Here is a 72,089-nt window from a genome sequence, read left to right on the forward strand (position 1 = left end):
ACCCTGCCTTAGGGCTGTAAGGCCTGCTAGAGGGGTGACTTACCTATACCTATAGGCAGTGTGAGGTTGGCATGGCACCCTGAGGAGAGTACCATGTCGACTTAGTCATTTTATGCCCACCAGCACACACACTCTGGCAAGCAGTGTGTCTGTGCTGAGTGAGGGGTCCCCAGGGTGGCAGAAGACATGCTGCAGCCCTTAGAGACCTTCCCTGGCATCAGGGCCCTTGGTACCATGGGTACCAGTTACAAGGGACTTACCTGGATGCCAGGGTGTGCCAATTGTGGAAACAAAAGTACAGGTTATGGAAAGAACACTGGTGCTGGGGCCTGGTTAGCAGGCCTCAGCACACTTTCAAATCATAACTTGGCATCAGCAAAGGCAAAAAGTCAGGGGGTAACCATGCCAAGGAGGCATTTCCTTGCACTGCTCCTTCAGCCAGTTTCCCGCCTCTGCGTCCCCTGCAGCCCCTCCCCCCAGCCCTCCCATTGGACAGGCCCTCCCGCCTCCCAGCTGCCACACCCACCCTCCCCTCCTCTTATGCCAGCCGCGGTGCGGTGACAGGGAGCAACCTTTGACCCTGCTACTGCAGGCAGGTCGCTCCCCGCTCCGCCTTCCGTGCTCCATCCCGTTTTTTCACCGCTCCTTCAGCCAGTTTTCCCACCGCTGCATCCCCTGCGGCCCCTCCCCCCTCCTTCTCACCGCTCCTTCAGCCAGTTTCCTGCCGCTGCGTCCCCTGTGGTCCCTCCCCCTCCTTCTCACCGCTCCTTCAGCCAGTTTCCCACCGCTGCGTCCCCTGCGTCCCCTCCCCCCTCCTTCTCTACGCTCCTTCAGCCAGTTTTCCCGCCTCTGCGTCCCCTGCGGCCCCTCCCTCCTCCTTCTCACTGCTCCTTCAGCCAGTTTCCCGCTACTGCGTCCCCTGCAGCCCATCCCCCCAGCCCTCCCATTGGACAGGCCCTCCCGCCTCCCAGCTGCCACACCCACCCTCCTCTTATGCCAGCCGCGGCGCGGTGACAGGGAGCAACCTTTGACCCAGCTACTGCAGGCAGGTCGCTCCCCGCTCCGCCTTCAGTGCTCCATCCCGTTTTTTCACCACTCCTTCAACCAGTTTTCCCACCGCTGCGTCCCCTGCGGCCCCTCCCCACTCCTTCTCACTGCTCCTTCAGCCAGTTTCCCGCCGCTGCGTCCCCTGCGGCCCCTCCCCCCTCCTTCTCACTGCTCCTTCAGCCAGTTTTCCCGCCGCTGCGTCCTCTGCAGCCCCTCCCCCCTCCTTCTCACCGCTCCTTCTGCCAGTTTCCTGCCGCTGCGTCCCCTGCGGCCCCTCCCCCCTCCTTCTCACCGCTCCTTCAGCCAGTTTTCCCGCCGCTGCGTCCCCTGCGGCCCCTCCCCCCAGCCCTCCCATTGGACAGGCCCTCCCGCCTCCCAGCTGCCACACCCACCGTCCCCTCCTCTTATGCCAGCCGTGGCGCGCCGAAGGTGCGCCAAAGGCAAGCCCATCTGCGCCCGTCTGCGCCTGGACCACGCCCAGCGCCACCCTCCCTGGTCCGCGAGACCCCTGCACCTCCAGACACCGCTACACAGCCGACCAACTCAATGCCCTCAACCCCGGCCGCATTACAGCATGGTCCCAGCCCTCACCAAGGTACACCCACGGACCCTTCGCATGCCGCACCTGCAGATTCACCTGCGACAGAACAACGAAACCAACAAAGACCGAAACTAACCACCTCCACTGCATGCTCCTCAACACCCGCTCCGCACGCAAGCACGCCATCGAGCTCTGGGACCTGCTCGACTCCACCGCCCCAGACGTAGCCTTCCTTACCGAAACCTGGTGGAAGGACTCCTCGGCGCCCGACATCGCAATAGCCATCCCAGACGGCTACAAAATCATCCGTAGGGACCGCAAAAACGGAATCGGAGGAGGCATAGCCATTGCCCACAAATCCTCCCTCTAGGCCGACACCCACACTGACGACTCCCTCAAGAGCGCTGAACACCTACACTTCCGCATCCACACCGACCCCAACACCACTCTCAGAGGAACGCTCATCTACAGACCCCCCGGACCACGAGCACCATTCAGTGAATCCCTCGCCGACCTCACCAGCACCCACGCACTCACCTCAACGGATTACTTCCTCCTCGGGGACCTAAATTTCCACCTGGAGAACAACAACTACACCAACTCCACTACCCTGATCGACAACCTCACCAACCACGGCCTCAGACAACTCGTCAACACACCAACCCACATCGCCGGCCACACGCTTGATCCCATCTTCTCCTCAAGTGCCCACGTCACTTTCAACCATACCACCGTACTCCACTGGACCGACCACCACTGCATCCACTTCACCTACAAGAAACCTACTGAGCACCACCGCACCCAACAACCACCCTGCCGATGCTGGAGCAAAGTTACGGAAGTCCAGCTTACCAACGCCCTCTCCCAGAACCCACCCCCGACTCCACCGACCCAGACACCGCCGCCAACAACCTCACCCTGTGGATCAACGGCTGCGCAAACACCCTCGCACCACTCAAAAAACCCACCGACAACCAAGCCAGAAGAAAAGCCGCCTGGTTCACCGACGAGCTCCTAAATTCCAAACGCGATTGTCGGAAGCTAAAAAAGGAATGGCTCCTCAAACGCACACCTGACAGCTTGACAGCCCACAAGGACGCCACTCGCAAGCACCACCAACTCATCAGACAAGCCAAACGATCCCACTTCAAGGACCGTCTGGACAACAACGCACACAACAGCAAAGAGCTCTTCAGCATCATGAAAGAACTCTCCAACCCCAGCGCCAACATCAACGACATCCCTCCATCCCAAGAACTGTCCACCTTCTTCCACCGGAAGATCACCGACATCCACGACAGCTTTGACGCCACTCCCACGCCAGACCCCACCCCCGAACACTCCACCTGTGCAAACCACCTGACCTCCTGGACCAACGTGAACGACACAGAGATAGGCAAGATCATGAACTCCATCCACTCAGGATCTCCGTCAGACCCCTGCCCTCACCACGTATGCAACAAAGCCGACTCCACCATCGCCCCCCAACTACGGAAGGTCATCAACATCTCCTTCGAAACAGCGACATTCCCTGAAAAACGGAAACACGCGGAAATCCGCGCCCTCCTCAAGAAGCCCAGAGCAGACCCCAACGACCTCAAGAACTTCCGACCCATCTCCCTGCTCCCTTTCCCAGCAAAGGTGATTGAAAAAATTGTAAACAAACAACTAACCAGCCACCTTGAAGACAACGGCATCCTAGACCCCTCCCAGTCCGGCTTCAGATGAAACCACAGCACCGAAACTGCCCTTCTCGCCACCACAGAGGACATCAGACGCCAAATGGACAACGGCGAAACATCAGCCCTCATCCTCCTGGACCTATCTGCCGCCTTCGACACAGTCTGCCACCGCACCCTGAAATCACGCCTCCACGAAACCGGAATTCAAGGTAAAGCCCTCGACTGGATCGTCTCATTCCTCTCCGGCAGAACCCAGAGAGTCCGCCTCTCCCCCTTCCGCTCCGAAGCCACCGGCATCATCTGGGGCGTCCCCCAAGGCTCATCCCTCAGACCAACGCTGTTCAACATCTACATGGCCCCCCTCGCTCAAGTGGCCCGACAACACAACCTCAACATCCTCGCCGACGACACCCAGCTCATCCTCTCACTCACCAAAGACCCCCACACCGCCAAAACCAACCTCCACGAGGGAATGAAATCCATCGCCGATTGGATGAGAAACAACCGTCTGAAACTGAACTCGGACAAGACGGAGGTCTTCATCCTCGGACCCACTCCCTCCGCCTGGGACGACTCCTGGTGGGCCACCGCACTAGGAACCCCGCCGACACCGTCTGACCACGCTCGGAACCTGGGCTTCATCCTCGACTCCTCTCTCACCTTGTCGAAACAGGTCAACGCAGTTTCCTCCTCCTGCTACAACACACTCTGCATGCTCCGCAGAATCTACAAGTGGATCCCGACAGAAACAAGAAGAACAGTGACACAGGCCCTCGTCAGCAGCAGGCTGGACTACGGCAACGCACTCTATACAGGCATCCCAGCAAAAGACCTACTACGCCTCCAACGTATCCAAAACGCCTCCGCCCGGCTGATCCTCAACGTACCCTGCCACAGCCACATCTCCCACCACCTGAGAAACCTTCACTGGCTCCCCGTGGACAAAAGGATCACTTTCAAACTTCTTACCCACGCTCACAAAGCGCTCCACGACACCGGACCAGCCTACCTAAACAACAGACTCAGCTTCTACACCCCCACCTGTCAGCTCCGTTCCACTAACCTCGCCCTCGCTGTCGTCCCCCGCATCCGAAGAAAGACCTCCGGTGGCAGATCCTTTTCATACCTCGCCGCCAAAACCTGGAACACCCTCCCCACCAACCTGCGACAGACTCAAGACCTACTCACCTTCAGAAGACTCCTCAAGACCTGGCTCTTCGACCAGTAAACCAGCTCCCCCACTACCCCGCGCCTTGAAACCCTCACGGGTACGTAACACGCTTTATAAATTCAATGATTGATTGATTGATTGATCCTCTGACACAAAGGAAAACACTGCCATGGCCACAGACGTCTTGTAAGCCAAAAAACTTGATGTGGCAACACCAAACGCGTTTCGGAAAACTCAGTTTCCTTGTTCAAGAGTAAACACAATGCCAATTACTACCATAATTAAATCCATCAGTGCTTCCATGTGCAATATAACAACATAGATGTAGGACTATTCTGATTCAATACTTTTGCAATGAATAATGTCGGCCATCTTAAAACATGTTCGTATCACTTACATATTACTATCAGTCCCCGCAATACTGGCCACCTTAAATAGCAGCATTGCAGTACATACTTCTATAATTATTCATCAGTTGTCTTAACCCAAGTGGGCTTACAAAATCTAATCCCAGTTCCTAATATAAAACGCCACTTTTAACTCATATGTCATCACCACCATCGGGGACCATTCCTTTTGTTATATTTTAAGAAAATTTCAGCCATGTTATAATTCCCTCAGATCTTAAGTGCTTTAAAAAATACAACAAACATGTGTAAAAAACATAAACAAAATACTCCAAAATGAGAGTGTCCCCATTGTTAGAAAACAAATTCACTATTGTATTGCAAGCCATTTAAAAATCCACAGAATATTCACAAATTAAAATGTATGCTTTTTCAAATAAATATATATATAAACATACCTTACTTGTAATTAGTATATCTCTAGCCCAGTGGCTAGATATATACATATAATCAAGTGACCAATTCTCAATTATCTCAGCCAGAAATAGTCTATTGGAGAATGCATCCACTTATTTGGATTTTTTCTTATGTTCATATGTACTCAATTTACCATCATATTGTAGGGGCAGCACTGACTTTATTACAAAAATACAAGGGACCCCATGGAAATCTGACTATACATTGGTGACTACAGACGTCCGATCTCTCTATACATGTATTGATCATGACTAGGGCATACAAGCCTGCAGGTACTTTTTCAGGGATAGGCCATTATATCTACATGATCATTCCATGAAATTATTAACTCTACTACCATTTTGTCTTGACCATCATTTTTTTCTGATTGGCAATCAATGGTACAGGCAACTGACCGGGACTGCTATGGGAAGTTGATTTGCGGCGAGCTTTGCCTGCATTTTTATGGGTTGGTGGGAAGCTGAATATATTTGGACATGGAGAAAAGAGGATTGGACTCAACATTGAATTTTTGGTACAAGGTACATTGATGACTTGTTTGTCTTCCGGGATGGCCCACAGAGTAAATTGAGTGCTTTTTTGAACTTCATTGCTGACAATGATTTGAATTTGAAGTTTACTCACAAGATACTCAAAACATAAATTGAGTTTTTGGATGTGATGGTGAGAGTGGAGGATGAAACCATACATACCAACCTGTTTAGAAGGAGCACTGCAGGGAATAGTACATTACATGCCAGCAGCAGCCATCCACCTAAGCTTAAGTGGAGAATTCCATATGGGGAGTTACTCAGAGCTTTAGCTTAAGAGGAGCATTCCATATGGAGAGTTACTCAGAGCTAAGTGTAACTGCAGTACAGCAGCTGCCTTTGACATGGAGCAAAGTAACATGTTGAAGAGATTCAGAGCGAGAGGTCATCCACTGAATATGATCAAGGGAGCATGTGGTAAGGTGGCAAATGTTACTAGCGATAGCCTGTTGATAACTAAAAAAAATAAAAGGCAGAATGAGTTTAGACTAATCAATACATTTAACAGTGAATCAAACAGTGTCAGACACATTTTAGGAAAGCACTGGCATTTGGTAAAATCAGATCAGTTGATTGGGAAAATTGTGAGCCCCTACCCATTGGTTACATACAGAAAAAGCAACTCTTTAAATGACTGCCTGGGCCATAGTTATATCATTCCTGAACAGTAGGGCAAAAGCAATTGGCTCAAAGAACAAAAAGGGTTTTTAAGTGTGGGAAATGCAAAGCTTGCACCTACAGTTCTAATAAGAAGAACCACACATTACCAACAGGAAAAACTTGTACTGTCAAGAAATGTATCAATTGTAATAGTGATTTTGTTGTTTACATATTGGTATGTGTTTGTGGCTTGTATTATGTAGGTGTCAGGAATCCCCAGGGTGCCTCCTGTGTTATCTGTCAGCATCCCCAGGGATTAGGGTTAAATCATATCTCTGTTCTTGGTTAAACCTTCATGTTTCTAAGTAAACATAATGTGCTGTGTTACACAATTGGTTTTTATCAATGCTTGTTTGCTAATGTGGGCAGGTGTAGACCTGTGCTTCTAATTGGGTGTGGTGACTCATCCACATGTGGAAACTCAACTGCTTTCCTGATTGACTATAAATAGCAGAGTGAAGCATGCCGCCCTGCTTGGCTTTGTTTTGCTTCCTGATCTCAGCATCTGATTTGGCAGTCCAGCACATGCTATCATCCTTGTATTCAGGACTTTTAAGGCAATTCTTTTCTTCGTTCCTGTACCAGCTGACACCAGGCATTCCTCCAGCACTCCGGAAAATACTGCAGCTAAGTGACTAGTATTCTCCATGAAGTTTGTTATTTGAGCGCCGGGCTTTCCTAGAACAGCTGGTGTATTTCAGACCTCGTAATTAGGCAGAGTGCTTATCTTGAAGAGACAAATGCATTTCTGAACATTCTACATTATTATTGTAGTTACTTGCCTAAATGTGCTTCAGGAAATCTGCTTGAGCTCAAGGACTATAAAAAGTGACAGTGCAATTTTATAAGAGAATTTACTTGACTTTTCTTTCTCTAATAGCATAACTCTTGGATTTAAATTGTGTCATTCATGCCTGTGTTTCAGGTTTGAGGAATTTGCTTTTGAAGGGTTTTTCACACACACAGTAAAACCAAACCTAACTGTGCCACCCTAACTGTTTAAACCCAGAGTGGACTTTTGTATTTCTTGGATTCTTTTTGTTCCTTTTAGTTTAACCCTATGCATGCAGGAAAGTTATATGTGATATAATTAATGCCCTTGTTTGTGTTTCTTGTGCATGATAAGTGCAACCACAGTTCTAATTGTAGTGTGCAACAGTGAATCTCTGTGAAGCCAGCCATAGTGTCGCAGTACTTATTGTTATGGTACTCAGTTTGGGTTTTTGGTAATGCAGTGTTAGTAACTGTGCCAACTGTTATTATTATCCAAGAAAAGTGCTGGATCATCCCGGTGTTCTTCTACCGCTCCCATATTAGAAAGAGAGATTCAGTTTCAAGGAAGATCAGTGCACTAACTCTACTACCACTCTGACAACAACGACCTGCCCCCGAAATTACAGGGTGCCTGGCTGGACCGGCAAGACGTGGCAGTGTTTTGTCTCTTTCTCTTCCATTCCCCCTTTTCTTTTGGGACACCTGCCGGGGTTTCTGTGTCCACCAGGAAGTGCCGAGAGGTGTTCCAGGAGGTCGGGGGGCATACCATCACCCCTGCAGATATTCTGCTTTTCAGGTGAGTGGCCCCGTCTCAACATTAGGTAGCACAATATTTCCAGTAAGGAAAAGGATCCTGGAACATTTCCATGCTATAAAAAAAACATGACCCAAATTACCCCATTGCAAGACATTGGCATAAGTTTCATAAATCCAGTAATGAGAAACGTTCCTTCTTCGGTGTTGACAGAGTACAACTTTCTGCTAGAGGTGGCGATAGAGAATGAACTCTCTGGGAATTGGAATCAATATACATTATTTTGCTTGGGAGCAAACATCCAGGAGGACTCAATCTTGATGAGGAGATTTTTGTGCCTTTTGATAGAATTGATTTTAAGGAACAGTATTCCTGTTGATATGAATTATTGTTCTTTAATTTAAAACCAGTTATTGCATTATTGTTCTGTTGTTCCTCTTGTTTTCATTTCTGCTCATATTTTTATTTTGTTCTCTTTCTTTATTTTTCTCTCTCTTTTCTGTGGGGCAATGCTGATTGTGTAGAACAGATTATTTTTATTGGTAATAATTGTAAGAGTAATTATTTATTTCTTTGCATTTGGCAAATGTTTCACGGTTTTGTATTCTTTGATGTATCTTTTCGAATGTGATGTAGGCCTGTGGGTGCTTTCAATGATGTAATTATTGCTGGTATGCTCCTATGTTGCCTATTGATGCTTCGAAATATGTCAATTGACATTATAAGTTGTAAAATCTGATTGAGTATTGGTCAATTGATTGTATGTTTATATTTGGCCACTGGGCATATTGTATTTTCTTTATGACTAATTACAAGTTAGGTATGTTTATATGTGTTTATTTGAAAAAGCATCTTTTTAATTTGTGAATATTCTGTGGATTTTGAAATGGTTTGTGATACAATTGTGAATTTGTTTTCCAACATAGGGCCTATTGGGGAATTCTCGTTTTTGGAGTATTTTTTTTATGTTCTTTATACGTGTTTGTTGTTTTTTTTAAAGCACTTGGGGCTTGTTTTCATAGTATACCTGGCTCTGAGGAAGACAGGTTGGTTGATACACATGGGCCATTCATAATAAAACTTTGTCAAGGTAACTTTATCCTGGAGTGCGGACTTTTTCTCAGTGATATCGGTATTTACTTTGCCGAAAGAGCATTTTTCTATATTTTAGTGAGTCCTGCGCCCGCTGGTTCAGCACCGACCCGTTTGGCGGTTGTTATCAACTATACCAGGGTTTGAGTGAATATATATAGATATATATATATATCCTATTTATGATGATTTATAATGATTACTGAGGCACAGATGGAGCTAACTAACATCCAGTTAAGCTGGACTGATCACCATCTTTTGTTGTTTAAAATTGTGATTAATTGTACCCCCCTTCTTGTAAAATGGGGAGAAAAGTAATTAGACTGTGGAAACAGATCAAACTGGAAGAACTGATACCTGCCCTGGAAGAGGGTTGGGATAGGGCCAACAAGCGGTCCTTGCCCCTGCCCCTGCTAGAAAGTTTCTATCAGGGACTAGAGACTGCCATGACTCAATTGGTTCCTCCCAAGACCCTCAGGCCATCTAGTCGGAATAAGCTGAATCAACCCTGGTTTACTAGTGAACTTAAATCTTCACAGAGGAAATGTTGTCAACTTGAGCGACGGTGGAAATTGAATCCTGGCCCAGAGGAAAGGGACATACTTAAGTCTACTTTTAAAATCTACTAAGCGGCACGTTTTAAAGCCAAATCCAATTTTTATATGGCGAAGGTTAAGGAGGCCTTGAATGCTCCGAGGGAACTTTTTAAGGTGATTAAGGAATTATCTACTCCCTCCAGGCCACCTGAACTGGAAAATTCACAGGAGTTCTGTGATAAGGTAGCGAAGCACTTTGAGAATAAGATTCTCTGTACTTATGCAAACTTTGCTTCTTCTGAGGAAGTTAAGGAGCCATTTTCTTCGACCTTTCCTGATCCTACAGCAGGTGGAAAAACGCTGTCTGATTTTCAATGTCCGACCCAGGACAGTATTAGAAAACGAATTCTTAACATCAAGTCTGGTTCCCCTCTGGACCCTTGTCCTCCCTCCATGATTCAAATGGCTCCTGATTTTATGGCTCGGGCTTTAGTCCCGATTTTTCAGGAGGTCCTTTGTTCTGGACGTTATCCTGTTAGATGGAAGGAGACTATAGTAGTTCCTTTGAAAAAGAAGCCAGATGGGGATAGGCAGGATTTAGACAATCTGCGGCCAATTGTGCTTCTCCCTTTTTTTGCTAAGATCCTGGAGAAAATCATGAATAGGGAACTAGCAGATTTTCTTGGGGAACTGGAAGGTTTAGATTCCTCTCAGCATGGCTTCAGAAAGGCGCACAGTACGGATACCACTCTTATCTCATCCACTGACTCCATTCGAAGACTGGTGGATGAGGGACAAGGCGCTGTCTTAGTTTTATTAGATTTGTCGGCAGCCTTTGATACTATTTCTCCTCAGATTTTGATGACTCGTTTTTATCAAGCTTGCATCAGACATCGGGCTCTGAAACTTCTGGAGTCCTTTTTAACTAAAAGATGGACCACTGTAAGATGTGGTAATTTTAATTCCACACCTTATTTATTACCTTGTGGGACTCCGCAGGGTTCCTCATTAAGCCCTACCTTGTTTAATATCTATGTCGCCCGCTGGCTAATCTCGTCCGATCCTTTGGCTTCATCCCCATCTCCTTTGCACATGATACACAGCTTATCATTCCAGTTAATAAAAACTGGAAGGAGGTGGCGGACCGTTTTAACAATTGTATGAAGGAAGTCAGTAATTGGACCAATTGGCTTAAATTGAATGCTGCTAAAACTGAAATTCTCTGTTTCGGGTCAGGTATTAAACAATGGAATCTACGTTGGTGGCCGATAAATTGTGGCTCCCTCCCAACCCCTACCACTGTCAGCAAGAACTTGGGTATTGTATTTGATGATCAATTGTCTTTTAAATATCAGGTGAACCAAACAGTAAAAACTTGTCTGTGGCTGATCAAAATGTTAAGGAAAGTTTTCCCCTTTCTCCAGTATAAATGGAGGGTCTCTGCCATTTTAGCTCTGGTAATGTCTAAAGTAGACTATTGTAATGCCTTGTTTCTTAATTTAGACAAAGGCTCGCTCAACAGGCTGCAGTTGATTCAGAACTTGGCGGCCAGAGCTGTTCTCAATCTCTCTCGTTGGACCTCAGTGAAAATTAGTTTTAGACAATTACACTGGCTTCCGGTGGTTCAGCGGATTACTTTCAAATCTCTTTGCTTGACTTATAAAGCAGTGCATGGCCTGGGCCCCCAATATTTGACCTCAAAATTATGCAGGTACAAACCAAAGAGACACGTTAAGTCATCCACAGCCTATAGTATTCAGGTACCACAGACTAACAGAGTGAAGTGGGGTGACAAAGCATTCTCTGTAGCTGCAGCTAAGCGCTGCAATTCCATCCCTCTGAACATTAGGTCAGAATCTAGTTACTTACGCTTTAGGGAAATTGATTAAAACATGGCTTTTTCCTAGTTATTCTTTTCTTTTTTTTGTTTGGTTGGGATGTCTCCTGATGAGTTTGGCGTCGTCCTCAGTTATGCTAGTGCTTTGATGCTCTTTGTGAGCCGGAACGCGCTTTATAAATACAATATACCTACATACATACATACATTTAGGGTGTATTATTAGGAGGCAGATGTGTTATGCCCTGACCTTCAAGACTGCATGAATGTTATGAGAGTTCTGGAGCATGGCTTGGACTGCTCTTGAGAACAGTGTAAAGTTGGCAGTTGACTAAGAGACACCCCCCCAGACTGGGTAAACTTACGCTGGGATATCTGTTTTCACAAATCAATCCTGAGGATATTAACTTAATTTTTAGGCTCCAATTTCAAATTTCTTCACATTTACACAACATTTTTAACTTTTAAATGTACATTTACCTTCTTTATTTATATACACTTTATTAATCAGTTAATTTTATTTAATTTGGTACGTAATCCCGCCCCATTGAGTAGGTTCGTAATCACTGATACAGATGCTCAAATGCTTATGCTAAGCCATGCTGTTCACATACTCTATTTATTAACAAACAAGATTTTCTATGGGTGTTGTTGCAGGTTGCTGCTGGGATGGGGCAAGTAGCCTACCAAGGCTAAGCAACATCCTCCAGCTCCAGAACGCAGTGATGTTTGGTAAGGTATTTTTCCATGCAAGGGAAGTCTAAAGCGTGGGTTGGAGACTTTCTGGGGGTAAAAGTGGCCTTGGAGCACAGGATAAGTCCTCTTTCCTGAGGTTGGAGGAGGACCGCCACATTACGACAGCAGCGGTCAGACAGCCAGCACTGGCCCAGCGGGAAACTCGGAATAGCCCCGGCAGGGAGGAAGACACTATAGCGGCAACCTCCCCGTCAGAACTTCAGCAGACAGGCTTTTCCATCCCCCGAAGTTGTAAAGAGGACCATAATCTGCCAGGATCTTTGTAAAGGGCCTGCTCTATACAGAAGGCTTTTACTACTAGTCAAACATTTTCTGGATCCTCCAGAACAAAGCCCAGGAATAGGTTTCTAGACCCACTGGCGCATGGTCAATTCCACTATCGGCCCTCCCCGCCAGAAGGACTCCACCAGCTGTATTACGACCTGTAATACCGCGCTGGCGGAGGTGAAAGCGTCAGTTCCTGTCCCCTTCCAGACGACCTCCTCACAGGATAAGGTAAGTCAGGCGTCCGACAGGGGAGGGGGCTGGGAGGGTGGGGGTTATTCTGTGTGAGTGTGTGTACGTCTGCGTGTATGAATGTTGAAGTGAATGCATGTATGAATGTTGAAGTGAATGCGTGTATGGATGCATGTGAGTGAATGCGTATATCTCAGTGTTGGTGAATGAGTGTATGTGGGGTGAGTGTGGCTGTCTGTGTGCAGAGGTGCTGTACCTGAGGGGGGTGCTGTACATGAAGGGGAGGTGGGGGTTCTGGTATGGAAGGGGATGGAGGGGTATTGTGCTTGCTAGGGGGTGGGGCTGTTAGAAATGGGGTTTCTGGTTGGCTAGGGTATGCACCTCAGCCAGGCAGAACTTACCCACTCTAGTCAGGGCAAGGGAGTTACACGTCCAAGATAACCCCTGCTCACCCCCTTGGTAGCTTGGCACGAGCAGTCAGGCTTAACCTGGAGGCAATGTGTAAAGCGTTTGCACAACACACACAACACATGTGACGCAATATCCCCACTACAAAGGAAACACAACACCAGATTATAAGAAAATATACTGTATTGTACACAAGGCAATTATCAGACCAAACATCACATATCAGTACTATCCTGCTACCTTAGCAGTTGTCAGAACGTTACTCATTAGTTACTCTGCAACCTAGCAGTAGTCACACATAACACACAGGTTACTCAGTATTCTGCAACATAAGCAGTAGTCAGGAAAACACATTATTACATCACAGCACTTGTCATAAGAATATCATAAAATGCCCATAGTAGGAACATTAGAAAACATATGGCAAGTTAGAAAAACATATTAGCAAGCATGTCCATTAAAGGAACATTTGCATACACATATGTAAAAACATCAAACGCAGGTAGGTAATATATGAATCAAACAAAAGTCTGCAGAAAGAACTTTGGATTGCAACTATATTGGTCCTTTAAACAGTACCTGGTTGGATGAAGGCACCTCCAGTGCCTAGAAGGCGAACAATGGGGCCCCCGGCGCTCCTATGCACAAAACGGGGGCCTCCCTTATACTCTGGGGTCAGAGGAGGGCGACATGCACCTCCTCTCTTTTATAGACAGGCCCCTCGGGGGACCGTGATTACTGGGGGCCCCCCAGGGCCTCAACTGGCCCTCACGAGGGGGGCCAAAGCCAGCAAAAACAACTTAGGGCAGGAGGGGGGCACCACGCACCCCCTCCGGTTTAATGACAGGCCCCTCCCGGGACCCACGATCTCTGGGGGCCCCCCCCGGGCCTCCACTGGCCCTTCCACCAAGGGGGGGGGCCCACAATAATGCCCGTTTTACCTAACAGCAGAAAAGGAGGGTCCTGCTCCTAACGCAGAGGCCAGGGGGAAGGGGGCACTCCCCGAGCCTTCCACTGGTCCTGCCGTGAAGCCACAAGAAGATCAGACCCCTCCTGGGGCCCGAGCAGACACTCGCCTGCACCCGATGCGGTGCGCGAGTGTTCTTCCAGCTTCCCGGGCCGCTGCGGTGATCTTATTTCAAGAGGCACAATGCAGCAAGGAGCCTACGAGCTCCCAAGGCTCCATAAGCGCGCTGCAATCAGCGCTATGGCAGCCGCAACCACGGAGAAGCACCCCTCGTGAAGAAACGGTTGCAGGGGTCAGGGGCCACAGCACCCTTCCCCTGGGGAGCAGAATCTTAAGACAAGGTCCTCAGGTGGAGGGCCCAGCTACAGGCCAGCACAAGGGAAAGGCAGCAAGTGGCAAGTCCTTCACAGTGACCAGGCAGGTCACAGGACAGCACAGCAGCAGCAGTCCATGGCGGTTCCTGGTGAGTCCTTTCAGCCTTTGGTGTCCAGTTCCACAATGATTCCAAGAGTCTCCAAATTGTGGGGAAAATTCCCCTGTACTTATAGTCAGTTCTTACAGTGTTTTACAATGGTAGGGAGAGGAGGTTCCAGCCAGTTACAACTGGTTCTGGGAGTGCCCCCTCTCTCCTTTCAGCACAGGCTCCAAACATCAGTGGGGGGTTAACGACCCTATTGTGTGAGGCCAGGGCACAGTCTTTACAAATGCAGGTGTGCCCCGCCTCTCCCTTCTCTCAGCCCAGGAAGACTATTCAGTATGCAGATGCACCTCTGTGAGACCTCCACCCTCCCTGTGTACAGGCTGTCTGAAAAGTATGCACAAAGCCCCAACTGTCACTCTGCCCAGACGTGGATTGGAGTCAAGCTGCAAAACACCAGAGTCATAAGCACAGATAAATGCGCACTTTCTAGAAGTGGCATTTCTGTGATAGTAATAAAAAATACACCCACACCAGTAAGCAGCATTTATTATCACCATCACAACCATACCAAACATGGCTACGCTACCCCTCATAAATCAGACAATACCCCTTACACATAAGGCAGGGCATTTCTAATGCAATCCTATGAGAAGGCAGCACTCACAGCAGTAAGACACCAAGTTAGGCTGTTTGTCACTACTAGGACAGGCCATGCAATATGGCACTTGTCCTGCCTTTCTACATACATGGCACCCTGCCCATAGGGCTAGCTAGGTCGTACCTTAGGGGTGACTTACATGTAGTAAAAGGGGAGTTCTGGGCCTGGCAAGTAAGTTTACATGCCAGGTCCCTGTGGCAGAAAACTGTGCACACAGGCCCTGCGCTAGCAGGCCTGAGACAGGTTTGAAAGTCTACTTCAGTGGGTGGCGCAAGCAGCGCTGCAGGCCCACTAGTAGTATTTAATTTACAGGCCCTGGGTATAGAGATACCACTGTACAAGGGACTTATAGGTAAATTAAATATGCCAATTAGGTATAAGCCAATCATACCAACTTTAGATAGGAGAGCACCTGCACTTTAGCACTGGTCAGCAGTGATAAAGTGCTCAGAGTCCTAGAGCCAACAGAGAGAGGTCAGAAAAACCAGGAGGAAGGAGGCAAAAAGACTGGGGATGACCCTGCGTAAGGCAAAAAGTCCAACAGGGGCGTTATCTGCCGGTGACAGCGAAGAAATTCTCTGTCACTGATAGCCTTTCCACCAGGGTTTTCATGGCGGTGCTACCACCGTGGAAACCCAGGTGGAAAGCCGGCTAATAAACCGCCAGCGATCTTCATTGGACCACCGGGTCAGAGATGCTCATCTCCGGCACAGTGAGTCCAACCTCCCTGGCGGTCTTCAAACCAGCTCGTCAGCAGTGAGACCGCCACCGTGGCCCTGGTAGTCAGTAGACCGCCAGGATCATAATGAGGGCCTATTTGTGTATCTTTATCTGAATCCTACCTTCATATTTGTGCTTACTAAGCTAAACTCAGCACCAAAAGAATAGCTTAATTCAAGTTTCAAAGATCGTTCACACACGCATACCTGCTTTGAACAATGAAGCCACTGTTCATTATAAAACCATTGTTGGCTATTTTCTTCTGTGTTGGGAGACAGGCTGGTAAGCCCAGCAAGCAAAGGCTAAGTGCACCTCCTGTGATCCTGCATGGTCTGTATCATCAAAGTCTTCTGGCACAAAGTTCTTCTTTAACCTTTCACACTCTGCTCTCAACTTAAACAACATTTTCTGGCCATTAAGTCGTTCAAAATAACCAATTAGTAGGAAAGAGGATTGATTCCCTTTTAATTATTTTTATTCTGTGAAACTGTGTCCTAACAAACGAGAAATAAAATTATCAGCTTCCACAAAATCTTGTTTACAATTCAATAACAATTATTTAGGGCAGAGAATTCATAAATTAAGCCCCTCATTATGACATTGGTGGTATCCCGCTTACCGCCATGCTGACTCCTGCCAACATAACACCGCTGCGGCAGATAACCGCCAACCATATTATGACACACACATACCAATCCGTCACTATACAGCCACACACACAAGTCCTCCAGCCCAAAGGTCAGCGATAAATTGTCGGTAGCAAAACCCACACCGTTACGCCAACAGAACTATGCCCACAGCATTATGACCCATGAATCACCGTGGTGGACATCCAATGGCAGCAAAGCATTGGCGGTACATAACGCTGTGCTAAAAAAACACACACACAAACAAAACAACACTACATTGGTCAATTCAAACTACACACCTGACACACATACACACACCACACGCACACAACTAAAAAACACCCACCCACACTACCCACAAACCTTTACGACTAGAAAGAATTGCCACCAGAGAGAGACAGCAAGAGCACACGCACAACCAGAGCCACATAACAAAATCACCTATACACCATCCACGCACCTTCCATCACACACCCCAGCATATCACCCCACACACCCACACCACTCACGCTACACCCATGGCACCACAACGACATCTCAGATTCTCTGAGGAGGAGCTGAGGGTCATGGTGGAGGAAATCATCCGGGTAGAGCCACAGCTATTTGGATCACAGGTGCAGCAGACATCCATTGCTAGGAAGATGGAGCTATGGTGGAGAATCGTCGACACGGTCAATGCCATGGGACAGCACTCCAAAACAAGGGACAACATCAGGAACAGGTGTAACGACCTACGGGGGAAGGTACGTTCCACAGTAGCAAGACACCAATCAGCTGCACAGAGGACTGGCGGTGGACCCCACCTCCTCCCCCACAACTAACAACATGGGAGGAGCAAGTCTTGGCAATCATGCATCCTGAGGGCCTGGCAGGAGTAGGAGGAGGACTGGACTCTGGTAAGTCAAATCTCTATTACTGTCACCCCGCAATCTGCATGTCATCACAAACCGCCACCCTCACTCCCATCACTTCACCACCTCCCACATACCCCACTATCACAACCCACTCATCCCAATACCAAGCCCTGCATGTAACACCAATGCATGGACACCCCTCACAGACCTGCATGGACACCTATCACCACTGCATGCACACTGGAGAGAATCACATAGCCCATCAAATAGCTACTCACTCAAAGGCAAATCTGCCAGGGCAAGAACAACCACAGAGGGAAACACACCCATGAACATGATATCACACGCAGAAACAATAACACTGCATTTACATCCCCACAGGTCCCCCAGCTAATGTCACGGGAGAAGAGGTGCCAGCAACATCCAATGCCCCCACAGAAGAGGCCCACAGTGATGACAGCAGCTCTGCTCGCCTGGATCTGGATGACCAACCCGGCCCATCAGGGATCTCTGGACAGTCGGTTACCCAGGCACACTCTCACACCACCACAGAGCATCCCCCCTCAGGAAACACCACCACAGCACCCACCCAGTGGCCCATACCTCTGTCCCCAGGACACGTCAATCAACAGTGTGTCCACCACTACAGGGACCCGAGGGCACCCCACAAACACAGGACGATCAAGGACCTGGGGTCAGTGGGCACACGGTTCAGGGGACAGAGGCACAGGACAACAAGGAAGCTGTGTGGACTGTTGTGCGACAGGGGGAGGACAAGCCAGAGAACCAACTCTCCAGGAGGCACTCACTGCGATCCTGGGAGCATACCACCATTCCCAGGAGATGATGGGCCAGATACTGGACAAGTTGCAGGAGAACATGTGGCTGCAGGAGGGACAGTATTGGGGGATCAGGGAGGACTTGAAGGAAATCAACACTACCCTGGTCTCCATTGAAGGGGTGCTGGCAGACATGGCCAACACTATGAGGGAGGCAGTGGCACACCACCGGGCCTCTGCCACTAGCCAAACAGATGAACAGACCTCCACCTCCACTGCCACTAGTGGACAGGAGGCCCCGCCACAGGACCAACACGCCACCAGAACCCCTTCCGCTGCAGAAGGTGAACCACCCGCAAACGTTCCCCGTGATCAAGGCAGAAGCTAGAGACTATTGCCAAGACCCCAGCAGGAAATAAGACTCTCCTGATTGTCACCCTTGTGTCCCACTCTGTCACCCTGTCTACCTTGAACTGCCATTGCTCACCTTCCTATACCCCCTTGGACAATGCACCTGTGATACAAATAGACTGGACTCCAACCTGGATTTTCCTCCATCATCTCCCCAGCCCATTGCACATCCCTCTCTACCTCTTAGCACTGAAATTAACACCCTTTGAAAAAACACAAGCATGGAGTACGTCAAGTGATTTAAGTATGTATTCGTTTAACAAGGTTGAAACATTGAAAATCAACTGTACAGAAATGTATACATAGGAATGACCTGTAGTTGGCTGCTGTCAACACACCAGGAGCGATAGTGGGACACAAATATCTTCAAATAGAGATGCCAAAGGCTACAGTGAGTGGCCAGAGAAGTGGGAAAATCAGCCTGCCAGTGACAATGTCAAACACAAAACTGTCAATTAAATGTGAAGTTACACTGTCTTACCTGTGTGTCATTGAAAGTATTGACAAATTATTGCACTTCTGTTGTTCCCTCATCCTCTGCCTCCTCGTCTTCACTGTCCATAGGGTCCACTGCTGCCACACGGCCATCTCCAGCCTCATCCTCCTGCAGAAAAGGTAGCTGGCGACATAAGGCAAGGTTGTGCAACATACAGCATCCCACGATTATCTGGCAGACCTTCTTGTGTGAGTAGTACAGGGATCCACTTGTTAGATGGAGGCACCGAAACCTGGCCTTCAGGAGGCCAAAGGTCCTCTCTATAATTCTTCTTGTTAGCCCATGTGCCTCATTGTAACGTTCCTCTGCCCTTGTCCTGGGATTCCTCAAAGGGGTCAGTAGCCATGAGAGGTTGGGGTAACCAGAGTCACCTGCAAATATCGAGAGACAAATGTTAGCCACACACCAACCCTTAGGGCCCACACCATATCCATACACCAACATCCACTGGATGGGAACCAGGGCTCACCTTTTAGCCACACCCTGTGCCTCTGGAGTTGAGCTATCACATATGGGATGCTGCTATTCCTCAGGATAAATGTATCATGCACAGACCCAGGATACTTAGCACTGACGTGGGAGATGTACTGGTCCGCCAGGCACACCATCTGCACATTCATCAAGTGAAAGCTCTTTCTGAAAACCTGTTCATTTCGCCGGGGGGGGGGAACAAATGCTATATGTGTACTATCAATTGCCACAATAATGTTGGGGATCTGTCGCATTGCATAGAAATCATCTTTCACTGTGACCAAATACTCCACCTGGGGGAAAACGATGTAGCTGCGCATGTGTTTAATCAAGGATGACAATACTCTGGTTAGCACTATTGAGAACATTAGCTGAGACATTCCTGCTGCCAATCCCACTGTCACTTGGAAAGAGCCAGTTGCCAGGAAATGGAGCACTGATAGCACTTGCACAAGAGAGGGGATCCCGGTGGGGTGATGGATAGCAGAGATTTGGTCAGGCTCTAATTGGGCACACAGCTCTGTGATTGTGGCCCTCTCCAGTCTATAGGTGAGGATAATGTGCCTGTCCTCCATTGTTGCCAAGTCCACCAGGGGTCTGTACACGGGGGGATGTCTAAATCTCCTATTCATCTGCAGCGGTTGCAACCTATGGGGCAAAATGGTGAGCAGCTGGTCAGTATCTCTTATTTCCAACCACTACACTTCAATGCATGTCGTGATTGTAACAGAGAGGTCCTAATGGTGCATATGTGTACTGTGACGGAGTTAGGAGCCATGGCCTGCACCCCACCCTGAGATAGCGTCCACCTGTCCTGTGTGGAGGGACAGGTGGAAATGAGGTAATTCCGCTGACGTTGTGCACCGTTGCGGGAGGCGGTCGAAAACCGCCGTGCAACTCCTCATTGTTTAACATTGGGCCCTATGGGGTACAGTGGGCTATGGTGATGTAAACCAGCGGTTATGGTATGCACCTCGGTGGACCTCACTGCCATTTTCTATCTGTTCACTCACTTGCTACCTGACCTTCAACAGGAGAGGACCTACACTGCAATTGCTGCTGTGACCTGTGTCTGGAACTGACCATGGCTCGTGTCTCTGGGGAAAGGGCCCCTTCCTTCACCTCAGAGGAGTTGGAGCGACTGGTGGATGGGGTCCTACTCCAGTACCGAATGCTGTGTGGGCCCCCAGATCAAGTGGGTGGGTACACTGTGAGTAAGATGCATGGGGCGTGAATGCATGGAGTGCTGTGCATGAAGGCCTCATGTGGGGGGGATTGGTGGATGGGCCCTGGGCCTCGTGCTGCATGTATTGTCGGCAATGTCTGTGCTAATGGAGATGGGAATGGGCATGGTGGGCCATGAGTGTAACAGGCAGGACGGTCAGGCAAGGTTAGACCGCCGGGCAGCAGCCAAAGCAGCCGCACTCCCGCTGCGGTCATTTTGAGATCCCCGCTGGGCCGGCGGGCGGAAACCTGGTTTCCGCCTGCCAGGCCAGCGGGGACACGGCCGCAACACAGGAGCCGGCTCCAAATGGAGCCGGTGGTGCAGCGGCTGTGCGACGGGTGCAATTGCACCTGTCGCGCTTTTCACTGTCTGCATAGCAGACACTGAAAAATCTGCACGGGCCATGTCAGGGGGCCCCTGCACTGCCCATGCCAGTGGCATGGGCTGTGCAGGGGCCCCCAGGGGCCCCGCAACTCCCCGTACCGCCAGCCTTTTCCTGGCGGTTCAAACCACCAGGAAAAGGCTGGCTGTAGGGGGACTCGTAATCCCCTGGGCAGCGCTGCAAGCAGCGCTGCCCTGGCGGATTAAAACCGCTGGGACTGAAGTGGCGGTAAACCGCCGGTCCCGGCGGTGCGACCGCAGCGGAAGGGAAACATCGCCAACCTGTTGGCGGTGCTTCCGTCGGAACAGCCCTAGCGGTCTTTGACCGCCAGGGTTGTAATGACCCCCCAATACCTTTCCCTGTGTCCATTTCCCTGCAGGTCAGCAGCCATCAGAAAAAGGGTATATGGCGTGCTATCGCCAAGGACGTGCGGACCCTGGGGTTCCATGGCAGGCGGAGCACCCACTGTCGCGAACGGTGGGAGGACCTGAGACTCTGGGCACGGAAGACGGCAGAGGCCCAGCTGGGGATGGCCTCCCAACGAGGAAGGGGTGCCCGTCGAACCCTGAACCCCCTGATTGCCCGCATACTGGCAGTGGCCTATGCGGAGCTGGATAGGTGACTGGGGGCATCACAACAGCAACAAGGGGGTGAGTACACTGCCCCAATATGCAACTTGCGCCTGGTGGGGTGGTATCCATGTGGTTGATGTGGGCCTGTGGGTGCCCCTAGGCCAGGCCTGACATTGCAGAATAGGTCCCATGTTGGGCAGGGTTCTGATGTAAAATACGTCCAACCATGTTAGTAGGCATCCACTACTGGGCAGGGGTCTGTGGGTCTCAGGTATGTTGCAATTGGTGTTAGGTGTCCCTATCCATGGCCTGGTGACTAGCATTGTGACTGGTAGTGCATTGCCTAGTGCGTAGCGCTGTTCCCTGTGTGTGTGTGTGTGTGGTGTACGCCAACGGTGGTGTTGTTGCTGCCATTGACCAAGTGTATCCTTTGTCTCTTCCACCCCCTTTTTGTTTTGTCACCCTGTCCTTATGTGCATTAGCATCATCTGGCGGAGGAGCTGAGGCACCGTCGATGGAGGGAGCTGCATCTGTTAGGGCCCAGGAGGCCGAATCCACCGACGGTGAGGGCACCAGTGGGACAGAGGGCGAGGGGCGCACCACGTGGGAAACACGAGGGGACAGTTCGGACACGGATTCCGCCTCCAATGGAAGCTTCCTGGTGTGTGCAGCGGACACCTCTGTGCCCACCCCAGCTACAGGTTCCGCCGCCACCCCCCATACCAGCACCGCCCTCCCAGCAGTCCCTCAGCATGTTTCCCATGTCCGCTCACCCAGAAGGGTGGGCATCTCCTTCGCTCCATGCACCTCAGGCCCTGCCCCAGTGAGCCCTGCTGCTCTGAGTGAGGAGGCTATTGACCTCCTGCAATCCATCTCTGTTGGGCAGTCAACCATTGTGAATGCCATCCAGGGGCTGGCAGCCCCAATGGAACAAACAAATGCATTCCTGGATGGCATTCACACTGGCATGGTGGCCCAACAGAGATGAATCTAGGCTCTGGCCTCCTCTCTGATGGCAGCCATTGTCCCTGTTTCTAGCCTTCCCCTTCCAACTTCCAACTTCCTCTACCCAATCCCACTCCCCTCAACCCCAACCTATCCCAAGCACATAGGCAGACGAGCAGGCACCCAAGACAACACACAAGAGTGGACATGGCAAGCACAGGCACTCACACAAACACCATCCAGATGCAGACACACCAACATCCACTGCCTCCACTGTTGCCCCCTCCTCCTCCTCGTCCACCTCCTTCCCAGTTTTGTCACACCTGCATGCGCTACATCCTCATCCACTACCCTCATCACCAGCACACCTAGCAGCACACGCCCCTCACTGGCAGTCACCACCCCCACTTCCATGCACACGTCCCCTGTGTCCTCTCCCATTGTGACTGTGCCCCCTCCTCCCAAAGTACACAAACGCAAGCACTCAGACACCCAACAGCCATCCACCTCACAAAAGCATCCAGCCCATGCACCTGCACCCAAACACAGCAGACAGACACCTCCTACAACCACTCCCTCTACCTCCACTCTCAAACCATCTCCCTCTTCCCGCCCCAATGTCCCTAAGGAGCTTTTCCTCTCCACCTTTGACCTCTTCCCTAGCCCCCGTCCCTCACATCAGGCTAGGTTGCTCAGAACCCGCCAATCACCTCAGCCACCCAGTCCAGGGGCACAGTAGTGTCCACAGCTACACCAGGTGGGAGAGGAACCCGAGCACCAGGCAGCCACTCTGATAGTGTGCCTGCACCAAGTGCTGTAAGGAAGGGCATAGAGGCACCCTCAGCTGCTGCAAAGAAGGACAAGGAGGCACCCCCAGCTGCTGCAAAGAAGGGGAAGGAGGCACCCCAGCTGGTAAAATGAAGGGAGAGCAGAAATGCCCAGCTGCTGCCAAAAGAAGCAAGGAGCCATCCCCAGCTGTGGCAGGAAGGGCAAGGGGCCTGTACCAGGCGAAAAGGACAGGAGGGGTGGTGCTGGGACTCAGTCAGAGCTCCCACCACCAACCATGGTGGTGCAGCTGTCCGAGGCTGCAGGGGATGGGCTGGAGCCTCCCTCCACCACTGCTAGCACCGCTACCAGCACCGCCACCAGCATTGCCACCAGCACCGCCACCAGCACTGCCACCAACACCACTGCCAGCAGCAGCAGCCCTAGTAGGCAGCCGCCCGAGGCTGCAGGGGATGGGCTGGAGCCTCCCCCCACCACTGCCAGCACTGCCACCAGCAACACTGCCAGCAGCAGCAGCCCCAGTGGGCAGCTGTCCAAGGCTGCAGGGGAAGGGCTGGAACCTCCCCCCACTACTGCCATCACCTACACCAGCACCGCCACTGCCACCAAAGAGCAGCCGTCACCGCCGGCAGACAGTGGGTAGTTCTGCATCCATGGGCTGTTGTGCGGCCTGGCCCCTGCAAATCCTGTGGGTCTGACACCCAGGTGAGAGACTGTGACCTTGCAATCCTGAAGATCTGCATCACAGGGCATGTTCCCCCCTCCAGACCTAGTGGAGAAGCCATCCACTCACCCCATCCTTCCCAGGATGAAGCTCACTGGACACAATGCCCCCTCCAGAACCAGTGGAAGAAGCCATCCACTCATCCCATCCTCCACAGGATTAAGCTCACTGGGCACAATGCCTCCTCCAGAACCAGTGGAGAAGCCATCCACTCACCCCATCCTCCACAGGATGAAGCTCACTGGGCACAATGCCCCCTCCATAACCAGTGAAAGTAGTCACCCACTAGAGAGACTGTGGTCTTGCACTCCCCTTTACAAGTCAGTGGGCAAATCACCCACTTGAGAGACTGTGGCCTTTCAGTCCCCAGGACCAAGCACAGGGCATGTTGCCCCCTCCAGAACCAGTGGGCAAGTCACCCACTTGAGAGACTGTGGCCTTGTACTCCCCAGGACCAAGCACAGGGCATGTTGCCCCCTCCAGAGCATGTGGGCAAATCTTCCACTTGAGAGACTTTGGCCTTGCACTCCCCAGGACAGAGTGATGGGCATGTTGCCCCCTCCAGGACCAGTGGTGTTCAATCTTCCGGCTGAGGTGCCCCCCGTTTCCCTGTCCCCCTGAGGTGTCTGTCTATTTTCAACCTGATGCCCCTGCAGTGTTTTCTCCATTTTATTGCAGGAGTGAGGTTGGGCCTTGGATTTTGTGATGTGGCCCTGTAGCCCAAAGACATTGAGGACTGGGCAGTGTCCCTTGCATTGTAGATATGTATATACCTTTTGATTTGGATGCACAAATTTCACCTATATTTATCTGATTACAGCCTTTTTACACTATAGTAGTTGTCATTGCATTATTCCTGAGGAGTACGGGGTGTATATGTTGTGTTACTGCACTGCATCGGGTTATGTGTATGGTGTTGGGGGTGTGGGGTTGCGTGTGTGTGTCACTCTGTTTTTCCTCCCCACTTCCCCTATGTGCTAGGCGGCTGTACACACCGTGGTCGTCTTCGCCGATGTTGGTGCTCGTAATGGAGCAGACGGTAGAAGAGCATGGGGAAGACATGCAACACAGGCTCCATGACGGCGTGGTTCTTCCTTGAGTCTCCAGAGATGAGTCGTTTTCCTTCTGTGCAGTGTTTCCGCCAGGCTTTTGTGGCGGATTGGACTGTCACTATACGGTAGGCCGCACATTGTCTTCCACCTGGCTGTTGGCGGTTACCGCCGTGGTGCCTGTTGGTTTTGCTCTGGCAGACGGTGTGTTAAAGTGGCTGTCTGCCTGAGCAGTTTCCGCTGTGGTCGTAATTTCATATTTGTTACCGCCAGTCTGTTGGCGGCAGTACTGCCGCTTTATCACCGATCGCCAGGGTTGTAATGAGGGGCTAAATATTGTGAATCAATTCAAGCATACTTGATTATCACATTGCAATGACAAATTACATAAATAAATAAAAAACACACATTCTATATGTCATTAATATCCAAAAAATTGGTATTTGTAACTTAAAAAGGGAGATATCAACAAGAGAAAACATAGATAATTATAACACCAAACGGTGGCATTGAGGAAGAATGAGGGTGCCTAGTTACTGGCTGAGGGTGTCTGAAGGAAATCTGCTGAGATCCTATAACCAGCAAGGGGTGGGTGTCTGAGGATGTGACAAGGGCTGGCTGAGGTAGCTAATGGCCAAGTAGGGATGTGTGAAGGCTAGCTAAGCTGTAAAGGAGGATCATTGATGGCTGATTGAACGTATATTAGGCAATTAGTGGGTGGTCCAGCAGTATTTAACAGTGGGCTGGGACCAAGGGTGTCTCAAGAAAGACTTGTATGGCTTTGTTTGTCTCCAAGGGCCTGTTGGGGATACCTGAGGGCATGCCAAGGGTCTCTGAGGGCCAATCTTGGGATGCTGAATTCCAACTAGGAGAGTCTGATAGAAGGATATGGGTTCCTAGGATCTGAAGACACTTTCAGACAACTTTCGTCACGTGTCTGAGGGTCATTTGGGTTCTCTAAATCTTTTCAGTGGTAAATAGAGGGTGTCTATGGACTAGCTGCCACTGATTAAAGGCTGGCTGAAATCCCTAAAGGCTAGTAGGTGAAGATTGACAATTATCAGCCGGGTGTGTGTAAAGGCAGTAACTCTCTGAGACATTCTGACCTTCTTTGAGCGACTGTTTGAGGTGTCTATGAGCCAATGAAGGATCTCTATAGGTAAGTTAGGGAAGTAGGGCATGTTTGTGTTCTTTCTGGATCTGCTGGAGTTTTCCAGGGACAAATCATAGACTTTGGAGGGCAGGCTAGTGATGTTTAAGTGACAGCTGCAGGTAAATAAGAGCAGGGTGGGGAGGGGTCCCTAAATAAGTTCTGTGAGATTCTGAGGCCTGCCTTGGGGTGCGTAAGGGCAATCTGGCATATGTAAATGCAGGAGGAATGTCTCAATAGTCTGTCTGGGAGATCCTAAGGATGTTTGGGGGTGAGGGGTTAATAAATGCAGACTAACAGTTGCTAAATAGTGCCTAACGACCAGCTGGTAGTATTGAAATACAGGCTGATGGTCTTTCCTAGTGTCTAAGAACCAACTGAAAGCTGAAGAAGCACAAAGAGCTGACCGCAGATATGTACTGATCATCAGAATGCTGGCTGTGGGGTCTCTGAGGGCTTGTTGGCTTTGCCTGAAGAGAGTTTTTGAGACACATCTGGTGGTATCCAGTGACTACTGTTGTAATGTTTTTGATTTGACATGAAATGGTATTTTAAACCTCTGAGGCATCCTACATCTGGAATCTTGGGGTGGTTAAACAGAGAGGGCTATTTTGTAGAAGCTGCCCGGCAGATTAGTCTTATAGAACCAAGATGCTATGTCAGGGTTATTATGTGATAAAGTATACACTAAAAAAAATACAGTGTCAGTGATATCATAACAAAATTGGCAATGAGTTGCTTGAACCCTGAAACTCTTAAGAAAATCCATGCAACGTTGGATAGTCTGGGCATCAAAGCATGCGACTGCATGACTTTGTTAACGCGTCCCTTTACGATAATTTATTACACATCAGGACTCGTTTTAGGCCAATGAATCTTTTGACCCAGTTGAGAGACACCTTAGGACGAGATAGCTGATCAATATGTCAATCAACATGTCTATGATGTCAACAATATTTATCACAACAATACATTTCACTTTAGTCAAAGTCATTAATCAATTCAAAACACTACCATGACCTTTCAATCATGAATAACCACACCAGTTTAGTAGAATTTTATGAGTTTTATTCCCTATGGCTTACAAGTCTAATAGCAGGTGCGTCAATCTCAAAACCAAGAAACATAATAGCATAGTCAAGATATGGCAACTTTGGTAAGATTTAATTAAAGCGAGAATCACAAACATCAGAACATAACACGGCGTGAACATAGATCAATTTAGCAGAGTGTCAATAACGCGTCAGTTCAACAAAGCTTAGATTCGGTCGTTTGTCTATTTGCGTCAGTTTAGTGAACACCTGTCCTAACCACTGATTAGCATTAGCATGTTGGGCTTCATGCAAAACGATTTAGAACACCAATTTGGAAAACATCTAATTATGGTCTCTGTCAAAAGTAAGCCGTTGGTACCTAGAAAGGAAAAGCAAACAGACAAATCTCAATTGTATTGTCATAATTACCCTCCAAAGTTTAGGTCAGCGCACAGGTTCAGTCTTCGTCTCCAGGACATCAGTCAAATCGCCATCTGTCAAAACTCAGCTCAGGGGCAAAAGGGCACTTCCCTCATAAGGAGGTAAAGTGTAAATGGGCAATCTAAAGACAAGGATGGTTTAAGTAAAACCAAGTAAGTCACCAAACAGAGTGACAAAGTTTCTGGATAAAATCAATAGCATTCCCCACCTAATTCTAAATGGCTCCCCGTGTCATGGGTTTTTATCCCTTTTTCGTGGTACATTCCCCCAAATTTTATTGGACATTTGTTATACCCCACTATCTTTAACCTATCAGAGAACACATTAGGTCACCTACTCTTTCACCCCATATTGATTTACAAGTCTCTGATTGGTCCTCTTCTTCGATGTCTTCAGAGGTGGCACATCCGGTATGATTTTATCTTTCTGTAATTCTTCGCACATCTTTTCGTCAGTAGCTCCATTGTCTTCACCGGTTTGAATGACCTTGTACATGACATTAATCTACACTGTTTCATTTTGTTTTAACATTATTCTACAAGCAGTGAAAAATCTATGGGAACGGATCTAGCATGGTTACATTCGTCTTCTCGTTTGAATAAAATAAAGGTTGTGTCCTTTTGTGAGTCAGCACACTGCAAGATAAGAAAAATACATTTAATATGAGAGCCAAACAGCTAAGCTTCGACTCATGCTAACTTAAGGCCTATAAGGTTTTCAGCACAAATTCAAGAACACAATTATTGCTAATTAGCATAAACTTATTCAATGTATTGCTACATAACGTTTTAATCATCATTATTAGTGTACGTATACATTGGCGGCCACTCCCCGTGGTCACATCTCAGATGCATGTTTAAACAAAATTACTATTACAGTTTCTATGCGGCATTATCACACACTAATTCATAAACATTTTATGTTAATATAGAATATATAAACTACGCTCTCTCAACTTCATAGGACAGGATTCACAGAGCTACCCTTCAGGCATGTAGTTCTACGATGTGTTCACATTTGTGCTTCATAATACTAGTTGTAAGTACAATATATTTATGACCTTTACCTTATTGAAGGTCCAACCATCATTGGGATCCTCTGGCAACGCACCACATCTTTGAAACGGAATTGCTTATCTATTGTGCGTAGATGTAATTGGGCGTGCTGACATCATTTACAGATGGCATTTTACTTCGGGAGAGAAGTCAAATGTTTTGGCTGTCATTTTAAATCAGAGAAGCATGCTTTACGTCAGTGTACATTTTATTCAGCATCGACACTCTGCTCCATTTAGTAAGCTATTTCACATGGATTACATTGAAATTGGATGAAGCAATGTACTGTGGTTATTTTGAGGAGAACTCCAATCGATAAACACGAAAATATAGTATGTTGTTTCTAACACATTATTGAAACACGTGCGTTTTTACCATTGATGCCCACACTTGGCACTATATTTTAAAGTACTTTGCCAGAACAGTAATTGTTTACACTTTCATGCTCAGTGACACACTCGCTGGATTTGAAACAAGTGTGTCATTGTTCTTCTTCGATTTGTGTTTACAGTGATAGCACACTTTAATTGATCTTCGTGTGTCATTGTCTTCTCAGTGATACACACACTTGTCCATAGGCCAGGATATTTATGCACAGTGACACACTCACTGAATTTTGTTGACTCACTAGGATCTTTGTTAGCAGTGACACACTCACTTTATTTGATTTTTGTGCGCCATTGATTTTAAGTAATATACACATTGGTACCTGCATATTTGTTTTACTACAGTATGAATACGTCTAACTGTGTAGCACTATAATGGCTTCTGGAAATGTATGGAACCTATCCCCTCCCCATCCATTTTTACCACCTACAGGCGAACCAACACTGAAATGGGAGGAGTATTTTGGGAACTACATTTCTACGTTTGAGGAGGTTGAAGAGAATGAGAAAATTAGTTACTGCTGGGAAAAAGAAGATACTTTTACATTGCTTAGGTGCATGAGGGTTGAAAGTATAGAATCGTATACACAAGAAACTAAGACCAGAAGGTCAAGGGAATGTGTATGTGCATTCTTTAGAAGATTTAACTAACTATTTCAAACCCACAGTTTGTGTCACAGTAGACTGCTATAAATTCTTCCCTTTGACACAAGAAAAGGAAGAATCTATTAAAGATTTTGTGGTGGCTATAGAACATTTTGGCTCTCGCATGCAGGTTTGAAACTCTTCACAATGAGCTAATTCATAAGCAAATAGTGAATCATACATACAGCAAATCCCAATATGCAGGATAAACTTTAGACAAAGGAGAAATCACCTCTGCAGGCAGTGATAGATATTGTTGACAATGCGGAATCAACAGGAAGGTGTGCTAAGGCTGTTTTATCTGATGAAAGAGCAAAAAGTAACAAGGATGAAAATTCAGTAGTAGTCAGGATAAGGAATGTTAAAATGTCTTCTCACAAGAAAACAGAACAGAATGATTCCAAGAAAGTAGATATTGTGAACACACCTAAAGAATTGAGTGGCAATAAATGTTTTAGATGTGGCAGTAAATTTCACTTAGCCAATGAAAAAATTTTTTTCTGCATGCAAGCATACATTTTCAAAAATGTGTCATAATTGGTTATTTTCATAAAGTGTGTCAGAGGAAGACGAAAAAATACTTTGTTGGTAAAATGTGTAGATATTTGGAAGATAGTACTCAATCTAGTTCTTTGAAGGAAACAGATATGAATTCATGTTTATTGTTGAATGAAGACATTTTGTGAATCAAGGGGAAAAGGAACTGATAACGCGTCCCTTTATGATAATTTATTACACATCAGGACTCGTTTTAGGCCAATGAATCTTTTGACCCAGTTGAGAGACACCTTAGGACGAGATAGCTAATCAATATGTCAATCAATACGTCTATAATGTCATCAATATTTATCACAACAATACATTTCACTTTAGTCAAAGTCATTAGTCAATTCAAACCACTACCAGGACCTTGCAGTCATGAATAACCACACCAGTTTAGTAGAATTGTATGAGCTTTATTCCCTATTAGTTACAATTCTAAAAGCAGCTGTGTTAATTTAAAAACCAAGAAACATAATAGCATAGGCACGATATGGCAACTTTGATAAGATTTCATTAAGGCGAGAATCACAAACATCAAAACATAACACGGCGTAAACATAGATCAATTTAGCAGAGTGTCAGTAACGCGTCAGTTCAACAAAGCATAGATTCAGTCGTTTGTCTATTTGCATCAGTTTAGTGAACACCTGTCCTAACCGCTAATTAGCATTGGCATGTTGGGCTTCATGAAAAACAATTTAGAGCACCAATTTGGAAAACATCTAACCATGGTCTCTGTCAAAAGTAAGCAGTTGGTACCTAGAAAGGAAAAGCAAAAAGACAAATCACAAATTCATTGTCATAATTCCCCTCCAAGGTTTAGGTCAGCGCACAGGTTCAGTCTTCGTCTTCAGGACATCAGTCAAATCGCCATCAGTCAAAACTCAGCTCCGGGGCAGAAAAGGGGCACTTCCCTCATAAGGAGGTAAAGTGTAAAATGGGCAATCTAAGGAAAAGGATGGTTTAAATAAAACCAAGTACATCACCAAACAGAGTGACAAGGTTTCTGGATAAAATCAATAGCATTCCCGACCTAATTCTAAATAGTTCCCCGTGTCATGGGTTTTTATCCCTTTTTCGTTGTACATTCCCCTAAAATTCTATTTGACACTGGTTATACCCCACTATCTTTACCCAATAAAAATATGGATTATGTCATTAATCTTTCACCCCATATTATTTTACAAGCTTTTCATTGGTCCACATGATCGATGTCTTCAGAGGTAGCACGTCCGGTATGATTTCATCTTTCTGTAATTCTTTTGCACATCTTTTGGTCAGTAGCTTCATTGTCTTCACCGGTTTGAACGACCTTGTACATTACATTAATCTACACTGTTTCATTTTGTTTAATATTTTCTACAAGCAATGTGGAATTCATGGGAACGGATCTACTATGGTTACATTCAGCTTCTAGTTTGAAGAAAACAAGAGGTCATGTCCTTTTGCGAATCAGCACACTGCAAGATAGGAAAAATACATTTAATATGAGAGCCAGGCAGCTAAGCTTCGGCTCATGCTAACTTAAGGCCTACAAGGATTTCAGCACAAATTCAATAACGTAATCATTAATAATTAGTGTAAAACGTATTCAGTATAACAATTTATAAACATTTTAGTCATCATTATTAGTCCACGTATATATTGGCGGCCACTCCCCGTGGTCACTTTTCAAGTGCACGTTAAAGCAAAAAAAAAATATATTATTGCAATTTCTATTATCACACATTAATTTATAAACATTTCATGTTAATATAGATTATATAAGCTACGCTCTCTCAGTCCCTCCTCTGATGACGTTCGTCATCACACAAACCTTTACCTTTTGACCTTTCACTTAATTTTTCATCTTGCGCATAATGCGCATTTCAACATCTTGTCCCTTATGTGAACTTTCTCAAATTTCATTAAACATTTTCTCCCTTTCACTTTCCTCATTTCTCTTATTTCTCTTTGTCCAATTTCTTTTAATTTTGTCATTAATTTTGCATGCTCCCCATAAATCTAATAAACAGACCAGGACAATTAATAGACCCCCTAGTATTTTTGCAAGAACCCCATTCCAAATGTTGCTAAACGAGCTCCCTACTCTGGCAATTCCTTTTCTGACTTTCTCCCACACTCCAGGTTCCTTCAAATCCTTCAAATCTGCACTATTTCTAGTTAGGTTAGTAAGCATACCTCCAATCTTTTTACTATTGTCTGGTATATACGAGTAACAATGACGCTCGTTGAGCATCTTGCAGACTCCGCCGCTCTTTGCTAAAAGAATGTCTAAAGCAAGCCGATTTTGAAGAGTCATAGCTCTTTCTGCAGCAAGTTCATAATCATTTGCATATGTGCGTTTCTCTAGCCCCTTTTCTAGTCACTCTTTCAAAGCTTTGCGTCTATCATCAGTGTGATCTAAGAAGCTTTTCTCTACAGGTGTTAATAAGCAAGTCAGATTGTTGCGGTGTGCATAAGCTGTCCCAAATGTAAGTGTTGGTTCGAAGAAGCCCCTAACAATTTTTATACTATGCTCTTTAGCCAATTTGTTCAAAAAATCAATCAGTGGCACAAAAGGAAACACCACATCTAAATTTGAATAAAAGTATTGCACATGCTCCTGATTATAGAATCTTGTTAGTAGCAAACTACAGCTTATCCCATATGTTAATGGTAAGCTATGATAAGTGACCCCTTCTTGCACTGATAAAGGAATCTTTGTGCACACATAACAGTTTTTCGCATCCATGGTTTCAACATACTCATTCAGCAAGCGATAGATGACGTTAGTGGAGAGTTCCCCTGTTTAGTTAGTTCCCTCATGCAAGTGTTTTGTATCTTGCTCAAACTTTTCCCACGGTGTTAGTGTTGTAGTCTCAGGTTTTGAAGCATTGTTAGTCGCTTTCTTATCCAACCACGGCATTCCCACAATCACACCTGTAATTATTATTGCACACACAATACCTAATATAACACTTAACCAACCACATACCTTACCCTTCTTGCTAGTACCTCTATTATGAGCCATGGTCTGTAAAGAGTCAGATAGCAGAATAACTCAAGGCAAACAATCAACTTGAGGACAATTTAAAAGCTATTTTTTTTATTTTTTTTTATGCAAAGTCTCTTTCTCTCTGCGTATATTTACAGCGTTTCAGTCACTCCAGGACCCTTTTGTCAATCAGGGTAGCAGCTTGTCATAATCGGGTTTCAAAGTCAATTCAGGTTATCAGTGTCACATCCGGAAATTTATAAGTCTCTTTCTCAGCTTTTCAGCTTTCAATTTTCAATTTCAGTTTTAACACAGTCTCTTTTTCTGATTGATTTCAGGTACCGTAGTATTGACCTGGTACTTCTCAATCAAAACAGAATGCCAAGAATTCTTGTTGCCAGTCAGATGTCGTTGCATATGCCCATTCAGGACCTGTGTACCTTCTATTTGCGGTTCTTTTTCTTTTCAACCTGCGTTCGCTTTGCAATTTTCCTTCACTTAGATTCTCTACTCGGGTTGTATCGGTTTCTTCTGCTATTGTTTCACCTGGTACGACCTTTTCTATCGCAGCCTACTTCTCTGGCCAGTTATCACCTTTATGCGTATTCTTCCTGTTTGTCCTTTCAGGACGCTGAACAGCACCCTCCTCTTGTGCTATGGTGTTTTCTCTTGACGGACCTGCAACTGGCTCAGGGGATGCCGGTGTGCTTTGGCCTCTCTCTACTATTTCCCCTTCTTCTTCTTCTGGGTCTGTAACAGGTTCAAGCTCTAACCCGTACCCGTCTACTTCAGGGAGAACCTCTCCTTGATTTAGTTCTCCTGCTGCCTCTACTGAGATAGGCTCATTGTCACCTCTCTCAAACTCATTTACTGTTTGAGGGACTAGGCTGTTCTCAGTGGGCTCTCCTACAGTCTCAGTTCCCCCTTGGCTGTTTTCTGGCCCTTAGACTTCCTTCTCTGGAATTGCTGAGTCGGAAACTTCAAGATCCTCATCAGTTGGACATGTTACCTTCTTTGTGTGACTGGCATGTATCCAGTTTGGAACGCCTGCACATTTCACAGCAGTGGTTGTTGTCAGTATTACTTGATATGGCCCCTTCCAGCGTGGCTCCAAACACGACTTTCTCACGTGCTTCTTGACAACCACCCAGTCACCGGTTTGCAGGGTATGACCTGGATCACTGATCGGTGGCAATGTGTTGGCTTCCACCTGGTCGGAAAAAGAGCGAACCACATCAGCCAAACCTTTGCAGTAGTCCAACACCATATCTTCGTGATATTCACAAGAGCATTTGCAGGTACTGCGGGCAACCTCATAGCTCTGCCCATCAATATCTCGTAGGGAGATAGTCCTGTCTTCTTATCAGGGGTGTTTCTCATTGACATCAGCACTAAGGGTAATGCATCTGGCCATATCATATTGGTAGCTGCGCACATTTTTGCCATTCTCGACTTCAAGGTACCATTCATTTGTTCTACTAGTCCTGATGCTTCAGGGCGGTAGCTACAATGCAGCTTCTGTTCAGTGTCTAATGCAGCACACAAGAGCTTAATCACCTCATTGTTGAAGTGTCTGCCCCTATCTGATTCTAAAGATACTGGAAACCCGAACCTGGGTATTAGTTCTCTAAGCAGCAGTTTTGCAACTGTGAGACTGTCATTCCTACGTGTGGGGTAAGCTTCAATCCAGTGGCTGAAAACACACACAATCAACAACACGTATCTTAATCCTCCACAAACAGGCATCTCAATGAAATCCATTTGTATTTTGCTAAATGGACTGCCAGCTCTCCCTATGTGGCTCAAAGTTACCACAGTCCCTTTTCCTGCATTCATCTGTTTGACAGATGATGCACCTGTGATAAGTAACTTCTGCAGCTTGTCTGAATTTCGGGTTAAACCAGTCAATTCTGAATGACCTGATCATTGCATCTCTCCCAAGATGTGCCTGTCAATGATAAAGCCTTGCAAATTGTGACAAAAGACTGTTTGGCAAAACCAGTTTCCCCTCCTCTGAGACCCATAAGTCATCAGCTCTCTGTACACATTGCATTCTCTGCCAGGAGTGTTTCTCCTCTCTGCTAGCACAACCCTGTAGTGATTTTAGCTCATCTAGTGTATCAACCACCCTGAATGCAAAATTCAAGCATGTTTCATTTTCAGTTTGCGGTAACAATTCCCACTGATCCTTGAACGATATACAGTTCAATGCGCAAAACCTTGCGACTTGATCTGCATAGCCGTTTCCCATTGACACAAAGTCTTGTGACTTAACATGAGCCTTGCATTTCACCACTGCAATTTTTAAGAGGTAACTGAATCGCATGTAACAAATCCTCAATTTGTTCGCCATTTTTCACTGAAGAACCAGAAGAGGTCATCAAACCTCTCTGTGACCACAATTGGCCAAAATCGTGTACAATTCCAAATCCGTATGTGCTGTCTGTATAGATAGTGACTTTCAGATTTTCAGCTGCGTGGCAGTCCTTAGTAAGGGCAATTAATTCTGCCACTTGTGCAGAATACACTCTCTCGGGCCAGGAAGCTTCAATAATACCAGCTATTGTACATACAGCACAACTGGCTCTCAGTGTTCCGACTGAGTCTCTCAAACAGGATCCATCAACGAACATAATGCAGTCATTTTCTTTTAACTGCGTATCTTGAATGTCAGGTCGGGGCTTGGTACATAGTTCTGTTACCTCAAGACAATCATGCTCCACTTTCTCTTCATTATTAATCTCAGTACTTTCAAAAGGAAGTAGAGTTGCCGGGTTCAATACAGTACATCTCTTTAAGAAGACATTTGGTCACCCCAAAAAAATAATTGTCTCATAGCGGGTAAGTCGGGCATTTGTCATGTGCTGGGTTTTAGTTTGAGTCAACAGAATTTCAACTGAATGTGGAACCATTACTGTTAAGGGATGTCCCATCACTATGCCTTCACACTGCATGAGGCTTTGACCAACTGCTGCAACTGCGCGCAAACAACCCGGTAAGGCTGCTGCGACGGGGTCCAAGGTAGCTGAAAAGTACACTACAGGACGGTTTGCACCTCCATGAACCTGTGTCAAGACAGACAAAGAACAAGCATCACGTTCATGACAAAACAGTAGAAAAGGCTTTGTGTAATCAGGCATACCTAAAGCTGGTGCCATGCACATGCACTCCCTCAATTCCATGAATGACTCAAGCTCTTCCTTGGACAGAGTTATGGTATACGGGTCATCCTTCGTTTCCTTGCCTGTCAGCTTTATCAATGGTTTAGAGATAATTGAAAAGTTGGGCATCCACTGGCGACAGTGGCCAACCATTCCCAAAAAAATTCCTGACATCTCTCTTTGTTGTCAGGGGGTTCATCTGCAAAATAGCTGTCACCCTTTCCTTTGATATTCTCCTGGACCCCCTCTCAATCAAGTGTCCTAAGTACTTCACCTCTTTTTGACAGTACTGCAACTTCTTTGGAGACACTTTATGTCCGTTCTTTCCCAAGTGATTCAGTAAGGCAATTGTGTCATACCTGCAGTCATCTTTTGTTCTGGATGCAATTAGTAAGTCGTCAATGTACTGCAACAGAGTCGAACTGAAAGGCAGTTCTAGTGACTCCAAATCCTTCTTCAATATCTGATTGAAGATGGACGGTGACTCAGAAAACCCTTGAGGAATTCTGCACCAACTGTACACCTTGTCCAGGAATTTGAAACTGAATAAAAATTGGCTCTCCTCATGAAGAGGCACCGAAAAGAAAGCTTGTGATAAGTCTACAACGGTAAACCATTCTGCATCACGCGGAACCTGAAACATAATTACTGCTGGGTTCGGCACTATGGGGCAACATTTTACCACAATCTCGTTTATTTTCCTTAGGTCCTGCACAATTCGAACCTTCCCACAAGGCTTTTTCAGACCCATTTTTGGTGAATTACATGGGCTGCTCAATACTTCTTTCAGAACACCTTGCTTTACAAAATCCGCAATTATTTGCGACACCTGAATAAGGACATCTTGTGCCATGTGGTACTGTGGCACCTGGGGAAACACTGCATTTGGCTTCACTATTACTTTAACCGGTTCTACTCCTTTTATCAGTCCCACTTCCTTTCCTGTCAAGTCCCACACTTTCTCTGTCACGGTCCCCTGTAACTCAGCAGGTAAGTCAGTTACTGTAAGCATCGGGAATAAGGTTATCAAAGGGTAATCTTAATTTGCGGTCTCCGTCTCTAAATTCTGAAAACTGACCATCATCCCGTTCATCATCACTGTTTGTCTGCACCTCAATTCCATCGTTGGAACAGGTAATCGAACATTTCGTCTTGCACAATAAGTCTCTTCCTAGTAGGGACACGGGACTTGAATCACAGACTACAAACTTATGCAGTCCCTGAAAGTTGCCAATCTCAACTTGCACAGGATCTGTGATCGGATTTGTCAAATACTGGTTTGCCACTCCTACCACTCTTATGGTACGCCCTGAAAGTGGCAATTTTGGAACCTCTGCACTTCTGACTGTAGAGCGTGTAGCTCTGGTGTCAACCAAGAAGGAAACCTTGTGACCCATTACCTTTCCCTCTACGTAGGGTCCCCTCTGATCTACTTCTAGGGACGCTGCAAGCCTGCACTCCTCACTGTCTGAACTGCCATCCGACCATTCATCATTTATTCCATCTTCACCATGCAATGGGAACTGCTGTACTGTATTATTTTGGCTCACTACTTGACCTGTGACCTGCTGAGGAAGTATCACCTGCTGCTGTCCCATTGGAGCTAACGGTAATTGCATTTGCTGTCTAGGTACCATGGGAACCTGCTGTTGTACCTGCTGCATCTGTGCTGGTTGAACACGCAGCATTTGCATTTGCTGCATGGGCTGTAGCCCCTGCATCTGAACCATGTTATTTTGGAAGTTCTGATTTTGACCTCTCAATTTTGGACCTCTCGCATTTTGAAATGTGCCGACATTAGTGCTTTGTTGAACGACACCATCATGCATCGCAGTCGGACATTCCCGCTTCCAATGCCCCACGCCCCCGCACGTGTGACATGGTGACATCTTTTTCATCCCTTGTGCGTCATTTTGAACTACAACAGTGTTCAAGTCTGGACCGCGATTCACAAAACCTCGACCTCGGCCTCTCGGTTGCGCCTGAAACACACCATTCCCTTGCGGTTGCTGCTGTATCATCTGCTGGATTCCATTTCCCTGCATACCTGCCTGTGCTGCCCTTATCTGCATCACCATCACTTTCTCCTTCAGTTTTCTCTGCTTCAGCTCAGTCTTGTCACTACAGTATTTCGCATACTGCAACACCTCATCAATCGGCTTCGCTTGCCAACAAATCAAATGATTCTTAATCATCTGGCTAACCTCTGGTCTCAGCCCTTCAACAAATCTAAACAGAAGATGGTTCATGTCTTTCGGCTCAATAGTCTCAGTGCCACTGTAATGTTTGAACGCTTTCAACAACCTCTCGTAGTAAGCATGGATGGACTCTTTAACCTCCTGTGAGGTTCGATCGATTTTCTGCCAATCAGTCACTTTCGGCGACACTTTCTGCTTCAAAAACTCAATTACTTTAGGATAGTACTTCATCACCTCCTCAGAGGGTGCTCCGGTCGCCTTATCCCTTGCCGGCACCTGTGTCGGACAGTCTAAATCAAATCAAATCAAATCATTAGCATTTATAAAGCGCGCTACTCACCCGTGCGGGTCTCAAGGCGCTAGGGACAAATCAAATCAAATCAAATCATTAACATTTATAAAGCGCGCTACTCACCCGTGCGGGTCTCAAGGCGCTAGGGGGGAAAGGGGGGGTTATCGCTGCTCGAACAGCCAAGTCTTTAGGAGTCTCCGGAAAGCGGAGTGGTCCTGGGTGGTCCTGAGGCTGGTGGGAAGGGAGTTCCAGGTCTTGGCCGCCAGGAAGGAGAAAGATCTCCCACCCGCCGTGGAGCGTCGGATGCGAGGGACGGCGGCGAGTGCGAGGCCAGAGGAGCGGAGGGGGCGGGTGGAGACGTAGAAGTTGAGGCGTCTGTTGAGGTATTCCGGTCCCTTGTCGTGGAGGGCTTTGTGTGCGTGGGTGAGAAGTCGGAAGGTGATCCTTTTGCTGACTGGGGGCCAATGCAGGTGTCTCAGGTGTGCGGAGATGTGGCTGTTGCAGGGTACGTCGAGGATGAGGGGGGCTGAGGCGTTTTGAATGCGTTGCAGGCGATTTTGGAGTTTGGCGGTGGTCCCAGCGTAGAGGGTGTTGCTGTAGTCCAGGCGGCTCGTGACGAGGGCGTGGGTCACGGTTTTTCTGGTGTCGGCGGGGATCCAGCGGAAGATCTTGCGGAGCATGCGGAGGGTGAGGAAGCAGGCGGAGGACACGGCGTTGACTTGCTTGGTCATGGTGAGAAGGGGGTCCAAGATGTAGCCGAGGTTGCGGGCGTGGTCTGCGGGGGTCGGTGCGGTGCAGAGGGCCGTGGGCCACCAGGAGTCGTCCCAGGCGGACGGGGTGTTGCCGAGGATGAGGACTTCAGTTTTTTCAGAGTTCAGCTTTAGGCGGCTGAGCCTCATCCAATCTACAGTCTACACCTCTCTTGCACTCAAGCCATAAGTCGGGCGGAACAATGATCTCAAACAAGGTATTCAAATCTTCCCAGAGACATTTTGCAAGCTTTACAAACCTATCTGTCTGCTGATACCACTCTATCGGCTTCTCCCTCAACCTGGGGTAATCATTTGTGAATGACAGAAGGTCTCCCCTAGTCCATGGTACATGGATTAGAACCCCACCAGCTGTTTCTCTCATCAGTAACATCTTTACTGATCCTGTATGTGGTGAAGCTTTAGCTTGACTTGATCCTGAACTGTTGCTTTTCTCCTTATCTCATTTCTTTGCCCATCTGCCTTCCCGTTTCTCTAGAGCTCCCCAGATCCGCGCATTTTGCAGTATTTCTTTTAGATGTGCTTTCATTCCGGCAGACCTCATGTGCTCAAAGTCCTTAGAGTCAAAGTCTAATCTGTAGCTTCTTTTCAAATGTTTAGTATTCTCAATATCAATATTGTATTTGTCTGCCAGGTTCGCCAACCTCTGATGTACCTTACCTACTTCTTTAGTGATTTTAGGGCACAGATACCTCAATTCTGCTTCCGTGTATGACTCTAGTCTGTTTACCCCCATTGTTCCTTCCACTAGTTCAGCAGCTTCCACACCCAGTCTCACAAAGTTCAGGTACTCATCTTTTTCTGATCTTTCTGGCTTCTCTGCAGTAACCACTCATTCACTTGTTGCACCGTAAAACCTTGCAGCGAAATATTCCCTGCATGCATCATTGGCGAATGTGAAACATTCGTACTCTTTGTTTGCGGAGTTAGCACACCTAGCCCTGCCTGTCTCATTGCCTCTAAAGGTGTTTCAACTGGACCAAGGTCTAGTAAAGACCTTGGTCTTTCAACTGATTGCTCTCCCGGGGCCATTAACTGGGGAATTCCTATGGACCCTCCTCTTATTGCATCTTGGGTCATTATTTCCTGATCACACATGCCAGGCTTGCCCTGCGCATACAATGGCACCGGTGGACCGACAGTAATTGGTAATGATATGGCAGCTGGTGTCTGGCCTGATCCAAAACTCTGCGGAGCAGTAGCTCCCAGAGCTTGACTCGCTGGGGCAGGTACTAATGGAGGTCCTGCTGCTGGGCTATACCCTGGTATCAGTTGTTGCTGCGGCTGGGGCAGCAATTGTGGAGTTGGCTCAATCTGCACTAACCTTGATTTTGTATATATCGGGTCCGGCGGCACTATCAGATTTGTAGTAGTCTCTAGTACTGGGACGTATGGATAAATTCTCTGTATCTGCGGGGGAGATTGCAACTGTATCTGCATGTCTGGCGCAGTGAGTACACTGACACCACTCTGTATCAAACCCGCATCACTAGTCTGTACTGTATCGGTAACTCCCTTCTCCTGCGTCTAGTTCCCAGGACCCGCACTGGTGCTCGGAACATTGTCGCCTGCTGCATAAGGTGGCGGGCGATCATGCAACAACTGGTTCAGGATCTCCTCATCGTCTGAGTCATCTTCCTCTATCCAAGACCTCTCAGTCTCTTTAGGCTTATTAGAGTCCTTGTCTGTCTTACAGGAGGCTTTCTTTCCCTGCGTCTCATCTCCCTGTGCTATTGCTGGAAACAATTTGAGTCCGTCAAGTATTCCCCGTCTCCACATTTTGCTCTCATTGTCCCATCTAGCTTCAGCTAAAGTCTTTTCTGCCCTTTTCATTCTCCTCTCGAATTTCTGTTGTCTCTGTTTAATAGCCATTAAATCCCAGACTGCTAATGCCTCGTACTGAGCTGGCCTTGGAGGTGGGTTTTGTACACTTAACATCCACCTCAAGTTCTCTAAAATTCTCGTATTGAACGTTCCGTGCTCCGGAAATGCCAAACATCCCTCTTTTTCTGTCAATTTGCGCCACTGTTTCATCTATAAGCAAGGTGCGACACCCTTTTCCTCCATGACAATATAAGCTGGAGTACCCTCAGGCGGTGTAGGCTCCCCTTCACTCGCCATAATGTATGCGCCTCCTTTCAGAGTGCTCTTAAAAGCTTTGATAAAGTTCATCTTTGCGTCATTTCTTTTGTTTGTATTTAATCAGAAAGTGACTTTAGTTCCAGGACACTCTTCATCCACCTTTCTCAACCTATTGCCTCTAACGGACGGCAGCCAATCCGTGCGTGACCCCTGCGGCAACTGACCTATCTAAGCGCGGCACCACTGACGTCACACTCACACACTGCAGCTGACAAAGTCTTGTGGCTCGTCCGCCCCTCACTAGATTCACACCAAACTAATGCAATATTACTGCGAGCACCTTTAACAAACAACAACAACTCAAATTTGCCGGTTTACTGTAGGAAGGGTACACGTTCGCTTCAGAACTTTACAGAGATTTCACTTGAAGCCTCGGCCGCTACTCTCTCCTTCTCAGTTCCCGCAAGCAGAATTCGACCCGGAAATCCTACTCTCAACTTGTCAATGGTTTGTCCTAGTGCACTTTAGAACTTGCCAAATCTCCATCGAAGGTTTCACACATACAATTTTGACTCAAACTAGATTTGTCAACCACGTCCGATTGACCTAATTAAACCGCACAAATTACAACATAAACCCAAGTGTCTCCTACACTTATCAATATACTCCGGAGTCTTAGACCACGACAGGTCTGTACATTAACGACCAACCACGTGGATAATTTTGAGCACAAAGCGCCACACTCATATGAAGTACGCCGACTTCCCTACTCTCATACTGCGGGGTACGCCCACTCCTACTAAAACAACATTACCTGGCCTAAATACACACAAACTTCACAAATCACCTGCAAAATGCATAAGCTGAGCAAGCGCAAATCCTACACTCACTTAGGCAGGCTCCGAGATCCCAGGAAAGTCACGGTGAATTTAGAAACGCATCATATCTCCAATTTGCATTATCTCAGAAAAACAATTTAAACAATAATTCTCCGTCCTAGGGCCCCAAAGGGCCAAACCGTCGATCTACTACCAGAACTGATAACGCGTCCCTTTATGACAATTTATTACACATCAAGACTCGTTTTAGGCCAATGAATCTTTTGACCCAGTTGAGAGACACCTTAGGACGAGATAGCTAATCAATATGTCAATCAATACGTCTATAATGTCATCAATATTTATCACAACAATACATTTCACTTTAGTCAAAGTCATTAATCAATTCAAAACACTACCATGACCTTGCAGTCATGAATAACCACACCAGTTTAGTAGAATTTTATGAGTTTTATTCCCTATTAGTTACAATTCTAAAAGCAGATGTGTTAATCTCAAAACCAAGAAACATAATAGCATAGTCACGATATGGCAACTTTGAAAAGATTTAATTAAGGTGAGAATCACAAACATCAAAACATAACACGGCGTAAACACAGATCAATTTAGCAGAGTGTCAATAACGCGTCAGTTCAACAAAGCATGGATTCGGTCATTTGTCTATTTGCGTCAGTTCAGTGAACACCTGTCCTAACCGCTAATTAGCATTGGCATGTTGGGCTTCATGCAAAACAATTTAGAACACCAATTTGGAAAACATCTAACTATGGTCTCTGTCAAAAGTAAGCAGTTGGTACCTAGAAAGGAAAAGCAAACAGACAAATCACAAATTCATTGTCATAATTGCCCTCCAAGGTTTAGGTCAGCACACAGGTTCAGTGTTCGTCTTCAGGACATCAGTCAAATCGCCATCAGTCAAAACTCAGCTCCGGGGCAGAAAAGGGGCACTTCCCTCATAAGGAGGTAAAGTGTAAAATGGGCAATCTAAGGAAAAGGATGGTTTAAATAAAACCAAGTAAGTCACCAAACAGAGTGACAAAGTTTCTGGATAAAATCAATAGCATTCCCTACCTAATTCTAAATAGTTCCCTGTGTCATGGGTTTTTATCCCTTTTTCGTTGTACATTCCCCTAAAATTCTATTGGACACTGCTTATACCCCACTATCTTTACAAAATAAAAAGATGGATTATGTCATTAATCTTTCACCCCATATTATTTTACAAGCTTTTCATTGGTCCACATGATCGATGTCTTCAGAGGTAGCACGTCCGGTATGATTTCATCTTTCTGTAATTCTTTTGCATATTTTTTGGTCAGTAGCTCCATTGTCTTCACCGGTTTGAACGACCTTGTACATTACATTAATCTACACTGTTTCATTTTGTCTAATATTTTCTACAAGCAATGTGGAATTCATGGGAACGGATCTACTATGGTTACATTCAGCTTCTAGTTTGAAGAAAAACAAGAGGTCATGCCCTTTTGCGAGTCAGCACATTGCAAGATAGGAAAAATAAATTTAATATGAGAGCCAGGCAGCTGAGCTTCGGCTCATGCTAATTTAAGGCCTACAAGGATTTCAGCACAAATTCAATAACATAATCATTAATAATTAGTATAAAACTTATTCAGTATAACAATTTATAAACAATTTAGTCATCATTATTAGTCCACGTATACATTGGCGGCCACTCCCCGTGGTAACATTTCAAGTGAACGTTTAAGCAAAATAAAATAATTTATTTTTGCAATTTCTATTATCACACATTAATTCATAAACATTTCATGTTAATATAGATTGTATAAGCTACGCTCTCTCAGAACCAATGTGCAAAATAGCTATTGGGGTGTGGAAGTCTCCATTGTGGCAGTTTCAGGATCAGCCTACACCATTGTCAATCCAGAGGTATGGCAGAAAAAATGTGTGCCAGCAGTAGGAAACAAATGAAACAAAATCTGATATTTCACCAAAATTATTAATTGGTTGCAGAGAATTATTATTTAAATTTAAGAACAAGGAAACCTAAAGTAAATTGTACATTTTAGCTACTGGTTCACCTATTCTTGGGAGGATGGATCAGGGTGATATGGGTATTACACTGGACACTAATAGCCCACACCTTGTTTTGTCCTTAAACCAGAGAATGAGTACATTCTCAGTACTGTTAAAGAATTTCCAAGAGTTTTCTCTGGGAACATTGAAAAACTCAGAGGTTTTCAGCATAAAATACAAATCAAGCCTCATTCTACACCTTGCATTCACAAAGTGAGGAATATTATTTTTTCTATGAAAGGTGAGGAGGAGGAAGAGTTACAGAAATTACAAAAGGAAGATAAAATAAACCGTTTGAATCGGCAGAATGAGTCACACCTTTCGTGGTTACCAAGATGGGTAATGGAAAGTTGAGAGTATCTGTAGATTTCCATGATCTTTACAAAAATATTTTCATTGATCAGTTCCCTCTACCCAAAATTAGTGCGATGCTTTCGCATACCAGTGGGATCAAATGGTTCTCAGCTATCGATCTCACTGCTGTGTACCATCAAGTGCCATTACAAGAGAGCAAAAGCCTCACTACAATTTGTGACACCTTTCCGGGGTTTCAGATTCAAAAGGGTAACTTTTAGATTAACCTCTGCAGTGGCTATGTTTCAGAAGTTAATGCATGTAATCTTTAAAGACATGCAAGACCTGTTAATATTCCAGAATGATATTTTGGTAATGGGCAAGAGCAGACAGGGAGATGATCAAAAATTCACACAAGGAGGGTGTGGCTGAGCCTGCAATCAAGATGGCTGCACGGCATTGAAGCTCCTGGGCTCACCTGCTAAAGTTTTATCATCACCCGATGATGTGCCACTAAATAGGCCTGGAGCCGCTCCCAGCTGATGCATTGGGGCTGGTGCCTTGGTCTCCTGCCATCTGATCATGGGAGGGCTGCGCTACGCATTGGGACTTCGAAGCGGCGTGCAGGGGCCTGATGCTGCCCACGGAGGCCCCTCGGGGACAGGGCCTGTGGGTGAGCCTGGGGGTGGGGCACTGGCATGGCTGGCTTCTGGATCTGCTGCCAGAATTGCTCTGGGCCCTGCTGTTGATCCCCTCGGCTAGTCGCCTGATGCTTGTGGATTAGGCAGGGAGCTCCAGGCCCTGAAACTGAGACCTCCTGGCAGTTGTGTGGGCCATGCAGCCTGCCTGCACTGGCTCTGTAGGATGCCCTCCCTCCGGTGAATTTACCTGCGACTGGCGGTGGTCCCGGTCTGCTCCAAGGTGCCCTAGGAGGTATGTGCGGATGAACGCAGCTTGAAGCCTGAGCCACTGACATCCCCCACTGCTGCTGTGGCCTCCCGCCACCCCCGCACTGTTCACTGACCTGCGCTGTGGAGTCGGGTGCAGCTGGAAGTGCAGCGTGGGCCTAGTTGTGGCCTCATAGATGATGCATGGCACCCCCATTGAGGATTACACAGAGGACATTGCTAACTATGGTGTTTCCCCTTCACCAGGACATTCTTGCAGGCCCACGATCCCTACCTGCTCATGATCCTCATGACTGGTGACTAGTGGTCTGGGGTCCTTGGTGCTTGTTCTTCTAATACAACTGTTTAGAGACAAACTGGACCTCCAGCATACTGAACTGTTGTAAGATACCACTGCTAATTCCCATTATTCTGTGCTAAATCGGGTTCTTGCACCTCCTGATTTATCTACCGGCTTTACAGGCTTTGGTGGTGCCTCCTTCATTTCACGCTGTGCTTTGATGATGACCTACCCCTCTCCGGTGATACACGTTCCTGGTCTTGGCCTTGTGGCATGCAGCCTGGATCGTCCCATATCAATGGGGACATTACCCCCACATCATACCTGTTGCTATCCTCAGGGAGACTCTAAGCAAAAACAGCTAAACTTTGATGCAGCATGAACCCCACATTGTCAGCACTTATCCCAGGGTGATGGGAACCCCGTCAATCCTTATGGATCTAGCTCCACACTAGATGGCACCGCTGCACAGGGTTCAGAGCTATTGATACTAGCCGTTATAGCACAGAGTTAAAGAATGGCCAAGCGGGGGATGGGGTTTAGGTTGAGAATAGCGGGGAAGGAAACCTGTGGAAACAAGAGTTAAGAACACAATAGCAAAGTTATTCACATTAATCTTCAAGAATTTTGTTATAATTATCTATACTCTGATAACATGAGAGATCAAGAGCTTTTTAATAACATGACTTTTTAGTTCTGGATACCTGGAAGTGAAAGAAGGATTACGCAGACTTTCATATAAGCGTTTCCAGAATAACATCAGAATAACACTGAACATGGAACTCTCTCAAGTTAGTTCTTGGAATAGCAACTACGTCATAACAAGAATCATTTAACAAATTAATTCCCAAAATATGAACTGCGAAAGGCTCATGAATTATACTGTAAAATCACACTCTTTTTTTATTTGACTTTCAGGATTCAATTGCCCAGAAATTACTATGCATCTTATTGCTAAACTGTACATCAAGATTCCAATACCTGAAACGATCGCACAACTCTGCCGATCTGAACTGCAAGGGTTAATTGCCAAGAATGAACTGCGCACACTGCTGCCAATTCAACCATCAAGATTCAAATGCTAGGAAATGATCGGGCACTCTGCCGATCTGAGCTGCAATGGTTAATTGCCAAGAATGAATCGCGCACACTGCTGCCGATTCAACCATCAAGATTCAAATGCCAAGAAATTATCGCCCACTCTGCCGATCTGAACTGCAAGTGTTAATTGCCAAGAATGAATCGCACACACTGCTGCAGATTTAACCATCAAGATTCAAATGCCGGGAAATGATCGCGCACTCAGCCAATCTGAACTGCAAGTGTTAATTGCCAAGAAACAATTGCACACGTGATTTAATCAAAAGATCCAAAACTCGAAAATCTCTGGAAATGGAATCAGAGGGCCTACCCTGACCTCCGCCTTACCGCCCTGCTTAAGGATCACCAAGGTAATGAGGACAGGGCCTGGAAATGTCCAAGTAGGCCTCCGGAACAGGAGCCCTGGAAAATGCTGCTGCTCTGCACCAGGACCTCTGAATAGTGAGCTCATGGAGCTGGGCTGGGTTCCTTAAATAGACCCAAGCCCCGCCCACCTGCCATACCCTGCCACACCCAGCCAGGCTGCAGGGAAGGCTTGAAAATTAACAATACATTGCAAACAGTATTAAAGACATTTCAAGATAAATACCTGCAATGCAAAAAGTTAACATGCAATATCAGCACACAATGCATGAATTATTACATTGCATAAGGTTTGTCTCTTTGCATTATGTTGCCCAAAGGGTGCGCACCGTCCTGGTGTTGACAGTCTTGATCGGCACAATTCTAGGATCAAGGGTGCAGAACACAGAATTTTGCACCTTGAGGATGGGAGTTTCGCCCTGCTTAAATGTCTTTAACGGGTTAAACGCATTTTGAAAACTACAACTGCTAAGAATGAGGATTTGGAAGCCCAATCTCAGTGCAATAACATTCGTATTGTGGGCATAGCTGAATCTAGTAATACAGGGTGCATGGGTGTCTTTGTGGAACACTGGCTCAAGGAGCTTTTTGATAGTGGCTCCATCACTGGGACTTTTGTGGTCAAAAGGGCACTTTGGACGTGTCGCCCTCACCCGGTGCCAGGTGCTCCACTGCAACAGATTATAGCCAGATTCTTAAATTTTAGAGATCGAGAGAATGCCTTGGGCCTTGCCACGGATAGAGGCTCCTTGTAATACCAGGAATCTGCAATTTCCCTGTACCCGGATTACACGCCGATGGTCGAGGAGGCCCACCCCAAGTTTACTGATGTTGAACGTCTTCTCCAAAAATACAACCTCAAGTATGGTATGTTGTATCCTACCTGACTTCGCGTGGAAGTGAATGGCAAACATTGTGTTTTCAATACTCCTGCTGAAGTGATGCAGTTCTGCAAGCAACATGTGAAAGCTGGTCCACCTGATGATTAATCGCCTTACTCACCAGGGCCTCATATGACTTAACCATTCTTCTTATATAAACACTGAGCCTCTCACTGCCCCTTCCATATTACACTGAAGGGTAGACCAGCTCCTGCATGATTCTATTAGTTCTTTCTCATATTTTTAGCTCAATGATACTTTACTGTTTCAAATTGCAGTATTTCTTTTAAACAGGTTATGCCTAGTGAGCGTTGTCACCTCCCCCAGGTGTATGTCATTCTGTTTACACTCCTGTGTTATTTGTGTGTGTTTTGGAACATTCAGCCCTTGAAACTGCCTGAGTGGGTAGGGTTGTTTATGGGATTGTTTTTTCTAATGTTAAAGTCTCTATGCTATTTTATACTGTGACATGCCGGTCAATTGATTTATATTACATCTCCACTTCCTGCACTAGGACTGCATGATTACACGTCCACACAGAGACCCAACACTGAAACTCAACTGTATGACATGGAATATCCCAGGTCTTAATAACCAGAGGAAATGGAAACAGGTACTAACATATCTTACTAGGCATGGAGTTAAAGTAGCTTTTTTGTAAGAGACCCACCTCTCATCCAGACGGGCGTGCACTTATGCTACCCCCTGGAGTGTGCATTGTTATTTCTAATACTATAGCTCGTACTCCTGAGGGTTATGTATTTTAATTCATAAACATGTTCTTTTTACCTACGTTGGAAGTATTTCTGATGATGACAGGCGGTACTTAATAGTCTCAGGTACTCTAGCTCGTCTGTCTATTTAATTTGCTAACATTTATGCCCCGAAACTCGACTCCCCTGAGTTCCTCACTACCTTGCTCACGCAGATTGACTGTTATCCATTGAGCTACATTATAATGGCAAGTGATTTTAATATTACACATCAGCCTGAACTAGACTCAACTGGTTCACCTACCGTCACTAAACCACGCTCCTTACATACCCTGACATATTTACTAGATACAGTGCAGTTAACTGATGTATGGCGATATAGGTATCCCAGCGGGCAGATTACACTTTGCATTCTGCTCCACATAATGTATGGACATGCATAGATCACTGGTACATATCACGCGGACAACTACTCTGGCTTGACACTACTGAACACCTTCCCCCCACACTCTCATATCATGCTCCAGTACTTCTCACATTAAATGTGCCCTGTTGCTCCCCCTTGACAGGGCATTGGTATTTACCTGCAAATGCTTTGGATGATACAGTCTTTAGATCAGAGGTTTGTGATGCTGTAGTGGAATATTTTGCCACTAATTTTGTCTCTGTCTCACAGTGCTCTACTTTATGGGAGGACTTTAATGCTTATATAAGAGGGATTTGTATTGCAAAACACTCAGGGGTACTTTGAAGTATTAAAAATGATCTAGCCAAAGTAGAGGGGAGGTTGTGTGATCTTGACTTGCTCACTAGGACCCATCCACACCCAGAGCATCTAAAAGACAGGGTCACCCTGCTGCGTGAGTTCTGGGATCTCACTCAACAAGAGGTAGCTTATTTGGGAAAACACATCAAGGTACATAGATACGGAGAGGGCAAAGGCCCGGGACGAACGTTGGCCTGGTTATTGTGACCCTGGCACCATACTACATATGTGACCCACTTACAAAGACCAGATAGCACTGATGGTGCTACCATTTTGGCAGACTTCACGGCCTATTGTAAATCCCTTTATACATCAAGTTTGAGCTGCAGCTCATCTGCGCTTGCTGAGTAACTGTTAGAAATAGCCATGGTATGGCTTGAGCCAAGCCAAAAACAAGTCCTCGGTGCCCCCATCACAGGTGAGGAAGTCTCCCAGGCCATAGGTGCTATGGGTGGTTCTAAAACCCTGGGACTGGACAGGTTCATAGGAGATTTTTATAAAACCTATAAGATGCTGCTGGTGCCTCATCTACTTGAGGACTACGCTGAAGCTCTGGCTCAGGGAACACTCCATCAACACTGAGAGAAGCTGTGATCACACTGCTCCGCAAGCCAAATAAACCTCCCTATCTGTGTACAGTCCATCGTCGCTCATGAACTATGACAACAACATTTTAGCTAAGATCCTTGTGGCTCGCCTGTCCTTGTTGATGGACTGCATAATTTCCCCCATGCAGTCTAGTTTTGTGCTGCATCGTTCTACCTCCATTAATTTATGCACCCTTTTTGTTGTAATCAAACAATGCCCAGATTTATGTGGGCCTAGCAACATTTTAATGCCACATTAGCATAATGTGGCATTAAAAGGCCAAAAACGCTGTTCCATATTTACAAAGTGGCACAATGCTTGCTCCAAGTGGCTGAAAATGGATATTGTCCACAAAACTGATGTAGGAACAATAATAAGATTTCTACAAAATATTTTCTTTAAATAACTAAATGTATTGTTAGTGACAATGGACCTAAATTTACTTTGGAAGAATTCAAGAGGTTTTAGTTAGAAATGGAATTTCACACAAGATCCCTTCATTGTACCATCCAGGTGGTAATCATGCAGTTGAAAGGTTTAATCATGTTATCAAAGGTATATTACAACTAGCAAACAACAATGACCTGGATTGGAGGAAGGAATTAGTACAGAATATATAGGCATACAGAACTACCCCTGTGAATCCATAGGACTTAGCCCTTTTGTGTTGAAAAGGGATAGAACACCTATTACTATAGATAATGTAGGGTGGATGGTCACAGCTAAGAAAGCAAATTGGTCATCAGCGGAGGTGTAAATAGAAGCTGGATCATGCACCAGATTTGAGCTAGAAATATTATGATGCTAAACATAGAAGTAGAGCTGTGCACATCAAGGGAGGAGACAGAGAGAGGATTTAAAGAAGTGTTTTTTTAAAGAAGGACTACAGCTGTTTTTCAAACCTTTAATCGTTGAAAAAATATACTGTAATTTAGTGTTGTTAAATGATTGCAAAGTGTGGCATCCCTCACCGTTATCTTTGTGTAGCAGGGAGGAGAAGCTGCATCAAACATCTTCACAACCTACACAGAAACAGGAAAAACTTACACAGGTACAGGATAAATTAAGGTTTGACTGGTTGGCAGAGAGTGGAAACAGGAAGGATTTACAAAATAAGGAGGTTGAGGGTGGAAGAGAACAGACACATATTCAAGATGAGATGATTGATGTTCATCGAGTTGATCAAAGTTCCAGCAATGATGTGGGTGTTGATGAAGAGTCTATGTTGCAGGATGTTAATACTAGCAATAATGTATACAGAGAAACATGTTCATAAATTGAGAATAAAATGAGTAAATATGGGTGCGTTGTAAAGAAGGCTAACAAATTGCGAGACTTTATGTGATTTAGGGCCAGATGTAGTAAGCTGTTTGCATGGTGCAAACTGAGAAAATCGCAGTTTGCGCCATGCAAACAGCCTTCTGCGATGCACATTCACAATTTGCGAGTCGGTACCGACTCGCAAATTGTGAATGCGACTCGCAAATAGGAAGGGGTGTTCCCTTCCTATTTGCGACTCGCATCGCAATGCAGAATTGCTTTGTGACCGCAAATGCGGTCGCAAAGCAATTCGCAGTTACCACCAGTGTCACACTGGTGGTAACTCATTCGCAAAAGGGAAGGGGTCCCAATGGGACCCCTTCCCCTTTGTGAATGTTGCCCACAAGGTTTTTTCAGAGCAGGCAGTGGTCCAATGGACCACTGCCTACTCAGAACAAACTAAACCAAATGGTTTCGTTATTTTGTTTATTTTGCAACTCGTTTTCCTTTAAGGAAAACGGGCTGCAAAATAAAAAAAAAACTGCTTTATTGAAAAAGCAGTCACAGACATGGAGGTCTGCTGACTTCAGCAGGCCACCATCCCTGTGAGTGCAGGGACTCGCTATGGGGTCGCAAAATGCGACCCACCTCATTAATATTTATGAGGTGGGTCTTTGCGACCCCATAGCGAGTCGCAGACGGTGTCTGAGACACCGTTCTGCATCAGGATTTGCGATTCTGAAATTGCGAGTCGCACCGACTCGCAATTTCAGAATCGCAAATTCTGACATTGCTACATCTGGCCCTAAGTACTTGCAGTATACATTGTCACTTATCTTGTGTATCATTCATTTTTAAGTTGTTATGATTTATAATGCAAATTTAGCATAGCAAAAATAATTTAAAAAAATATGTATATATATGTATATATACATATATATATATTTTAAGCAGTAATATGGGTAACCCTTTTACCTATTTTAGGATTAGGGTGTAGATTCAATATAGGTTTTAGTATTACATACACATTTTATTTTTTTTAAATAACTGGTTAACGATGGTTACAGTTCTCATATATACAATAAATGCATGTATATTATTATGTATTATTTGCTCAGTAATGGTTAGTATTTATTATTCTTTTGAAAAAAGGGGATGTGTTGTGATGTTTTTGATTTGACATGACGTGGTATCTTAAACCTCTAAGGCACCGTAATTAGTTTTAAGTGAAATCTTGGGGTGGTTGAACAGAGAGGGCAGTTTACAAGATGCTGTAGGTGGATTGGTCTTGTGGTGCCCGGATGGTATGTCAGGATTAGAATGTAATAAAGTATACGCTTTAAGAAATACAGTGTCATTGATATCATAACAACTACCCAGAGGGTGTTTTACTGTGGAGTGGGGGCTGGCTGAATTATCTAATGGTCAAATGGAGGTGTGAGAAGGACCGACTGGGCCACACGGCCTCTAAGAGCATACAGACGATCTCACTAATGTTGTGTAAAATTGCAATATACATATGGAGAATACAAGGAAACATGTTTCTGCTTCTCATTTTAGTCTTGTATTCTAACTATGGGCAATTTGATGGGTGGAATGGCAGTGGGTATCTAAAAAAGTGCAGGCATTTTGAGGAGAAAAAGTGGCAAATGGTTGGAGAAATGACTGCTCTGTCCCATATGTCTCACACATTTTCCCTTTTCTCCTATTTCCTGAAGCAAGAATGTCTTCCACGGAGAAGTGGGACCACTTTTATTTACCTCTAGCTTCAAGGTAGTGGTTCTATGTGAAAAATATGTAGTTGAAAGAGCGAGGATTTGAAAGTAGCTTCGCTTCACAGAAAAATCTAAGTGGCACATTAATAGGCATCAGTGAAACTGAAATGGCACTAGCGTAATTTGTGGAATTTTGGGTATTTTTTTTTTACGCTTGTTTCATGAAATTCCCCAAAGTGCACCATTATGCCATTTTGAATAATCATGTGCTGTTCCTTGTAATAATTTACAGCAAAGATGTTATGTTTTTATTGGAATGTATCGTTAGAACACACACGACATTCCGAAGGTGCGTGCGAGCCACAGCAGTTATTGCTGGGCTTCACGACCAGCTGGTGCGAAGGTCGTGTGCTGTTCTGTATTTCTTGAAGGAAATAAACTCCTCTACATATTTTCAAGTGTCTTCGTGTTTGGATGTGACACTTCCTTTTGGCGACGAGGATGGGAGGCTACAGTGAATGCATGGGAACACCAGAACATGATCTGCTGCTGTTCACGGTGATTTTATTGAAATGCGTCCTCGTGGCAGAAATTGATCCGAGGACACACTTACACTAAAATATAGCATGAAATGACTGATTTGTATTTTGTGCAAAAGCAAGTTAAGTGGATTTTGCATAACCCTGCTTATTAGTGACATATTACAGTACAAAAAGAGGTAGGCTTTTATGTATAGTGTGTTGGCTCAATGCATTGAAACAGAAGCCCGTCTAACAATGTGAGTGAACTTGATTCTCAGCACTGATATAACAGAAACAAAAATATAATTATCCTCGGTGGACAGCACAGGAAGTAAAAGCTCTGCTTCTTGCCAAAAGTGCTGGTTGGTGTGACTATCTGTCAATAAAAGTGTATTAATATGCAACACCCTCCCAACCCCGAACCACAAGAAAACAACTTCTTTCTAAAAAGATTAGATTTTAAATTAAAAAGGTGCACTCTCGTTATCTGCTCAGGCAGAATCGTGGAGGCTGAGTGAGCGGCAGTGTGTGTTCACTTTGCAGTGCGAGGGATCCTGTTTAAATGAGGGTCATAGAATGTATAAGAGTTGGTCAGAAGGGTGCCAGAGGTATTGGAGAGCTGGCTCGAGGCAGTGGCGTAACAAAACTTGAGGGCCCCTCCACTGCTAAGTTCATGGAGGGGGGCTCCTCCAGGCTCATTCAGGAGCTCTCAGGGCAGGGTACCTTACTAAGGGAACCCCCTGGAGCTCGGGGCCCCCCCGCACGTTGGGGGCATTTGTTACGCCACTGGCTAGAGGTGATGGAAGGTAGACAAAGGCTCTCTAAGACTTGGGGCTAAGGCATCTCCAAAGGATTTCAGTGTGAATCAACCTGCAATGGCAAGGGTTTCACGGTGGGACTGATAGACAACTAAGGGCCTCTGACAGCGAGATGATGTTCTTTGTGTTAAAATTATTTGTAGCATGCACATATCACGTAAAAAGGCTATGCTGGTGCAGTGAAGATAGGCAGGTATCGACTGAAAAAGGCGAGTGGAGGAGTTTTTTTCCTGAAATCCAAGAAGAAAATGGCACAGTGAATAAAGAATGGTAGTTTGTTCTATGGAGTCAGGGTATGGTAAGAAAAGGAGCAGCTCCCTGCTTTGGAGCGGTAGTTTCGAGCTGTGTGGACAAGCAGGAGGGACTCCAAAAGAAAATGTTTGAAAGGGAAATGGAGGTGGATTTTGCTACTGAGGTAGGAGTGGCCAATATTTTTGAGTGTCTTGTACATCTGGCAGAGCAGTTTAAAGAGTGCACTTGAGTGCACAGGAAGTCAGTGAAGGTTGCAAAGATGGCCAGCTCAATGTGGCAAGTTCAGTATGATAATGGCAGATGTGTTAGTTACAACATGCAGCCTCTTTATGAGGTGGGAAGTGATACCAACATAGAGTCTCAGACAACTATCTGAAGGTGAGTGAGTTGCATTTGGGAAGTATTTCAAATTTTCAGATCAGAGACTGGTGCTGTTTATGGAAAAGTTAGGGTGTCTGAGGCAGATGTTACAAGGGAGAAGGCAGCCAGATTGTTCCCTCATGGCCAACACATCAGAGCCAAGATCTGAGATTAATTTTCAGATTCAGAAGGGCAGCAATAAGTTAAAAAAACACAAAGCCTCCCTTTCTTTAGGCTTTGGTCTGTTAGCATCAAGAATGTGTTGTATACAAAACTATGGGCCTGATTACGAGTTTGGCAGTCCAGGGCAGTGGCAGCAGTGGTATGACCGCTGTCATGTTGGTGGTCTGACTGCCATATTATGATACATGTGGTTGCTTACACGAAAGACCGCCACGGTTTTGCTGACACCACCAGCAGAACTAAACCACAGCGCCATGAAATAGGCCAATGTGACTGTTGGAGTGCAGACCGCCAGAGTTCCCGCCAGCCCAATTATGATGTTACTTTCCACTGACATGACTGTGGCGGTCCACCCACCACATCTGAGCTGGATCAAACTGAATGATATAAGGCAGAAACTCACTTTCAGGCAGTGTCACACATCGTGTGCTGCCATGAAGCCAATCCTACATGTCCTACTCTTGCTTGTGCTGCTCGATGGTACACAAAATCGAGGCCATCGTGGACGCAACCGAAGGTAAGCCAAACACTTACCCATTTCCTCCAATTCCACATCACATCAATGGTCCACCATTGACCTGGTATGTGGGCTGTGCTCCATGGCTCAAATATATTTTGTGTACCCCGGTTCAGAATTGTACACAAGGTATGACCCAATCACAGCCCCATCATGCACCCTTTGGCCACGTCACTGACACTGCACCAACACATTCTACAAAACTTGATATGTGTGTACATCCCAGTTTCAGGGATAGAGATGTGTTCATAACATTGTGTCACACAACAGCAAATCCTCAACAATATCACACCTGAAAATTTAAGTGACACCCTCACATTGTTCACATGGCATGGCCTGTCGTGACACAACATTTACATCTGTATGGATGTGTCATTGAACCCAAACACACCTTCCCTGCAAAATCCTTGTAATGGACTCACATATTTTTCACACACATTGAAAGAGAATGTAAGGTAAATGAGATGAAGATTAATTTGTGTGACAAACATCCAAACCTCACAATGTAAACAATCCCTGCAGAACAGGCATGGCCGCTTCAGGGGGGGCCCAGGAAGACTGCTGCCCTGGGACACATTTCACTTTGCACATGCCTCCAAACCACTATTTGCACAGAAACTGTGGCTTGGTGACTATCAGTGACAACTAGTAGTATAACCAAGTTTCATGCCTATGTGGCAAATGTGTAAGTGCAAGTCTGGAAAGCAAATACACCATGGGTCACACATTTAGATAAAGTAGGTGTAAGTAGATAAAGTAGTTGTAAGGTACACACATTAAAATGGACATGCCCATTCAAATGTATGGGAAGAAAACACAATTAAACACCCTCCATGTGTGGACAAACAAATGCCCAATCCACATCAGAGGGAGAAATGTAACCCAATAGATGTTGACATTGGCCAAGCCAATAATAAATACTATATGAAACACCACCCAATGCAATGCCCAATGCCACCCCAAATGGATTACATCCCACACACCCATCCATCGAACATTTCCCCTTGTCCTGGGTGACTCCAGCACTGGTTCCAATGTCATATCTTACAAACCACATCAAATGGATCATCAATCAGAGTGAAACAACTGTAGTCATACATCACAAATTATTCATGAACATCAAAAAGATAGAAAAGTAATGGCAGGATCAATGTGTAGCAAAACAACTAACTGATGGTTATTTTCAACGCTCCAAAAATGGAAAAAAGGAAAATGGCCAGTCCTTGTACCTAATGTGCTGAGCATACTCCTGTGCTCCACAACCTGCCTCACAGATCACTGCCACAGGAACCTCCACATGAAGGGGAATCTAGTGGGCATTCGAGGCACCTCAATGATCAACCTTGGGTGGGGCGGGTTTTGGATGGGTGGGTTTGGTCTTGGCAGGGATGGGCTTCACTTTGGGAGGGGTGCGCTTCCTTTTTGGGTTGATTGGGGGATGGCTGTTTTTGGGGGATAGGTGTCACAAGGGAATGGACATGGAAGGGATGGGTTTGGGTGTGTGCGGGGTCCATTTTGCTTTGGGAGGGGGGATTCACATGGCTAAGGGCAGGAACAAACTGGGGAAAATGTGCGAGTGTGAGTGGTGGCTGTGTCTGTGGGTGTTGGGGTGGTGTCTGGAGCATGGTGTGAGGGGTGGCTGTATCTGTGTTCATTTGGGTGGTGTCAAGGGGTGTGGTGTGAGTGGTGGCTGTGTCTGTGGGTGTTGGGTTGGTGTCTTCGGTAGGGTGTGAGCGGTGGCTGTGTCTGTGGGTGTTAGGGTGGCATCTGGGGGTCTGATGTGAGTGGTGGCTGTGTATGTGGGTGCTCGGGTGGTGGTGTGGGTGGTGTGTGGGTGTTGTGTTTGGGGGTATGGTGTGTGTGGCAGTGGGTGTGAGTTGGGTGAGTGCTTACATGCTTGTATGCCTTGTGGTGTTTGTGTTTGTGTGCTGCTTATGGCTGTTGAGGTGTGTACATGCTTATGTGTGAGTGTGCTTGAGACAGGTATGGGAATAGGTAAATTGGATGGGGAAGAAGAAGATGGTGAGGGGATAGTTGTGGGGAGTAGAAGGCTTCAGTGAGGGAGGAGGCCAGAGCCTGAAATGATCTCCGTAGACCAGATTTAGCACTCTGAATGCCCTCCAGGTATGCAACCATCTAGTGGAGTTGCACCGGAAGGCATGCAACCATCTGTTGGAGTTGCACCTGGATGGCATTCAGAATGGCAGTCTGACCCACAAAGATGCTCTTCAGGAGGTCAATAGCCTCCTCACTCAGAACAGCAGAGGTAATAGGGGCTGGGGGGGAGGTGCCTGGCGAGAAGAAGAAGGCTACGCTACTCTCTTGGGGGAGTGGGCCCAGCCACAACATGGAGAGCAACAGGAAGAACAGGGAGGGTGGAAATGTAGCTGGGGTGGCGGACAGGAGTGGAACAGGTGTAGGTTCTGAGTGTTCCGCCACCACTAGGGAGTGTCCACTGGAGGTTAACTCAGAAGAAGACGATGTGGAGCTGGTGTCCCCCGTGGCACTCCCCTCACCCTTTGGGTCACTGGGTCCATCCATGTCTGATGTTTCACGATCACAGGTACCGTGGCCATCTGCTTTCCCGCTGATGTTGGCCATGTCTCCACCACTTGCCTGTGATGATGCTTAAATGACAAATACAAATAGGGTCATTCCATGTGCCTGAACACACTTGAACAACAGCTTTGATTACAAAACATTACCATAATGTCCAGTAGCCCCCAGCCACAAGGTCCTCTAAAGTGGCTTCAACATTAGTAACACTACTTGCGTGATACATGAACACAGACAACTTCAATTGCATGAGTGAAGTTGTCAAATCACAATACCCATGGATCAAGCAGGAGACCTTGTCCTCTTGAATAGTTTGTCCTCTTGAATAGCTTACTGAGCACCCCTCGGTAACCTGTTGGCATCGAATCTTATAGCAATGCCAAGTTCAGTCTCACGGATGCCACACAAGGTCCTGCAATCAGCAAATGTTCATGTACACAATACCAAATCATGATGAATTGATGGGCAAATAATCCAGCCATGCTGCAGTAAGAAGTACAGTAGCTGGAAGAAGGTGACATGGAAACACCCATGTCACACTGTAAAAACTCACCAATTGTAACTTCACAAAATGTCAATTTTCTAAATATTCTCATGGAAGTTGTAGTCATATTGCTTTGCAAGATAACACATCTTCCACAGAAAAGTGCACTGGAGACAATCTGATCAAAATGTCTGGGAGATTTGTCTCCAAATATCCACAGCACAATGAATCAGCTAGGCCTATGGAAATCACCTGTCTCGATTGGTACTACTGAGAACACCCTTTTAACATTGCATAACTAAAAGGCAATAGCCCATTGAATGTTTTTGTGTCTCGGGAATCTCCATTATCTGAAGAGGGCCGTCAACATGTTTCCCAATGGAAAGGCTTATCACTCTACCTCTTTGTCATGCAAACACAGTTCCTATGGGATTACTGAGTTTACACACTCACATATGATTCCAACATTTATATTTGTCACTCCCTGATGCATGTCAACAGTCAGCTAATGAACCTTCACCACTTAACATGTGCAAAGCTCTTAGCCAAATGGTTTAACATCAATGGCATGGAAATGCACACTGTGAGAAATAACTGTAGGTCTACCTGTCATGTCCTTCATTGCTTCTGCAATTGTTCATGGTAAATGACATGAAATAAGGGGTTTGGGTATGTGCAGAGCTACTTGAAATATGTGATTGTGTGGCCCAGCCATTTTTGCATAATTACATATTTGCCATATTTGCCACATAATCCGTCATCTGCCCCGTGATCTTCAGATTTTAACCCAAAAAATGTTGTTTCTAGCTCAAATTACTCTAAAGTTACTGAAAGAGTAGCAACATGTGATGCCACACAGTAAAAGGCCCTTTGCAAAATTGGACTGGTCACCTTTTTGTTGCTTATTGCTATGTTTGGGTATTAAAATGGTACTAACGAGGAGGAGCCAATGCTCAGACAGTGTTATGAATTTTAAAAATGTTGAAATAATGAAGTAATATTATAACAAAATGTGCTGCATTATGTTGCATAATTTGCCTTTTCCTGATGCATAATTTATTAAACCTGGCTGCATAATTTGGCCCTCTCAGGGCGCATAATTCCAGTGGATCTGGGTATGTGTGACCCAACAAACAATGTTGACACCCTCCTGTCTGTGGTACCAAATGAACTGTATACCCATTATACAAAACTATTTTCCAAGAGATCTTAGCATGCACACATATCTGATGGAATCAGACATCATCCCATTAAGCCATGTAGTTCATGTATGAAACAGTAGTAGAAACACTAAAAAGGTGCAACGTACACATGCTCACATGTAGGCACAAATACTAATTCCAACAGTGATGCTACCCAAATTATGACCCTGTACATTCCCTTCTTACCAAGGGAAAGTATTGCTCAGTTACTGCACACAAAGGACAATGTATGCTATGTCACATGTATGATGGCCACCATCAAATGAGAGACATCAGTGGTGCACCAACACTCTTGACACACTGACAACAAGTGGCCTGTTGGGTACAGATGCCATTATACTCTCTTGAGCAGACACATGACTGAGTACAGTGATCTATTACCTCATGCTGTTTGATGTTGGGGCTGACACACTGAAGACAAGTGGACTGTTGGGTACAAATGACACCCACAACATGAAACAACATGAGATGATTGACCAGTGTACTCAGCTATGTGTCTGCCCAAGAGAATATGTTGGTAGTGGACTGTACTCTGCTGTGAACCTGGTCACTATGACAATAGGCAAGACACCTCAGCATGGACTAACTACCATACCTATAGAAACAATGACACATCTTGTGTATCGCACATGGGCCATCTCCAATATTCATGGGGAGATGGCTGCCTCTAACACATCAACCTGGAAATGTAACAGGTAGGAATCTGTCCAGGACTCACCCCCTTGTAGCTGCTGTGTTTCTCTCAAACGCTCATCATATTTGGGGTAGGCCACTAACAGTATGTAGGGGGATCAGGATCCAGCGTGTGCACCGCCCATGTTGGGAGGACAGCCCCAGCTGGACCTCTGCAATTTTCCGGGCCCAGCATCTCAGGTCCTCCCATCTTTTGCAACAGTGGGCGCTCTGACCACGATAGACCCCCAGCGTCCACACCTTCCGGGCGATGGCTCTCCAAATCCCTTGCTTCTGATGGGTGTTGACCTGTATGAATGCAATAGACAAAGGAAGAGGTCACATCGCACTTTTTCAGGGTAATTGGTTGTTTAACACACATTTTGGAAACATCTTGAATAAACACTGTGTAATTGTCAGTGCACTACATGTGCAAAGCAGCCATGGTGATAAGTACATGGACATAAATACACACTTTTAGAGTCATCTACTGGCTATCTACAACCCTGGTCATGGCCCACACTGACTAAGCAAGCCCACTGTCATCATGTAGCCCAGGGCCAAGCACACTATGAAACACAACACACCATTGTGACTATCTGAAGAGTAAACTACTTGTGCATGCCCAGGCACATTGAATTGCTGCATATGGTCCATACAGGCAGCTACCATGGTACAGACTACACTCTAAGACTTAGGTGACAATGAATGGGCTGGTATGGGTGTCACTGAAATCTTCTTCTCTGTGGATGTGTGGACATGTGGTCTACCTAATGGATTCTCATACCACTTCTGAGTGGGTTTGTGTAGTATGTACTGATATCACAGAAGACACCTTTTACCATATGTCACACTCCTACATAGATGACATTCAACATACCAAGGTATGTTTGGTCTGATTGGTTGCGTGTAACAAAGCTAGTGATTCACATGTCATGTTCTCCCCTGAATTAACCAACTATCTGCACTGTGGGTTAGTGTCAGGGAGACCAGATTCTCAGGGCCTGCGCACGATCCCAACATGTCCACCACTAGACAGCTCCAAAGCTCCGATAGAAATATCACAGAGCCTGAGAGAGTCCAAGTGTGGAAAAGGGGATTAGGTAGGGAACAGCTGGGAAGGAGATCTGTAGGAAGCAAAAGGTTAAACAACACAATATCAAGATATAATCACATTGACTTTCAATAGACTATGGTTCTAAGAGTTCCCATACTGTAACCATGGATAACCTAAGAAGTGACTATAACTAGACCTAAAGAAATCTAGGTACCTGGAAAAAATCAAGAATGGGTTAATACAATGTTTCATATGAGCTTTTCATGAAATATCACATACTGTCTAGAAATACAAGAACCTTCTAGAATAATGTTTCAGAACAAACATTGCATTTTTACATGAGGACAAAAGGCTATCCGAAACATTCCCTGGAAAACAATCGGAATTGTACTAGGGACTCAATATGCACAAAGAATGTCACATTTTGAATTTAGCATCTTCAGAGAAAATCCAAAAGCTCCGGATAAATGTGTGCACCTCAACAAACACAACACACCAAACTTTAAATTGCCATGAAATGATCGCGCACACTGTTGCCAATCTGAACGTCAAGTTTTACATGCTGGAAATGAATCGTGCACACTGCCGATTTGAACAAGAATATGCCAATGCCATGAAATGATCGCGCACACTGTTGCCAATCTGAACATCAAGTTTTACATGCTGGAAATGAATCGCGCACACTGCCGATTCGAACAAGAATATGCAAATGCCATGAAATGATCGCGCTCGCTGTTGCCTATCTGAACATCAAGTTTTACATGCTGGAAATGAATGGGGCACACTACCGATTCAAACAAGAATATGCAAATGCCATGAAATTATCGCGCAAGCTGATGCCGATCTGAACATCAAGTTTGACATGCTGGAAATGAATTGTGCACACTGAAAGTTTCACAAGTAGGCCCAAAACTCAAGAGTCTTTGAGAACGGGGTCGGGGCCCAGCCCGACCTCCGCCTTACCGCCCTACTCAAGGATCACCAATATAATGCGGGCAGGCCTGGAACATCAAGGTAGGCCTCCGGAACTGGAGCTCAGGAAGTTTCTTCTGCTCTGCACCGGGACCTCTGAATAGTGAGCATGTGGAGCTGGGCTGGCTCCCTTATATAGAGTCTGGCCCAGCCTACAAACCACACCCAGTCATGCTGCAGGGAAAGCTCCTAGAAGGTCCTAGAAAGGGACCACACCCTAACACACTCAGTAATCCTGCAGCAATTCCTTGCAAATGAACAGTTATTGCAAACATCATTAATAGTGTTTTTCAAGGTTAAACTCTGCAATGCAAAAGGTTAACATACTGCATATGAACACAATGCATGAATTATGCTCTTGCATAGAGACTGGGTTTTTGCATTTTTGTCACCCGTAGAGCGCGCACTGTCATGATATTGACAGTACTCCCCTCTCCCAAACGCGCTCTAGGGCCTGGTTTGCCTGGGTTAAGATGATGAAAACATCTCACTAGACGTGGAGCATGAATGTCAGATGCGGAGACACATGAGTTGCTTTCAGAACTGTAACCTTTCCAAGAGATCAGATACCACAGGTTATGACCTTTAAGTTTGGAATCCAACACCTGTTTAACTTCGTATTCCAATTCCCCCTGTACTAGAACTGGAGCTGGTTGGGAGCGTACCTTCTGGACTGCTTTTTTCAGGAAGAAAGTATGGAACACTGGATGAATACGTAGTGACCAGGGCAACTGCAGTTTATAGGTCGCTGGATTAATTTGCTGGAGGACAGTGTAAGGACTTATGAATTTGGGATTAAACATGTGCTTTTTCTTGAAGTCAATATGTCTTGTAGAAAGCCACACTTTATCACCTGGTTGATACTGAGGTACTTCACAATGTTTCTTGTCGTAGTGCTTTTTGTATTTTTGTTTAGCTTTTTGTAGGTGCTGTTGAATCAGTTTCTGGGTTTGGTGGAGTTGTTGAATGTTTTCCGACAAAAGCTGGTGTAAGAGAACTTTCTTGAGTAATCGTGATGGGCAAAGTATCAGGATGGTAGCCAAACAAGCCAAAAAAGGGTGTGACACCAGTGGAGGTGTGAAACGAGTTATTGTAGGCTAGTTCAGCTAATCAGAGCATTGATGTCCAGGAATGAAGTGCTTTCTCAGCGTAAGCATGCAGCTATTGTTTCAATGTCTGATTCAGTCTCTCAGTTTGGCCATCTGTTTGAGGATGATGGCTAGTAGATAGTGTGGATGTAACTTGAAGCATTTTGCACCATGTTTTCCAGAAGTTGGAGGCAAATTGCGATCCTCGATCGGAGAGAATCATTCTCGGCAGCCCGTGATAACGGATCGCTCTATTCAGTGGGATGGTTGCCAGTTCACTGGAGATGGGCAATTTCTTATAGGCAATGAAATGTCCATATTTCGAGAGACTATCTACCACCACAATGATTACAGAGTGCTGTTGAACAACTGGTAGAGCTGTAATGAAGTCTAACGAGATGTGTTCCCAAGGTCGAAGTGGAGTTGGGAGCGGATGAAACAAACCTTTCGGTTTTGAATGACCTGTCTTGACGCGAGCGCAGACTTCGCAGTTAGTGAACATTGTTTTAACGTCTTTTGTCAGAGTAGGCCACCAAAAGTAGCGTTGGATTAATTCAAGAGTTTTAGGAGTGCCTGGGTGACCTGCCGTAGGTATAACATGCAACCAATGAAATACTAACTTGCGAAGCTTGGTAGTGGGCACGAACAAATGTGCATCATGGAAAGGTAGTCCTTGCTTGATTGATCTTTTGGGATCTGCTTGAGCCCATGCCTGCCATTTCTCAATGGTGAAAGAATTATGGATCTCTTCAAAGAAGTCTTCGGTCCTTATGATGCAGAGGACCTTGTCCGGAGCAATGATAGCTCTGGAAGGCTAGATTGTAGGTAACATGGTATACTCTTGGTGGGACAAGGCGTCTGCTTTGCGATTATCTTTACGAGGACAAAAAGTTACCACAAAATTGAACTCGGCAAAAAACAGCATCCAGCGTAATTGCCGAGGAGTCAAAAGTCTAGCTGAACGCATGAACTATACTGTGATAGTGTACTTGGCACCTAACAAATGATGTCTCCACTCTTTAAATGACATAGTTCTGTTTGGCTTCATTCAGTTTTTGAGACATGTAAGCTCCAGGATGAAGTTGGACAGTGTCTTTACTTTGTTGTGACAAGACTGCACCAATTGCCACATCTGAGGCATCTGCTTCAACTATGAATGGACGATCCACATCAGGGTGAGTCAAGACTGGGGCAGTAGAAAAAGCTTCTTTCAAAGTTGAAAAGGCTCTGTCAGCTTCTGGAGACCACACACATTTTTCTTTCTTTCTCAATAACTTGGTGATTGGCGCCACTGTTTGAGAGAAATGGTTTATAAACCTGCGATAAAAGTTAGCAAAACCCAGGAAGCACTGTACCTCTCGAACAGTCTTTGGAGTGGGCCAATCGGATACAGCTTTTACTTTATTTTCTGCCATGACCATACCTTGAGGGGTAAGGATAACCCCTAAAAACTCAACTGTGGTAACATGAAACTCACACTTGGTTAGTTTGCAATATAAATGATGCTTTCGAAGAGCTGTAAGAATCTTCTTGACATGTTGTACATGTTCAGTTTCATTGTCAGAGTACATCAAAATATCATCGATATAGACTATTGCAAATATGTCTAGATACTCTCTAAGGATGTAATTCAGGAAAAATTGAAATGCTGCTGGAGCATTGCACAGTCCAAAGGGCATGACGGTGTATTCAAAGAGACCATGGGGGTCATTACAACCCTGGCGGACGGTGTTAAAGTGGCGGTAAGACTGGCAACAGGCCAGCGGTAAACATTTTGCAATTACGACCGTGGCGGAAACCGCCAACAAAGACAGCTACTTTAACACTCCGACCGCCACGGCGGTACAGACCAACAGCTTGGCGGTCACCGCCAACAGCCAGGCGGGGGACAATGTACCGCCCACACTATTATGACAGGCCAATCCACCACCTTTCCCGGGGTGGATACAACGCAGATAAAAACATGGCGGAAACAGGCATTTCGATTGAAAAACGCTCACCTCTACACACTCCACGAGGAAGGAGGACAGCATGGAGCCAGAACTTCATATTCTTCCAGCGCTAGTCTTCCTTCTCTTCTATGAGGATCACCAACGCCGGCGGCGAAGACCACGGTGAGTACTGCACCTACGAGATAGGGGAGGGTGGAGGCAAAAAGCAGGGACACACACACACTCAACATCCCAACTCCCACCGACCCTCACCCACTACAACACACACACCAATGCTTATCTATACATTACAGTAACACGCCCCAACCCCCCCGGAAGAATGCAAAGACAAAAGGAAATTAGTGTAACTATTGTAATATATCAAACATCAGTAAGCAAACATATACATATATATACACTATAAACAAAATATACACCACGATTATTAGTGCAGGTTTTGCATCATTCATAGTCCGTGGACCACTGGGCCCAAAATGCATGGGCGAGGCCCACACAAGATACCCGAACATGACGGAGAGAACACTGCTGGGGCATCAGATAGAAATACAACAGGCACCTCAGGGGGAAGGGAAGGGGGGGCACCTCAGCCGGATGAGTGCACGATGCCAGATCCACGAGGGGGCTCCATGCCCATTGATGTATCCTGGGGAGTGCAAAGCCACAGTCTCTCAGGTCTATACAGTTGGTGGTTTGCCCACTGTACCATCCTGGGGAGTGCAAAGGCACAGCCTCTCAAATCTCTACAGTGGGTGGTTTGCCCACTGTACCATCCTGGGGAGTGCAAAGCCACAGCCTATCAAGTCTCTACAGTGGGTGGTTTGCCCACTGTACCATCCTGGGGAGTGCAAAGCCACAGTCTCTCATGTCTCTACAGTGGGTGGTTTGCCCACTGTACCATCCTGGGGAGTGCAAAGCCACAGTCTCTCAAGTCTCAACAGTGGGTGGGTTGCCCACTGTACCATCCTGGGGAGTGCAAAGCCACAGTCTCTCAAGTCTCTACAGTGGGTGGGTTGCCCACTGTACCATCCTGGGGAGTGCAAAGCCACAGTCTCTCAAGTCTCTACAGTGGTTGGTTTGCCCACTGTACCATCCTGGGGAGTGCAAAGCTACAGTCTCTCAAGTCGATGCATGTCTCCACTGGTTCTGGAGGGGGACTGGTGCCCAGAGTGCTTCATCCTGCCAAGGACAGAGGGAGTGGATGCATGTCTCAACTGGTTCTGGAGGGGGACTGGTGCCCAGAGTGCAGCACTCACCCCGTGACGGTCCCAGTTGCATCACTGCCCCTGCTGCAAATGGGCTAGCGGTGTTTTCCAATGGCGATCTTTGCCCTGTTCAGCGGTGCTTGCCCTGTTCAGCGGTCCTTGGCCTGTTCAGCGGTGCTTGAGTTGCCAGTTTCTGACCTGTTCAGCGGTACTTGTCCTGTTCAGCGGTGCTGGCCATGGCGGTCTTTGCCCTGTTCAGCGGTCCTTGGCCAGTTCAGTGGTGCTTGAGTTGCCAGTTTCTGACCTGTTCAGCGGTGCTTGCCCTGTTCAGCGGTGCTGGCCATGGCGGTCTTTGCCCTGTTCAGCGGTCCTTGGCCTGTTCAGCGGTGCTTGAGTTGCCAGTTTCTGACCTGTTCAGCGGTGCTTGCCCTGTTCAGCGGTGCTGGCCATGGCGGTCTTTGCCCTGTTCAGCGGTCCTTGGCCTGTTCAGTGGTGCTTGAGTTGCCAGTTTCTGACCTGTTCAGCGGTGCTTGCCCAGTTCAGTGGTGCTTGAGTTGCCAGTTTCTGACTTGTTCAGCCGTGCTTGCCCTGTTCAGCGGTGCTGGCCATGGAGGTCTTTGCCCTGTTCAGCGTTCCTTGGCCTGTTCAGCGGTGCTTGAGTTGCCAGTTTCTGACCTGTTCAGCGGTGCTTGCCCTGTTCAGCGGTGCTTGCCATGGTGGTCCATCATTGCCCAGCTGGGCTGTGGCTGGCGGTCCTTCATGGGTCAGCTGAGCTGTGGCTTGCGGGGCCCTTCTGGGCAGTGACGATGGGGCTGGTGGTGGCCTTTTCCTGGGCAGTGACGATGGGGCTGGTGGTGGCCTCTTCCTGGGCAGTGACAATGGGGCTGGCGGTGGCCTCTTCCTGGGCAGTGACGATGGGGCTGGCGGTGGCCTCTTCCTGGGCAGTGAGGATGGGGCTGGCGGTGCCCTCTTCTTAGGCACTGACGATGGGGCTGGCGGTGGCCTCTTCCTGGGCAGTGACGATGGGGCTGGCAGTGGCCTCCTGGCCAGCGGGGATGATGGCCGTCTTCTCCGCCGTGCTGCTCCTCCCAGACTTTGCAGGTTTCTTCTGCCCTTTCCCCACCTTGGGAGGAGTCACAGCTGAGTCCACACTCCCCCTGGGACCCCTGTGAGCGTCTTGGCTGGCTGGAGTCTTCCCCCTCTCCCGCCGGGCACTGTCCAACTTCTGGTGCTTCACAGGGGGGGGACTGGCTGTGCTGTGGCTCAGTGCCACACTGGCTGCCCTGGTGGCCGGTGCACTCCACATACCTGTAACAACAGGCACCACTGGTCCCGGAGATTTTTTGGCTGAGGTGCTAGTACGGGACCTATGAGTTGGAGGGGGGGGGGTTGTGGAAAATAGGTTAAGGGGGGACAGGAAAAGTGTTTTGGACACACTGGGACGGGTAGCTGGAGGGGGTTTGGGAGTGGAGGAAGAGGTTGTGGTTGTAGGAGGTGTACATTTTGTGGATTTGGGAGCAGGTGCATGCGCTGGAGGCTATCGTGAGGTGGATGGCTGTTGGGTGGGTGTGTGCCTGCGTTTGTATATCTTCGGAGGGGGTGTCACAGACACACTGGGAGAGGACACAGGGGACGTGTAAATGGTAGTGGGGGTGGTGAGTGCATGTGAGCGGGGTGTGGTGGTGGGTGTGCTGGTGCGGGACGGAGTGGCTGTAGTGGTAGTGCATACAGGTGTGTGTGTAGACGAGACTTGGAGGGAGGAGGGAGACGAGGAGGAGGGGGACACAGTGGAGGCAGTGGATGTTGGTGTGTCTGTATGTGTGTGATGCTTGTGTGAATGCCTGTGGGATGTGTGGTGCTTATGTTTGCCTGAGCTTCCCTTGTGTGGTGAGGTCTGTGCAGGCTGGTCTGATGGTGTGCTTGGGATAGGCAGAGGTACAGGGGATTGGGTCTGGGTGGAGGAAGTTGGAGCGGGGAGGCTAGACACAGGGACAATGGCTGCCATCAGTGCTGAGTCCAGAGATTGAAGGGTTCGATGAAGGGCAGCCTGACCAGAATGAATGCCCTCCAGGAATACATTTGTGTGTTGCAACTCCCTTTCTACACCCTGGATGACATTCAAAATGGTAGACTGCCCAACAGTGAGGGACCTGAGGAGGTCAATGGCCTCCTCACTGAGGGCAGCAGAGGTGACAGGGGCAGGGGCTGAGGTGCCTGGGGCGAAGGTGATGCCCACCCTCCTGGGTGAGCAAGCATGGGGCACACGCTGAGGGGCTGCTGGGAGGGCGGTGCTGTTAGGGGGGGTGGCGGCTGTACCTGTTGAAGTGGGGGGCACATATGTTGCCACCACCACAAGGGAGCTCCCATCGGAGGACGAGTCTGTGTCGCTGGTTGCAGATCCTGTGACCGCCGTGGTGCTCCCCTCGCCCTCCATCCCACTGGTGTATTCTGAGTCCGTAGTGTGGGCCTAAAAGTACACAAAGGGAGAGCACTGGGAGTGTTGCTAACCCACACCACCTCCCAAAAGAAATCTATATAATCACTAAAGGTGTGGGGTAGTGGGAACTGAGGGTGGGACTAGGTCAGTCTTCCTTCAGTGACCGGTATTAATTAAGTCGCTTAAGATCCTGAAGCGGCGAAATCATTATTCGGAAAATGTCCATGCAAGGGGGTGCTGTATTGTCCTACAGTGGGAGGGGGGATTTCCCTTACGGACTAGGTGGTCTCACACACATAATAGTGTCTTGCTTCATCATTTGACCACCTAGCCCCACCCAAGTAAGATAATACTACTTGGGCGGACTCAACCTCTTGGTTAAAAGAACCAGAGGGAGTGCTAAAATTAAACTGACTGGATAATTACAGAGATCCAGAAAGGGTGAGAAATAAAATTACCAAACATGTCACCAGTGGCTACTGCTAGTTTTAATGGGGGTGCATGCTGGTAAGGCTAAGAACAAGGGGGGAAAGGCTCATTAGAGAATAATGTCTCTTGGAGTCTAAAAAGAAATACGTATGACCAACATGTTTCTGCCCTCACACAGTGCTGGTAGGTCAGGGGCATTCGTCAGGGTCGGAGCACACGCAGTAAGTGAGGTGCTCAAGGTGAATAATGTATGTCCTACCTGAACAAGTAGTTCACGGTGGGGTAGGTCTATAATAGCTGATGAGTAAACCACAAATTATTCAGAGTGAAAAAGTGGCAAACCACTGCACACAACACAGCAATAGGTGATAATGTAAAAAAGCACTCACACACGCATGCAAATGTGACTTACCCCGGGGTTGGGGGCGGTTTGCCTCTGGTCTGGCTAGTGCCGGGGGGGGTTTCCCTTGTAGTCACACTCTGAGGAGATTAGAGATTTAGCAAGGAGGAACGAAAGAAAGAAGAAGAACGAGGGAGCACAGACCACTAGGGAAAGTGGGAGGAAAAAGGGGAGAAGTAAAGAAAGAAAAAGAGGGGACCAGGTTAGAGAAAAAAAAGGGGAGGAAAGAAAAGGGGGGAAAAAAAGTAAAAAAAGGGGGGGGGAAGGAAGAGGGAGGAGAGAGAGGGAGAAGAGGAGATAGAGGAGCCAAGCAAGTGAAAGCCAAGGGAGAACTGGAAGCTCCCAGAGAAGGGATAACAAGTGACAGAGGGAAAAAAAGATCCAGGGAGCCTGGAAGGGACTTACCTGGTGGACCCCCAGGGTCCGGACGTCCTTGGCGATGGCACGCCAAATATCCTTCTTCTGGTGGGCGCTGACCTACATGAAATGTACAGGGGAAGAAGAGAAGTCATTACCAACTGCACCGTCAAAGTGAGTGGCCCCCATCCCTACCCTTGCCATGTGGCACATGCATTCACCGTCTTTCATGCACTCAGAACTCTGCCCCCTTCCTTCTTACAACCAGCCCTCTCCACACAGGCATAGCCCATACAACATACTCCCTCTGTACTTACCTGTTGGTCTGGAGGACCGTAGAGTATCATGTACTGGGGGAGGACCCCGTCGCCGAGCTTCTCCAACTCCTCTGCAGTGAAAGCAGGTGCCCTTTCCCCAGACGCACAAGCCATTGTCTCTTCCAGACCGAGGTCACAGCAGCACTTGCAGTGTAGGTCCTCTCCTGTCGAAGATCAGATATCGAGTGATTAAACAGTTGGAGAATGGCGGTCACGTCAGTGGCTGTCACATCCGCGGCGGTGCGTACTATCACTGCCGGCGTACATCGTCATTGGCACCTGGGACCCATAGGGTCCAATGTTAGCCAATGCAGCATTGCGCTGCGGTCTTCGCCCGCCTACCGAGTCGGTGTACAACGCCAGCACTGTTACCTCACATCCTATTGTCCCGCTTTAGAGGTCAGGCAGCCGCCATTTCAGAGGCCCACATGGCCTAATTACCAACTGCGTCACACATACCTAGGCCTAGTCTCAACACACATACAGGCCACATTTTGTGTATGATTGGTGTTCTGTGCATACTGTGGGTACATACCTCTGAGTTGTTTGACTCTGTGCTCGCTGTTGTCCTTCATAGACACCATCCGCTGGGACATATGAGGAGATGGCGGAATCCTCCGGTGTACCGACCGCTGGTGGACCTGTCGACAATGGAGGAA

The sequence above is a fragment of the Pleurodeles waltl genome, chromosome 3_1 (genome assembly GCF_031143425.1).
Source record: "Pleurodeles waltl isolate 20211129_DDA chromosome 3_1, aPleWal1.hap1.20221129, whole genome shotgun sequence".
In the NCBI taxonomy this organism is placed as follows: Eukaryota; Metazoa; Chordata; class Amphibia; order Caudata; family Salamandridae; genus Pleurodeles; species Pleurodeles waltl.